General features: G+C 47.8%; 2 protein-coding genes and 1 pseudogene across 2 annotated transcripts; 1 reads left to right on the top strand and 2 right to left on the bottom strand.

Annotated features, from left to right (window-relative positions):
- Window positions 1-13,717: 13,717 nt before the first annotated feature.
- Window positions 13,718-47,645, top strand: ADGRA2 (adhesion G protein-coupled receptor A2). The gene is made up of 15 exons (XM_084803902.1): window positions 13,718-13,785; window positions 14,308-14,471; window positions 16,544-16,757; window positions 18,595-18,759; window positions 26,124-26,319; window positions 27,006-27,155; window positions 33,958-34,119; window positions 35,143-35,352; window positions 35,892-36,096; window positions 37,431-37,639; window positions 39,466-39,593; window positions 40,185-40,308; window positions 41,468-41,613; window positions 41,902-41,991; window positions 45,752-47,645. Exons 1-15 carry the CDS (start codon window positions 13,718-13,720, stop codon window positions 46,986-46,988), a joined length of 3,468 nt encoding a protein of 1,155 aa, XP_084660028.1. The 3' UTR covers window positions 46,989-47,645.
- On the bottom strand, window positions 27,289-33,004 carry LOC146340608 (uncharacterized; annotated as a pseudogene).
- Window positions 47,646-53,984: 6,339 nt separating the features above from the next.
- Window positions 53,985-68,013, bottom strand: BRF2 (BRF2 general transcription factor IIIB subunit). Its single transcript, XM_084803895.1, has 5 exons — window positions 67,812-68,013; window positions 66,966-67,128; window positions 59,973-60,032; window positions 57,921-58,242; window positions 53,985-56,416 (listed from the first exon to the last, which is right to left on the bottom strand). Exons 2-5 carry the CDS (start codon window positions 67,117-67,119, stop codon window positions 55,708-55,710), a joined length of 1,245 nt encoding a protein of 414 aa, XP_084660021.1. The 5' UTR covers window positions 67,120-67,128; window positions 67,812-68,013; the 3' UTR covers window positions 53,985-55,707.
- Window positions 68,014-70,986: the final 2,973 nt, after the last annotated feature.

The raw sequence follows: 70,986 nt of genomic DNA on the forward strand, positions 1-70,986 counted from the left end.
AGCTTTCTCTAGCCACTGAGCATGCTCATTCCTCATTGGGCTGTTTTGAGGTTTCTTCCCCTGCCCTTAGGGTTTTTTTCCCCCCTCTAAAGATTTTTTGTGTGTATTTTTGTAAACCTTGAGGTTCTCCCAAGCCTACTGATACCTCGGGGGGGGGGGGGGGCTGTTGCCGTTTTGGCCGCATAAGCAACAGCACTCACTGCCTAAACATTGGGAATGGAAGGAATACTAAGAGGTGAAATTAGCGCAGAAAACGGGGGGCAGGGGGGGAGTTCTTCCTGGAGGTCTGCCTACATGTTGTGTGGGAGATATGTGATTGGATCTCCTGAGGTGGTCGTCTTCTTTTCTTCTTCTCCTTGACCCAGTCACTTGGCAAACACTGATTTTACTTGTCAACGTAACAGGTCAACGTAACAAGCTAAAGCTGAACCCTGACAAGACCGAGGTACTTTTGGTGGGAGACAAGAGGAGGCTAGGGGATGTTGACCTGGTGTTGAATGGGGTACGGCTACCCTTGAATGACCAGGTCCGCAGCCTGGGGGTCATTTTGGACTCCCAGCTGTCCATGGAGGCTCAGGTGTCAGCTGTGAGCCGGACAGCGCTGTATCAACTCCATCTGATACGGCGGCTGCGCCCCTTCCTTCCCGACCATCTGCTCCCATCGGTACTACATGCCCTGGTCTCCTCTCATTTAGACTACTGTAATGCGCTCTACGTGGGGTTACCCTTGAAGACGGTTCGGAAGCTGCAGCTGGTACAGAATGCGGCAGCTTGCCTGATTAAAGGCAGCCGCCGGCGAGATCACATCACTCCAGTGCTGAAGGAGTTGCACTGGTTACCAGTTGTTTTCCGGGCCAAATTCAAGGTGTTGGTTTTGACCTTTAAAACCCTATATGGTTCCGGCCCAGCCTATCTTAAGGAGCGCCTCCAGCAGCACCAGACAGGCCGCTTAACAAGATCAGCCTCGGATGGCCTTGTCTCTGTCCCATCAGCCAGGACAGCTAGACTGGTGGGGACGAGGGAGAGGGCCTTTTCTGTAGTGGCCCCCACTCTGTGGAACTCCCTCCCTAGGGAACTCAGTCATGCCCCCTCTTTAATGAGCTTCCGTCGTGCATTAAAAACGTGGCTGTTCAGGCAGGCATTTGGGGTGGGTTAGGGTATTTTAGAAAATGTTTTTATTGTAGAATTTTATTGTTTTATTGTATGTTGTACATCGCCCAGAGTGGCTGGGTGACCAGCCAGATGGGTGATTAATAAATTAAATAATAAATAAATAAATAACGTGCCACGAAACAAGGTTACCTATTTTCATCTGTCCAATATGGAGGGGGTTTCATGTTGCTTTCGTCACAACCTTGACTGTGTGATGCTCTCGGCCTTTGGCTCCGACAGATCCATAACAGTCCCCCAGATCTGCAGTTAGCCAGCAGATCTTTTAAATTGGAGAGAATGAGAAGCATTGAGCTTCAACCGAGCTGAACTCCGGACAGAGGCCTTTTGTGGCTGCTGTGACAAGGGCTCTTCGTTCTTAGTTATCACATGCTGAAGCAACAACTCTGCCCTGAAGCCTTATGGCATTTGTTCATTTTTCGTTGCTCTGCCCTGCCCAGCTGGTTGGCCCACGATGCAAGAATACTGGGCAGTGTGGTTTCACCTATAGGGCAGGTCTTAGGCTATTGCTGAAGCTGGAACATTGCCATCCGGGCCCAGCACCACCATATGGCATCTTGGGCAGCTGCCAGGGCCCACTGTGGGTGCCTTGAGAAAGGATACGGAAAAAAGTTCCAATTTCCAGTAGCGGCCATGTTTTCTCCTCCGCAGTGCCCCAGATGTTAAGTCAACTTAATTTTAAGTTAATTTTAAGTTAACGTGACTTCACTGGGAGCAGCCAGGACAACCAAAATAAGTCCCCCAGGCCCCCCAAGAACCGCATCAGGGCACAGCCCACCGCTGTAGGAGGGGAGCCCACCAATGGGCACTTTGTCAAAGGCCCATTTGACCCTGGAGTTGCCACTTTTACTCCACCCCATAGCTCCTTTTTGCCCAAAGGGGGTATTGCCTCTATGGCTGTTGATCAGTAATTGTAGCAGCAGCATCTGGAATTCACCCTTCAGATGGACTTTGCTAGTTCCTGGGTTGAGAGCCAGTGTGGTGTAGCGGTTACAGTGTTGGCCTAGGACTGGAGAAAACCAAATTCAAATCCACCCCCACCCCCTGTGAGCCATGAAGCTCACAGGGGGTGGCCTTGAGCCAGTCACCATCTCTCAGCCTAACCTACCTCACAGGGTTGTTGTCAGGAAAAAATGGTGGGTGGGGAGGAGAATCATGTGTGCTGCTGTGTACTCCTTGGAGGAAAGGCAAGATATCAATGTAATTAAAAATAAATGAAATCCATCCTCTGACTTGAGTGCTCTGGATGAAAAGCAAAGCCTAGGTCATGATGCTGGGAGATTTCCTGGCAAGTTGGGCTGAGATACCTTTGGTCAAGGATGCTGTAAAACATTTCAGTTTGAGGAATGATCACGTGAAAAAGCCTGTTTACAACCCTGACCCCACCTTCTCCTGAAAAGGCAGAGGTTGGGAGCAGGCAGGGTGTGATGTTACTTGTATATATGTTGAGTGCGTGTGTGTGTGTGTATGTGTTTGTGCATTAATGTAAGTATGACTCTGTATTTTTTTGGTAAGAAGATCTAGAGTGTGAATGGTATGAATGACAGGAGGTATGGTGCATTTGCATATGTGAGATGATTGGCTGAGTGGGTGAGGGTGGGAAAAGGTGTGTGATCTATAAACAGGGAGCAGTGCCTGTAGACTTTAGATAGGGAACGGACAGGGAAGAGATAGATAGGGTTTGTGAGGAGATAGATAGTGCCTAGGATCTGTATGTATAGGATTAGAGTGGTGATTGAGTGTGTGTGTGTGTGTGAGTGAGAGAGAGAGAGAGAGAGAGAGACAGACAGACAGACAGAGGGGGGGGGATATATAGAAGGCTTTCAAGTGACTTGTTACTGTTAACTCAGTTATTTATGTGCAGGAGGAGAGCACTGTTTAACTCCTTAATTCTATAAAAAAAAATTCTATGCTTTTCAAAATCCTATGCCTACAGCTCGTGGCTACCAAAGAGTAAAAGTGATACGAGGATAATATATGTCAGAATGAAAAGCCAGTGTGTCCTCACATCTCAAGAACAAAAGGGGTTGAACCTGAGGTAAAAGTCCTGGTGGCAACGTGACTGTGTGTGTAGTGGAAGGTGTTGCCTGCTGTAGGAAAGGACTTAAAGAAAAGATACTTGCACTGGTAAATAGGCAGGAATGCCACACAGGGCCAGCAGAAGTGATTCTTCTCCCCCGCTGCCTGTGGTTTAGAACAACCTTCCCCAACCTGGTGCCCACCAGATGGTTTGGTCTACAGCTCCTGGCATTCCTGGCCATTGGCCTTGCTGGCTGGGGCTGCTGGGAGTTGAAGTCCAGGGCACCAGGTTGAGGAAGGCTGGCCTAGAAGGTGAAAACAGGGCTATGACGCCTAAAAAATAATTTTTATTATGCCAACACTTTTCAGAAAGGACTTTCAGGGGCCACTTATCTTTCTCCAAATAGGTTGCAGAAAATCTTTCCAATGCTTTATCTGTCTTAAAAGCCCTTTCTGAAATGCGTTGGGTACAATAAAACGTTTTTTCAGACCCATAACTGCCTTCCCTTTGCTGTTTCCTTCATACTTCTAACCTAGTACTGTCTATTTTGACTGACAGTGGCTACCCACGGTCTCAAGGAGAGGGTTCCCCCCCCCTTGCCAGCCACCATCAACCGCTACTGGACCCTTTTAAAAATATCTGGGGATGCTAAGGATTGAACCTGGGATCTTCTGGGTGCAGCTACAGCCCCTACTTAAGGTATGGTAGTGATGGTGCTATCAGGTTGAAGAGCTTGTTCCTGGTAGTGACGAGGACTGGACAGATCATTAGGCAGAGTGAGGCGGTCACCTCAGGTGGCAGATGCTGGGAGGCGGCAGCAAGGTGTTAGGGGACAGAGCTGTGGGCCATGCAGCCTGCCCTGTGCCCCCTAAGCTGACCTGCTACCTTCAGGTGCAGCATAGGACGCTGTCCCATTGTCAGTGCTGCAGAAACAGTCCAGTCGGCTTTTCTACATGGAACAGGACAGAGTGCCATCTTGTTGTTTGCCTCAGGCAGCAAAATCTCTCGGGTTGGCTCTGGTAGTGACGCTGTCTCTCTCCCATCATTGGGGCCTTTAGCTGTCACATTGACCCTGCACTGGGAGATCTTACTTGGGATCTTGTGACTTACTGGAGATCTTGTGAGTTGTGCCAGATCTTGAAGCATCTTTGGCAGGAAGAAATGAGTAGTGGTGATGGTCGGCCATGTCAGATCACTAGCATTAGTCCCAGGAGTTATGGGGTGCCCCATGCTGACTCCTTTTGTTTCTTGTGACATCCTTTGTTTTGTCTCGCTCCTTATCTCATGGCAATTAAAGAACAGCCTCCCCATCATGATGACCGGCCGGCCACCCGAGCGCCAAAACGCCTCCGTCCTTGCCAGCAAATGACGCCCGCTCCTCTTTCCGTTTCTCTTTGTTTATCCATTCTCTAAAATCAGATCTCGTTTGCACAGCGGCTGCATTGGGGGATAGCTGTGCCAAAAGGAAAATGAATCTCATTTTTAAAAAGCATTTCTATCTCAACCTTCCTCCAAGGAGGGGGACTCATGGTTTCCTCTCTCCTTCTCCCCACCTCCCACATTTGATCCTCACAATGATCTTGTGAGGAAGGTTAGGCTGAGACTGAGTGACTGGCTCAGAGTCATCCAGTCGGCTTTGTGGCTCAGCAGGGATTTGAACCCCGTTCTTCCCATTCCTAATCTGACACTGTAACCACTGCACCACACTGGATTGCTTGTGCAACAAAATGACCCAGATTTTTCCGCATTTAGCATGCAGAATGTACGGTTACGGCCATAATTTGAAAGGTAGAGTACAAAGGCATAAGAGAAGCATGACATGGGAAAGAAGGATAGCAATGGAGCCACTGGGTGAGGTAGAGAGTTGAATAGTGAACCTGGCCCTGGGATCTCCCGCTCAGTACATATGCACCTGTCTAGGAACACAGCCTTCTACTAGAGGGGTTCACATGAAATTCCATGTGTTGAAACACTGCTGTGGCAATCACGGGGCCACGCAGGCTAGCCCCTGCCATGTGTCACAGCCACACCCATCCGGCATGTATGCATTTGACTGTTGCAGAAAGAGAGGCTTTATATTAAGGCTGTTGAAACTCTTTCAGCTCACCAGCTGAATTTCGTTTCAGAGAAGCTCTCAGGGGACATATTCCCATGGTGGATGTGGCAAAAGGGACGGGGGCAGAAATCCCAGCATGAGGTATAGGGGAGGCATTTCAACCTTTTAGAACAGGAGAAAAGTGTGCAAAAGTTGGGAGACGATCCAACAGTTGGCAGTAGGGGGAAGAAGTGGGGCCAGGAGAAGGGGGTGTGGCCATTTGGCAAGCCCCTGGGGGCTGGATTGGGAATGTATCTGGGCCAGGTTTGGCCCCTGACCCTGGGGTTCAAGACTTCTGCTGTATGAGCATACATCACATGAGGAGGGGCCAGATTCGGATGTGTGGATGGAAGAGGTGTGGCTATGGCACATATCAGGGTATGGCCTCGCAACCCATATCGCTTGTTCTTTCAACGTGTGTGAGGAGGGGGTGGGTCAGTCTATTGGGTCCATCTGGCCCACCTGTGCTGCATGCTGTCCAAAGACTGAGGGAAGAGATTGTTTCAGCCCCGAACCTGAGATCCTTTTGCATGGAGATGTCTGAGATTGGACCCAGGGCCTTCTGAATGCAAAACATGTGCTTGATGACTGAGCCATGGCCCCTCCCTGTGCACAGGGTGCTCATGGCCACGTTTTACCTCCAATATCCTCAGCTGATCTTGTCACACCTCTGTTTCAAGTCTTTGTACGCAACCTTGAGAGCTAGAAACTTTGCTTTAAAACAAATAATGAAACGGGAGATTGTCAGCCTAGATTCTGCACAGTGTGGTGTCCAGGTGTGTGTGTGTGTGTGTGTGTGTGTGTGTGTGTGTATATATTGCAGCTGGGGGGGGGGGTATTATCTGTATTTTGACCGAACCCTTTCCCTGCACCATTTTCACACCCCAAAGGTGCTTTTTGCAAATGGCTGTCATGTGTGTGTGTTGGGGGGAGGGGACAATTTTCAGCAGGAAAACTATGCAGGAGGATGGGTTAAGCCCCCTACCACCACACAGAACCTGACCAGGATCCCCCTAATTGCAGCTTCTGGGTATGGGGGAGAGATTGGGATCTGAGGATTCAAGTCACTAGCCTAGTTGCCAGTCTTTTAACATTCATGGCCACAAAATGCTGGCTGGCTGTCCCCAGGGGTGTGTGGCATGGAATGGGAAAATGGGGGTGGGGGTGGAATGGAATGTCCTGAAAGAAGGCATGGCTGGCTTGCTGGCTGACCAGAATCTGGAAGAGGAACACTCTACACTGCAACATTTTGTTGCAGATCTCATTTGTCTGTTTGAATAGCAGCGGGGGACCTGGACAGCGATCCTAAGCCAGAGAATGTCATAAGCATTCCTGTTTTCATTTGCCAAATGTTGGACAGAATGGCGCTGGATGATCTCGGGAAGAGGTGTGTCCTAGCACAGAGACTGGTGTATGCGTTTGTGAGAGAGAGGGGTGGGGGCAGGCAGCATTTGAAGAAGAGCCTTTTTTTAATGCTTGCCAGTCCTGATTTCTAAGCCCAGCTGTCTCCTTGGGATTGTGGGGAATGGTTTCCCTCATAGCTTTTGTTCTTTTCAACGTTAGGGCGTGATTTAGGGGAGCAGCTGTGTGCAACGTGGTCTCTGTGACTGTGCTCATCTTTTGCAAAAGCCTGCAGAGGCTTGGGGCCAGGAGAGAGAAAAGAACAGCAACAGGTTCATGTCTGGAAGATGACAGATTCTGATCTTATCACCAGCAAGTTTGGGAAATGAGTAATTTTCAGGCAAAGTGCCTGTGCTTCTACCTGGCTGTAGAGAGGCTGGGGGAAGGAGGGATTTGTTCAGAACTGTGATCATCAGGAACAGAGCTAGTGTGCCTCCTTGGATTGCATGTAGCTTAGCATAATTGCAGACTTATTATGGCAAGTGCAATTTTGCAGTTCAGCCTCCTGCTGGTCAGTTTTTGTGGGTTTTTTAGTTTAGAAAAAAAGGTAAATAAAGGGGGACATGATAGAGCTGTGTAACATTATACACAGAGTGGAGAACATTGGTAGGGAGACAGTTTTCTCCCTGTCTCATAATGCTAGAAGCCGGGGTCATCCCATGAAGCTGAATGGTGGGCGATCCAGGACAGATAAAAGGATGGACTTCTTCACGCAGCATATAGTTAAACTATGGAATTCACTACCACAGGAGGCAGTGATGGCCACCAATTTGGATGGCTTTCAAAGGGGATTGAACACATGCATGGAGGAAAAGGCAGTCAGTGGCTACTAGTGATGATGGCTGTAGATGATTTCCAGTATCAGAGGCAGTATGCCTATGTACAGTTGTTGCCGGGGAACATGAAAGGGAGGGTGCTACCACACTCATGTCCTGCTTGTTCCCCAGCAACCAGCATACAAAGCTATGGTGCCTGTGACACTGGAAGTAGCATATCGCCATTGTGATTAGTAGCCATTGATAGCCTTATCTTCCGTAAATTTGTCTAATCCCCTTTGAAAGCTGTCCAAGATGGTGGCCATCACTACATCTTGTGGTACCGAATTCTGTCGTTTAGCTATGCGCCGTGTGAAGAACTCCTTCCTTTTATCTGTCCTGAATCTCCCACCATTTTGCTTCATTGGGGGACCTCAGGTTTCTAGCATTATATCCTAAATTTGATCCCCAAGATTCTAATAGGGCCTTGCGAGAAGTACCCATCCAGATGAGGCAGGAGGGGCTCTTCTTTTCAGCAGGGGATTTATTTCTGTCATACTTGGTCCTAGAGCTCCTAGGTGGGCTGGTGTATGTGTGTATGTGTTGCTGCTTTCTTATTATTACATAGCATAAACCAAAAGTGGGAAGAGCAGCAACAATTACTGGGGAGGGAACAGCCCAGATGAAGGTTCTTAATGAATTACAGAACAATAATGAACCTCCTGCAGCTACAAACACTCTTTGATGTGAGGTTAATGGCAGTGAGTGCCTTTAGGCTCTATGGAACTGCCTGTCACATCGGACCTCCTGTCTCTGGGGGATGGAAATCCATCACCATGCTTCAAAGCAAAGGGAAAAAATAGGAGGGGGAGGTTGCTGTCTGATGAACAGGGGTTGTTCGGGGCTTATCCAAAAGATCAGGGAGTGTGTCATAACTGCATGTTATCCTTGTGCAACATCCTAATGCAAACGAAAGTAGAGTAATACCCAGTCCATGGGTAATAGATTATTGAGGAGGGGGTGGGGGGAGGGGGAAATGAATAAAGGCCTATTTGTGCTTGCCGCTTAAGAAAAACAACTATAGAATTTGCTACCACAAGATGTAATGATGGCCACCAACTTAGATGGCTTTAATAGGGGGTTAGACAAATTCATGGAGGATAAGCCTGTCAAAGGCTGTTAGTCACAATTATGGCTGAATATAACCTCCAGTATCAGAGGAAGTAACCTCTGTATGCCAGCTGCTGGGGAACATGAGTGAAAGGGTGCTGTCACTCTCATGTCTGACTTGTGGGCTTCCCCTGGGCATCTGATTGGCCACTCTGGGAACAGAATGGTGCTCTAAATAGGCCTTTGGTCTGATCCAGCATGGATCTTACCGTGTTCTTATTCTAAAACAAAACTAAAAAAGTTTTTTTTTAAGGGTTAATGTGTGTCAAGCCGCCAGGAGGGGGCGCGCTTGGTCTTCAAAGAGCTTAGAGTGATTTTTTTCTCTCTCTCTCCAAAAGAAATTTGGGGTGTAACCCTGAATCATGTAATGTGTTAGATTCATTGACGGAAAACCTTTTCATGGCCTCAGAGCAGTTGGCTTACATGAAGCAGGAAAATGTGAAGACATTTGGAAGTGTGTGGGGTGGATGCTTGGAGATGTCTAGAAGCCACTTGGACCACGCCAGAGGGGAATGTTGATTGTGGGGGATTTTAGCTATGTCTCAGCAGTGTTTGGTATGACATATTTTATACATATACTTATACATTTTCTTTTCTTCTCCTTGTTATTAGTTTGTTTTATGTATTTGTTTTGTTTTATTTAATTTATATCTTTAATTTTTATTTGAATATTTTATGTTTCTAATTCTGGGTGTGTGTCTACTTAACAAACAAGGGTGGAAGTAAATGGATGGGGGATAGAGGGCAAGAGGAAGTGGGGATGATTTGTTTATGAATAATATTTTTTAAAAAATTGTCCATACACTGTTAACAGCAACAACAAAGGCTGGATATGTGGGTGTAGAGGAGGCAGTGGGGCTGTTGCTGCTCTTTTGGTACAGTCTAGATGCAGTCCTCTTGAGTGGGCTGTTTCTCCCCTGTCTCCCTAAATCAGGCATTCTGAACCTCTTTCAGCCCGAATTTCATTTCAGAGTTGCTTTCGAGGGCCACATTCCAGTGATGGGCAAGGCCAAAATACTAACATATTTCAGCTTAAAGTTCTTCCTGCCAGTAACTAAGTCTTAAGAGATGCATTTTGACCTTTTTGAATGGGGGAAAACTGCACAAAAGCTGAGAAACCAGCAACACCCAGAGGGCTAGATTGGGATGCCAGGAAGGCCAGTTTTGGCCCCCAGGCCCTAAGAAGAGACACCCAGCTTCCTATCAGAAGCAAAAACCTTAGATGTTTTTGGCTGACACCCCTCAGCCTAATTCAGCATGTTTTCTTCTGTTTTCCCAGAGACTTAAAGAACAACTTGATCAGCACCATCCAGCCTGGAGCATTTCTCGGCCTCTCAGACCTGAAACGTTTGTAAGTACCGCTCTTAGCCTCTGCCCCCCCACACCAAACCTCTGGAACAGCCCATCCCGTGTTTTCCTGGCCTGCCTTCCTAGTCCATTTCTCACATTTACACATTATCAGGTCATTCAGGCCATAATGGACAATGTCTTCCACCTCTTTCTGGCCACAAACACATATATGCTACTTTACAGGTGTTCCAGCATACCTGTCCTCTTAAGTGTTATGTAGGCATGGTTTGGAATCTCAAAGCAGTAAATGCTGTCATTTCCGCAAAGATGCATGCAGTCGCCATCTTCAGGGTTGTGTAGGTTTCCACTCACATAAAGTTGATGCAGAAGGGCAGCACTTTGCTTTGCAGGAAGGCAGTGTCCCAGTTAAACAAGAGAGTTGTCCATGAGCAAATCCCTTTCCAAGATCCCTTCCTCCTAGGTCCCTTCCAACCCTAAAACTCTGTGATTCTACAGCACCATTTATTTGTGGAGGTGGTGGGCTCTCCCACACTGGAGGCATTCAAGACGAGGCTGGACAGCCATCTGTCAGGGATGCTCTGACTTGGATTCCTGCGTTGAGCAGGGGGTTGGAGTCGATGGCCTTGTAGGCCCCTTCCAACTCTACTGTTCTATGATTCTATGATTCTGTGATTTCTGAGACCCCACCATATTGCTAAGTAGCATCTGGAAGAAGGGCTTTGGTCCTGCCATTTGTCCATCGACAACTCACTGGTTTTGCCACCATGTCCCCTTTAGTTTGCTGTGAAACATGTTAAGCTGAGAGTCAGTGACTGGCCCAAAGTCACCCAGTGAGCTTCATGGCTGAGGGAGGACTTGAACTTGGGTCTCTCCACTCTTAGTCCATCAGTCTAACCACTACACTACACTAGCTGTCTTCTTTTGGACTTCAACTCCCATCAGCCCTAGCCAGCATAGCCAATAGTAAAGAATTCTGGGAGTTGTGGTCCAAAATATCTAGAGGGCACCAGTAGGAATGTATGGATTGTGTAAAATCTATTCCGACTATGTGTCATGGATTGTCAGGCGCCTTTCATTCCGTCATCTGCTCATCGATGGAATTGGATTTTTTGGAGTTCACAAATTTTTGCAAATTTGCACTTGCTCAAGTTTGCACTTGCACAGATTTGCGCTTGCAAAAATGCGCAAATTACCCCAAATGCACATTTTCACACTTTAGCCTATGGAGGAAATGCACCTTTTTGGACTTTTTTATTTTGCATATTTTTCTATGAGTAAATTTGTGCAAAATTGGTGCCACAGACATCACACTGGGGACCCCAGGACTAGGTGCCCTGCAAGGTCCCTTCCCAACCCAAAAATCTATGATTCTACAACCCCATTTATATCCAAGACTCAGCCATATTGCTAAGCAGCATCTGGTAGAAAGGCTTTGGTCCTGCCATTTGTCCATGGATGACTCACTGAGTTTTGCCACCATGTCCCTTTAGTTTGCCTGCTGGCCCCTTCGGCCTGCCATTTCTGCTGCTTCCTCCTAGCAGGCCTGGCTCATCAGTGACCACAGCTGCCCGCGGTCCTCCCATGCCTTTTGCTTCCTCTGATTATTCAACAGGGATCTCTCCAACAATCGCATTGGCTGCCTCAGCGCCAGCATCTTCCAGGGACTGGTCAGCCTCGTCCGTTTGTGAGTACTTGGTGACACAGGGGATGGGGTGGGGGTGCTTTGGCCCCAAGTTGCTGGCGTCTGTGCTGGTGACTGAAATCTTCACTCATCAGAACAATCCCTTGCTGCCAAGGATATGCTTCCTACCTGCAGTACAAGTTACAAAACTGTTGTGCTTCCAGTCTTTTTCAATTATAATTTTTCAGTTGGCGTGAGCCTGAGAATCCTGAAATTCTGCTTATGCTTCTCCGTTGAAGGAAGATGGGTGACCGAATGGGCAGCAGTTCAAGTTATGGCTATGTTAAAAGCACACACTATGGTCTGGTTTGCATATAAAGACAACCCTGAGAATGGGTTGAGTATGGTTTGTCATTGAATTGTGGGCTGTTGTTGAATCATGAGTTGTCATTATGTGTGAACCCCCACTATGGTTTAACTATGAGTTGTATGGAGTTAACCCACAAACTCATGGAAAACCCATGGTTTTCGTTGGGTTGTGAACTCTGGGTTGTTCATGGCTAACAACCCATAGTTAACCATAGTGCAGGGTTTACACATAACGACAACCCATGATTTAATGACTACCCATACTCTACCTGTACTCTGGGTTGTCATTATGTAACAACAACAACAACTGTGCCCCCGTCATGCCTTCAAGTGAAAGACCAACTTTCTCCAACTCAGATTACTTACTGGCCTGATTTGCACAGCACTTTTTTTTTTAATGCAGGTTATCACTCATGGTTTGTTCAGCATTACATGCAAACCAGGAACTCCTCTGACAAGTCAGAGCCATAACCCATGGTTCTCTAACAACCGATAGCCCAGTTTGCATGGCAGGATAATCCACATTTTTTTTAAATGCATGCCCAATTGCTCCCACCTCAAACGAGAGTGACTAAACCATGGAACTTCTGTCCAAGGTTCTTTAGCATTACATGAGAACTCTGACAAGCCAGACATAAACCACAGTTTTGTTGGTTGCGACTCTGGCTTGTCAGGGCACAGACAAGCCAGAGTTCCTGGTTTGCACATAATACTAAACAAAGCACAGCCAGAAGGTCCTTCGTTTGTTAAGCCCAGGGAGCAGGCAACCTGGTGCCCTCCAGATGTTTCGGATGACAACTTCCACAGCCCCCAGCCACAGTGGCCAATGGCCAGGGATTCTGGGAGTTGTGGTCCAAAACATCTGGAGGGCACCAAGTTGTCTAACCCTAGCTTAGCCACTCCTGCATGGAGTGGAAGCAGTCGGGCAGCATTCATGATAACCCACCATTTAAAAAAATGGTGGGTTATTGTTACATGTGAACCAGGCCATTGATTCTCATTAAAAGATTCATACCACAGCTGGGATTGTTTAGGTTGGAAAAAATGTGAGTAAGGGGAGACATAATAGAGGTGTACAAAATTATGCATGGTATGGAGAATGTGGATAGGGAGACATCTCTCTCTCTCTCTCTCTCTCTCTCATAATACTAGAATCCAGTGGGGTCATCCCATGAAGTTGATTGGTAGGAGACTCAGGCCAGATAAAAGGAAGGACTTCTTCACACACCACATAGTCAAACTATGGAATTTGCTACCACAAGACATAGTGATTGCCATCAATTTGGTTGGCTTTAAAAGTGGGGTAGACAAATGTCTGGAGGAGAAGGCTATCAATAGCTACTAGTCCTGATGACAATATGCTACCTCCAGGATCACAGCCAGTATGCCTATGTACACCAGTTCCTGGGGAACTTGGGCGGGAGGATGCTGTTGCACTCATGCCCTGCTTGTGGGTTTCCCACGGGCAGCTGCATGGCCACCGTGTGAACAGAATGCTGGACTAGATGGACCTTTGGTCTGATCCAGCAGGGCTGTTACTGTGTTCTTAGAGGAGAAGGCTATCAATGGCCAGTGATCATGAGGGCTATATGCTGTCTCCAGGACAAGTGAGGCAGCATGCCCCTCTGAATCCCCATCCCTGTGGAACAACAGCAGGAGAGGGCTATTGGCCTGATGTCCCGCTTTTGGGCTTCCCAGAGGCACCTGGTTGGCCACTGTGGGGTGCAAAATCCTGGGCTAGATAAGCCTTTTCCTTTCATCCAGGGCAGCTTTTCTTATTGTCTTCCATTCTTATTGACAGGAACATGTCAGGCAATATTTTCTCCAGCCTCCAGCAGGGGATCTTTGACGAGCTGTTGTCTCTGAAAGTCCTGTGAGTATTTCCCCCTCTGGCAACTTGGAAGAAGGGGGAGGCAGGGAAGAGGCAACTGAGTTCTTGTTAAAGGGACTTTTGCTGGGATTGGTCTGCTTGTGCATCACGGCCAGCACCTGCGCACAATTGGAGGCGGTGGGGGGTACTTGCTTTAGCTGTTTTAAATTTTGTATGTTTTAATTTTGTGGTGTCGCCTTGCGTCTCTTTTGGGAAAGGCACCTAAGAAAGCATCATCATCATCATCCTAGGCAGGGTAGTGTTGATACAGTGATGGCATCCACCTTCCCTGTGCAAACTGAGGGTGGTCCCCAGGACCACCTGTGATCTCCCCGAAGGTTCTGAAGCACACTGTCAGCTTCCAGAGGGAGCTGCATCCACGCCTAAATTCGTGTCCTGCTTCCTGCTTGGTGGGCACCCCTTGAATTGTTCTGCCCTCGACACGTGCCTCCTCTTCCTCTCTTCTGCACCCCTTCCCCCCCACACACACACGTAACCCCACCTTGTGTCTCTGTCCCCCTCCAGTGATTTTGCCACAGAACACCTCACCTGCGACTGCAACATGCGCTGGGTCCTAGCCTGGTCCAAGAACCATTCCATCCAGATATCCGACAAGACGTTGTGCATTTACCCCGGTGGCCTGCATGGGAAGCCGCTACGGACCACCAGGGAGAGCCAGTTGCGCTGTGGTGAGGCACCTGGTTTTGTGTGGGGGGGGGGTATTTATTTATCCATGGGAGCTGTAACAAAAGGTTGCAGTGCTCCAGTTCAGTGGGCTGGCCAGCCAGCCAGCCACGCGTTCTCCTGGGGTATGCCATTCCATTGTCCTTCCCCCCCTCTGGTTTTCTATTCCCTGCCTGCAAAAGAAATACCGCATTGTGTGGCTGCTGAGGATATTCCATTCTAATTGGGCTGGGGGAGGGGTTCGCAGTAGGGGTTGAGGGAAGGTTGTTCTCTTGAGGTTTTTGTTTTTCCTAACAGCGTTTAATATTTCTGCAAACATTTGGATTCCATCACCACCACCCCAAGCGTGCTGAGCAGTTTCTCAGTAGCCCTGGTCTGGCTACAAAGCCTTCATAACTCATAGTCTCAAGAGCTGCTTTCTCCAGCTTGATGACCTCCAAATATTTTGGATTTGTTTTATTTATTTACTTGTTACATTTATATCCTGCCTTTTCCTCCAAGGAGCCCAAGGTGGTGTACATGATCCTCCTCCTCTCGGTTTTATCCTCACAACAACCCTGTGAGGTAGGTTTTGCTGAGAGGTAGTGACTGGCACAAAGTCACCCAGTGAGCTTCATGGCTGAGGGAGGACTTGAACCCGGGTCTTCCCACTTCTAGTCCAGCACTCTAACCACTACACCTCACTGGCTCTCTTCTTTTGGACTTCAACTCTGGAGGGCACCAGTAGGGATGTACGGATTGTTCAAAATCCATTCTGTCTGTACTTCAGAGATTGTCAGGCACCTTTCATTCCATCACCCACTCATTGACAGAACTGGATTTTTTTGTTTCCAGATTTCCGCAAATTCACACTTGCACAAAATGTGCGTCGTCCCCCCCCCAAAAAAATGTGCATTTTCACACTTTAGCATATGGGGAAAATGCACTTTATCACCTGGTGGGGTTTTTTTTGTGTACTTTCCTATTACTAAATTTGCGTAAAATTCCGGAAAGTTAGAAAAACGGCCTGCGAGTCCACGGAATCCACCTGACTGGGGGAAAGCCGGTCCTCTGCGGGATCTGTGGGTCAAATTCATACCAATATGAACTCATTTGTTCCTGTTGCAGATTTCTCCAACATCCCTAGGCATGGGGTTGGAGAAGGCTGCTCAAGAGGCTTGCAAAGGAGCCTGCGAGATCCCTCTCCGTAAATGCCCCCTTAAAGTCTAGTATCGGGGATGGAAACCACCTGGTTTCCACGGGGCGTGGTCAGGCAGAGTTTCCTGCGCCAATCTTCAGTCCTCCTTGGTCGGAACCCTCTGACATTGCCCTTTGGCAGCTGCTTCCTCCCGACATTCTCGGAGGCAAGAGAGTGGGGCTAAGCAGCCAGAACTCGTGGAGCCCTTTCTGCACGCAAGTCTTCCCTTGCTGGCAGTTGCTGGGAGCAGCAGCGCCTTCTGAGTTCCAAAGAAAACCTACCCAAACAAGCATGCTGCAAAGCACAGTCCCCAGATGTCTGTCAAGAGCCTGGCAGTCCTGTGGTGGCAAAGGTGCAGCAGGGAAGGGCGTGCAAAGCTGCCGGTTTGGGTCTGGCTTTATGTATTCCAAAGTTGCACCATGCAAGCATGGGATTTGTGACTGTGTGCAGGATACAGCAGCCTAAACATCAAATAATAATAATAATAATAATAATAATAATAATAATAATAATATCTCATCCTTAAGGCTGTGGGAAGTAGCTTTGAAAGTGTGTGGGGAGCACTTGGAGAACAAGCTGAAGAACAAGAGCCGAATTTCCCAGGGTCAAGTATCCAGGCTGCAGTGTCCTCTGCATGGCTGACAGAAACAGAATAAGGCAACATAGTTACTTGCAAAGAGGCCTGATTCCCATCAGTCACATCAAGAGGCTTTCTTTGATGTGAGCTTCCGATGATGATGATGCTCTTTCCTTTTAAGTGCAGGGCATAACCAGCCCGGAACGCAGGCAGAAGGGATCTGTCAATTGGCATCTTTGCATGCCAGGGTCCGGGTCACGCTTGCTGCCGACATTCTCCTCTCCCTACCCAGCTTGAGTAGGGTCTCCCTATTCTTCCCACAGAAGGAGCCCCAGAGCTGCACACCCACCAGCTGATACCCTCTCTGCGGCAAGTTGTCTTCCAAGGTGACCGCCTCCCTTTCCAGTGTACAGCCACCTACCTGGACAACAGCACACATATCCTTTGGTACCACAACCGTGCATTGGTGCAGGGAGATGAACGCAGCGGCATCATCCTGGAGCAGAGTCTCATCCATGATTGCACCTTCATCACAAGGTAACGGACTGGGAGGGTCAGAGAGTGATATCTAGGCTCTATCCCAGTGGTTCCCAGCCTTGGGTCTCCAGACGGTGCTGGACTACAAGTCCCATCATTCCCAGGTAATGGGCCGGGATGATTGGAGCTATAGTCCAATGCCCTGCCTTCTCAGCTTTAGCCAGGGGTCCCAAGGAACATGTAGAGACAAGTTAATCCAGGAAGGGCCATAACTCACATGATGGAGCACCTGCTTTGCATGCAGAAGCTTCTAGGTTCAATCCCCAGCATCTTCAGGTAGAGCTAGGAAAGAATCCTGCCTGAAACCCTGGAAAGCCATTGCTGCCAGTCTGTGTCGACAGTACTGGACTAGATGGACCAAGGGTCTGACTCAGTATAAGGCCACTTCCTATGTGGTCGGGGTGGGCCAGGTTCCAGGCCAAAGGTCCCAGGTTCAGTCCCATCCGAGGTAAGGCTGGTGGTGACCAGAGAGAAGGCCTTCTCAGTGGTGGCACCCTGTTTGTGGAATTCCCTCCCCAGGGACGCCTGCTTGGCACCAACTTTGTTATCCTTTCAGGGCCCAGCAAAGATGTGGATTTTTTTAAAAAAATCCCAGGCTTTTAGATACATTTAATGCATTTTTCCTCTCTTTTAATGTGTTTTTGTTGTTTTATTTATGTATTGAATCTTTGTTTTTATAAACTGTCCAATAAGCTCTGCTTGATGGGCAAGATATCAGTATTTTAAATAATAAATAGAGATGGTCAAATCTGTCAAGTTGGATTCCACTCTATGTCTCATGTTGTGGAGAAACCAGCAGCCATTACTGGGAAATGGGAGAAGCGTTCACCTCCACCACCAACCCAGAGAGATCTGGAGATCTCAGCAGGCAAGGAGGGGAGGTTTAAACCTCCCCATCCCTCCACGCTGAGAGGTGGGGAGCGAAGAAAGAGTGTGAGAGTGTGTGTGTCTGTGTGTGCATGTGCACACACGTGCAGCCCTCCCCGGCCGACTCTGGATGTGGGCCTTCGGTCCAAAAATGTTGTGCACCCCTGACCAAGCCCAACACTGACCAGGCTGGCATTCATAAGACTGTAGGAAGGGTACTACTAGGTCAGATCAATGATCTGTCTAACCCAGCATCCTGGGAAGCCCGCTGCAAGGTATGACGGCAACAGTCCTGCCTCGCAGTTCGCCTCCTGGGACCTGGTATTGAGAGGAAGACTTCTTCCGAATGAGGAGGTTCCATGTAGGTATCATGTCCTCCATAAAACTGTCTATTAAGAATGTTAGAAGAAAAGGTCTTCTGGTAGAAGTAGGATTCAAACTCATGCTAGCAAAGCGACTGGAGCCTAAACCTAAAGACTGGAGATCAGGAATGGACATTCCCTCACAGATAATCTGTTGGGTGCTGCACGGCAGCAGCAAGCAGGGCCAGAGGCAAAAGTGGGTGGGTGACCCCTTTTCTCTTTCTGCCACCTCCTTTTCTCTCCCTCGCTCTCTCTCTTCCCATGTAGCGGCTGCCAGGGAAGGGACAGGTTGCTCTTGCCAGAGGTCTGAGCTGGCTGGACGCAGAGGGGCTTTTGAAATTAGGCTGAGGGCCGTGTGCGACCCGAGAGCCGCAAGTTGCCCACTCTTGCCTTAGCCACTCTGCCACTTGAATGGTCTTTTTCCCAGCCCTGCTATTGATGAGATGGCATGGATTGGAACCCGGGACCTTCTGTTTGCAAGAAATCTGCTCTACTATGTGGAAAGGGTTGGCCCTGCATACTCTTCACTTCAAAATGGCCTGCCTGTCCTGTAAAAGCAAGTTTCCGGCCAGACCTGTATGGTTTCTAAAAGCACTGTCTGTCCCCAGTGACCTCATCCTGTCCAACATCCATGTCTCAGCCAGCGGCGAATGGGAATGCACCATCTCCACTGCTCAGGGCAACGTTAGCAAGAAGGTGGAGATCGTTGTGCTGCAGATCTCAGCATCGTACTGCCCACCTGAGCGGGTGACCAACAACCGTGGAGACTTCAGGTAGGAGCCAATGTGGGGGTGAGCCAGAGGGCTTAATAGTGACAGGCTCGGAGGTAGACGTCAAGGAGCCATACTGATATGCTATAGACTGGCTTCTCCACGAGCCCAGCTGTGAGAAATGCAGCTTTTGTTATTATTATTTTAAAAGTCAAGTTTCTAGGCCTCATTATTGCAAGGTAATAGCATGATGGGTTTCCTGCTGCCCATACAGGTGTGTCTTGGGAATCTGTCATTCAGATGTGACCAAAGGCCTAATCCAGCCATGTCCTAAATCCAGGATGTTTGGGTGGGTGTTTTTAAACATCCTTTCTCCTCATTCACATATAAATCTGAAGAGGGTCTTCTTCAGATAATGGCCCCCTGTACTTTGTATTTAGCATTGCAGTGTATTGCTAGTAAAGCAGGAAGCTTTCTGGGAAAGGACAAAAAAATAGGGATCCTTTCCCCCAAGAAACGCAGTGGTTTGTGCTTAGTTTGCATTGAGCAGGGGGTTGGACTCGATGGCCTTGTAGGCCCCTTCCAACCCTACTATTCTATGATTCTATGATTCTATGCATAATTTCATCAGGATTAAAAAGTCTGCGGAATTTAAAATGTGATGGCAATGACAGATCTGATTAAAGATATGGAAGGGAGGTGGGGTTCAGCTTCCACTTTGGGGTTCAGCTTCCAAGGGGCAGTGCAGGAGCCCTTGGGAGAAAGTCATGGCCTTAGTTGTGAACATTGATACTAGTGCTGTGCTGAACATTTCTCCCACATTTTTTCGACCATTCTCATTCAATTTGATAGAAAAGAAATGGCTTTCGAGAAGAAAGGAGGAGAAATTTCGGAGAAGTTCTCATGGGTTGGGTTTGGGGTCTTGTGCTTACGTTACTTATGAGGTGGCCATGGAGCTTAATTTACTTATAGGGTGGCCATGGAGTGTACAGAGATTCATTGTACAATAATCTCTATGGCAGCCTGTAGCCTCCTCAGCTTCCCGCACTTCAGTTAAAACCATCATGAGGAAGACATCATGAGGCAATTCCTGCCATGGGATCTTTTCAGTTCAGGAGGTGCAGGTGGCCTGGGAGGCTGCAGAGCAATGGAAAGATGTGTAATAGAGAGAGAAAACAGACACGGCACCCTCAGCCACCTCGCAGGGATTAGGTAAACTCAAAAACTGAAAGAAATTCAAAATTCTGCCTCAGAAAAGTGGAAGCTTCAACATAGCTGATGCTGTTGCCACTTGCAGGAGCAGTGCAATAGACCAAAAACCCTTAGGAAAAAGGAAAGAAGCTGTGCTACAACCCCTGCCAATAGTGAGCTCTATCTGTGAGAAAGTGCTGGATAATTTCTCCTACCCTAGGAGAAATTGTCCCCCCAATTTCTCTGCCCACAAATAGGCTGGAGAATTTTGAGAGGCCATTTGCTCACAGCTCTAATTGATACTTCATCCGCTACATTTGGTGGGTGACCAAGATGACGAGGGTATTGATGCACAGTTTCAAGGGGTCTTTTAGCTCTCTGTAATGTGGGGCTTCTATGAACCATGTCTGGGTTATTTGGGCTTTCTTTATCTGCTGTTTTTATCGTGCATCAGCTGTTTTCATTGTTTTTTGTTTTAGCACAGAACCTCAGGCCCAGGGGCCAAATTTGACCTGCTTGCCTCCAGGGTTCCCCAGTCATGCCCCCTTCCCCGGCCCCAACCACTTTCTGCTGACTAGCTATCGTTTGGTGGTTCCCTGGCTTTTGTGCAGTTTCCTACCCACCCCTCTTTAAAAGGTTGAAATGCCTATTCTACAGCTTAGTTCCTGGCAGTAAAAGCTTTATGCTACAATATGCTGGTATTTTTTAAATTTTGATCCCACCCCTTTTACCTTTGGCCCCACCCACCACTGGAGTGCAGCCCCCGAGAGGTTCCCTGCAATGGAATCTGGCCCTCGGACTGAAAGAGATCCAATACCCCTGTTATACGGTGTTTTATTTTTTCTTTGCACTCACCCCTTTATATTCTTTTAAACTCCCCGGGAATCCATTTTGATGAAACGCAGTATAAGACTATTTGAAGTAAATAAAGAATCAAATAAATTAACAGAAGGAGGATTCAAGGATTGTGAAATGGGTGTGTCAGGAGCAGGAGCAGCAAAGCAATAGAGACGGAAGCTGAAAATGCAGGGTTTTGCAGGCCAGCTTGATGATCTCAGAATAAATTTTGTAATTCATTTCAGTTCTAGAAAATCTGCAGTGAGTGGGTGGAATGAGGAGCAGAGCAAGTATAACCTGATGGGATCTGAACTAGCGGTGACCGACCAACAAAGAGATCTTGGGGTTGTGGTGGACAGCTCGATGAAAAAGTGAACCCAGTGTGTGATTGCTGTGAAAAAGGCAAACTCCGTGTTAGGCATAATTAGAAAAGGACTTGAGAATAAAACCTGCCAGTATTATACTGCCTTTATACAAATCTGTGGTGCCACCACACTTGGAATACTGTGTACAGTTCTGGTCACCACACCTAAAAAAAGATACTGTAGAGCAGGAAAAAGTACATAAAAGGGCAACTAAAATGATCAGGGGGCTAGAGCATCTCCCCTACAAGGGAAGGTTACAATAGCTGGGATTGTTTAGCTTGGGGAAAAAGGAGGGTGAGGGGAGACATGATAGAGGTGTACAAAATTATGCCTGGTGTGGAGAATGTGGATAGGGAGATTTTTTTTCTCCCTCTCTCAAAATACTAGAACCCGGGGTCATCCCATGATGCTGACAGATAAAAGGAAGGACTTCTTCACACAGCTCACAGTCAAACTATGGAATTTGCTACCACAGGTGGCCACCAATTTGGATGGCTTTAAAAGGGGGGTAGACAAATTCCTGGAGGAGAAGGCTATCAATGGCTACTAGTCCTGATGGCTATGTGCTATCTCCAGTACCAGAGGCAGGGAGCCTGTATACAGCAGTTGCTGGGGAACATGGGCGGGAGGGTGCCGTTGCACTTGCACCCTGCTTGTGGGTCTCCCTTCAACAGCTGGTTGGCCTCTGTGTAAACAGAATGCTGGACGAGACAGACCCTTGGTCTGATCCAGCAGGGCTCTTCCTATGTTCTTATAGTATTGTCACCCTTTGGCTTCTGAGCTTGCAACATTCATTGCCCACACAGCCCCAATTATTTATTTATTTTAAACTATGAGGGCCAGAAACTTAATTTTTAAAAATAGTAATAATAATGAACGTTTTCTGTTGTTACACAGAGATATGCTCTGATTCCAGCTCATAATATACCAGCCCCTGTACTAGAGACCAGCCTTAAGCCTTGCCCACGCTGTTAGGTGTGAGGGGTTAGGTTGCAGTGGTTCCCAAGCAGCAAGCAGGAACTGCTTAGATGCAGACTACGGATCCTTCCCTCTTCTGCCCTCTTCTGCCTTTGTGGTGGGATTGCAGGGAAGGCCGGAATGACAAAGAGCATCCCTTCAAGGCCATGTTTCCCTGGGAGCGATAGAAGACATGCAAGAGAAAGGTGTTTTGCTGTTCCAGCAGGATTGGAAAGGAACTGGAAATCTCTTGCAGCAGTCGGCAGGCATATAAAAGCCCCCCAAGCAGCTGTGAAACTGCATTGGCGGTTTGTGTGTCGGGGGGGTGGGGTCGTTATTTTTGTTGGATCGTTCTTGCTGCCTTTTCTCCCTGGAGGGAGCCACGTAGCTAGCTTCTCTTGTAGCAGGAGGGCTCAGCTAGGGGGCAGCCGGCATTGGGATGATGCCCGATCCCTGCTTCCCCAGAGCCCCTCTGGGTGCAGAAGAAGACTTGGGATCTCTCTGGTGATCTGGGCCTGGGAATGATTAAGCGTCCGTTGCAAGGGAGGCCGTCCGAGAGGCCCCGGCTCTGGCAACGCAGACAGGCTCCAGAAGCAGGAGGTGTCGGAATTTCTCTGGCAAGAGAAAAAAGGCTTAGGGAGCCCGCTGTAACCTTGGCGGGGTCTTGATGGAATATAAATTACTGTGCAGTCAATGTGGCTTAAATTAACAGCGGGCCTGTCTTCTCTCCCCCCACCCTTTCCACCTCCGCCTCCATGCTCTGCGTGAGCAGGATATGGCCTGGGGTTGGAGGCAGGGAAAACAGGCATCAAAACCCCTGGTTTGGAGGGTGGAAAGGGTCCGTCGGGTGTGTGGCCCGACTAGGTTCCTGGCAAGAGCTAGAGACCTGTTCTCTTCTCCAAGCAGGGGTGGGCAGCACTGCTTAGCAAAGGGATTCCCATTCCAGAGGAAACCCCTGGAGCCCGACTGAATCGCAGATGGGGAGAGAGAGTATTTGGATGTCCTCGTCACTTCTCATCCGGGAAGCTCCTCTGCTGCACTGGGACCTGGGGTACCAAAACAGAACTTTAAAAGGGCAAAGCTAGATGAGACAGCCGAGATCTGTGACCAGAACTCCCATCTCTTTCGTTTTAATAGTAAAAAGTAGCTCAGGGCACTGGGAAAGGTTTGGATTGGGACTCTGGTGATGGTGGAGGGGGGCTTTAAGCTTCATTGAAAGCCCTCCTCCACCATTTCCTCCAGTGAACATCGCCCCCTCCAAAGCTGCTCTTTCCCGCGCTTGAGAAAACTTCGAACGTTTTCCCTGATGGGGCGAACAACAACTTCACAGGGGCAGGAGTTGGCAACTTTCATCCAGAACATTGCACAGGAAAAAGGCTTAAAGCCCGCCACCCCCAATCCATCAGCACCAGAGCCCCAGTTCGAATTGGGAGCCCCCGTAGCTGCTTTTTAACCAAACATTAAAGAGATGGAAAATCTGATCATGGATTAGTTTGTCCCTCGGTCAGGTCAGATTATCAGTCTACTGAGACTTCAGGGAAGGTTTTTCTTTGACACTGGATAAAAGAGTATTCTTATGTGGGCATGAGTGGTCTCTCTCTTGTCCTGGTTTGATGTGGGGCTTTGAGAACAGATACTAGGGCTCTTTCTGAACCCATCAGGATTAAGCCTCTTTCATCTGAGACTACTATGTTCTGGGGCAAAGGGCTGTGAGAAGCATGAAGAGGGAATGGTGGATTTGCCTTTGCAGGGACAGCCCAAAGGGTGTAGAATAAGTGTGTGCGGTGTGTGTGTGTGTGTGTGAGTGTAGGGGAAACCATATGACCTCCATATGCCTCCCTTCAATTCATCCAGCTGTTGCTGCTGGCATGGATGGGAGAGAGGGAGGGGGCGTAGGAAGAGTTGCGAGCCAGATGTTGAAGCAGCTGGGCCAAGCAGAGAGTTCCAAGAGGCAAATAAATTACCCCATAAAACTCTTGGCGTCTGACAATTTCTCTCTGATGCCAAAGCTGTTTCCCCCATGGTGGGGCCTCATCCAATACGGACACAAAATCTTGTCCCATTCCCTGACTTCCCTCTGTACAATTGCATACAGAGAGCTCTGCTTCCTTGATGCTCACTGTCCGAAGTGCTTTAATTGCTCTCTGTGTATTCTGTATGACTTTTTGTGGGACCAGCTTGACAACCAAACTTTATTCCAAATGGGGAAATGGGAGATCTGCCATTTTAGAAGCAAAGCTCTTACGCTGGGAGTGGGAGGACAGCAAAATGTGGTGCAGGAGTGTTTCTGGGTATTTAAAAGATCTGGGACCCTGACCCATCAACACAAAACTGCATAGAACTTGCATATGCTAATATATATGCATATGGGCCTATTTTGAAATTTCTAGAATTTACCTTTCACAGAAAGGAAGCCAATTCATTTTCCTTCCAAGCAACCCCAAATAACCTTTTCAATACATTTTCTCTCCAGAACACAAAATCAGTTCAATTAATTTACCCATTACCCCTACTAAATTTCCCATGCAGATGATCCAGATCCTGCTCCAAAATCAATTCCTCTTCAATTACTTCCATTCATTAATCATCACATTACTTCTCCCCCTAAATTAAGTTCGGGGGGGGGGAATGGCTACCCCAACATAGGTTTTAGTGCACATGGTCTGGAGCATGGAACTTAGTTCACCTGGCTATTTATCTTTCCTTAACAAAAAAAAGTAGCACCTCCATCACACTGCTGATAAGCAGCACTAACACTTGACTCCCTCCCTTACCACACAGCTATTGGCATATCTGGGCCATGCCCAAAAGACCTGGGGCTCTGTCCCACTCCACCACCCCCTAACGACGCCCCTGTTGTAGAGACTTCAGATTGAAAATCTGAAAAGAAACTTTCATTCACATGGAGAGTTATCATGGACAGGGATGTTGAACCTCAGGCCCACAGGCCAAATCCATCCCACCTGGGGTTACCGATCCGGCCCTCTGACGTTCCCCAGATGGCTGTCCCCTTCCAATTGTTTGGTCTTCTCCCAGCTTTTGTGCATTCTTCTGTCTCCCCACCCCCAATTCTAAATGGTAGAAATGCCTCTCCTAAGTCTTAGTTACTGACAGTAAGAGCTTTCAGCTAAAAGATGCTGGCATTCGTGGCCATGCCCCCTTCTGCCTTCAGCCCTGCCCAACCACTGGAATGTAGCCCCCCCCTCCCCCCGCAGCTTCTCCAGAATGAAATTTGGCCCTTGGGCTGAAAGAGATTCACCGCTCCTGATGTAGGGAAACAAGGAACTGTGGCTCACCTTTCCAAAGCACTGATGGGATTTGGGGGGGGGGGGTCCATGCAAGGGAAGCATCCAAACACAAGCGGTCTCAGCTGGTACAGTCCCAAGAGGGCTATACCACATCTTCAGTTCTGAGTGTAACATCAGTTTTTCGGCGGACCTTTTGGAACCCTAGAAACAAAGATCCCAGGATGCAAAGCTGGGATCACAACAGCTGGGATAGTTTAGTTTGGAAAAAAGGAGGGTAAGGGGACACATGATGGAGGTGTACAAAATGATGCATGGTGTGGAGAATGTGGATAGGCAGACGTTTTTCTCCCTCTCTCAAAATACTAGAACCCAACGGGGTCATCCCATGAAGCTGATTGGTGGGAGATTCAGGACAGATAAAAGGAATTACTTCTTCACACAGTGCATAGTTAAACTATGGGATTCGCTACCACAGGATGTAGTGATGGCCACCAATTTGGATGGCTTTAAAAGGAGGTTGGACAAATTCCTGGAGGAGAAGGCTATCAATGGCTACTAGTCCTGATGGCTCTGTGCTACCTCCACTACCAGAGGCAGGGAGCGTGTATACAGCAGTTGCTGGGGAACATGGGTGGGAGGATGCTGTTGCGCTCATGCCCTGTTTGTGGGCTCCTGGTCGACAGCTGGTTGGCCACTGTGTGAACAGAATGCTGGACTAGATCCTTGGTCTGATGCAGCAGGGCTCTTCTTATGTTCTTAAAGCAGGCCAAGGACAGGGGGAAAGCCCAGACTCACTCTCACTGGCCGCCTTCCTCCTCTCCGCCTGTAGGTGGCCGCGCACCTTGGCCGGCATTACCGCTTACCAGTCGTGCCTGCAGTACCCCTTCACCTCTGGGAACGGGGGCCCCGGTCAGGAGAAGCAAGCATGGAGGCGCTGTGACCGCACAGGCCGCTGGGAGGAGGGGGACTATTCCCACTGCCTGTACACCAATGATATCACCCGCGTCCTCTACACCTTCGTGCTGGTGAGTTGGGGGGGGAAGGAGCCATTCCCCCTGTGCCCCCACAGCATCGCCCAGGGGTTGCGCCATCCTCCCTGTTCCGACTAATGTTGGCAGCGTGGTGGGCAACATTCGTAAACCTTGTCCCTACAGCACACGGGGCTTCAAGCACGACGTGTGAAGTAGTAACAAAAGAGCACCTGAAGCGTGTGTCCATTCAGTCATTGCTAACTATGACCAGAGGGAGCACTTACACATCTGGGTTTAGGGAAGATTACTCCCATTGTGAAAACATGACTCTGGCATCTGGGAAGAGTTCAGCCCAGGCATCTCTCCATTTTATAAATAAAGCAACGTTGGTGGAAAGAAAGAAAGAAAGAAAGAAAGAAAGAAAGAAAGATTGACCTTATTTTTAAAATCTTTTTGGTTGTTACATTTATATCCCGCTTTTCCTCCATGGTCCCCAGGGCAGTGTACATGATCCTCCACCACCACCCACCCTTCAGTTAATCCTCACAACAACCCTGTGAGGTAGGTGAGGCTGAGAGGCAGCAACTGGCCCGAAGTCGCTCGGTGAGCTTCGTGGCCGAGCGGGGACGAGAACCCAGGTCTCCCCAGCCCGAGTCCAGTGTCCTAACCTGTACACCACACTGGCTGACCACAGTTTGGCTGGCTATGAATCCCTCCCCTGCTCTTTTCTGTGCTCCCAGATGCCCATCAATGCCTCCAATGCGCTGACCCTGGCGCACCAACTGCGCGTCTACACTGCCGAGGCTGCCAACTTCTCAGACATGATGGACGTCATTTATGTGTCCCAGATGATTGAAAAGTTCACCGGTTATGTGGACCAGATTAAGCAGGTAATTGCATCATGTGCAGCCCCCAATTCCTGCACTTTCTGCTTTCCCCAAATCCACCCGGTGGGGAGGAAGCTGGAGAATGGGAAGGGATCCAGTTTGACCCTTTACATCTCCTCCTCTCTGTTATGCGTCCTCAAAGCACAGAGGATCTAGAGTGGGGTGGGCAGGGACTGTGTAGAACTCCCATCAGCCATAGCCAGCATGGCCAATGGTCAAGGGTGATGGGAGTTGTAGTCCAACAACATCTGGAGAGCCACAGGTTGATCCCCCACTCCTGATCTAGAGTCCTGCAATGATGGAAGTAAGTTAAGTGTCTGTGATTGGAATAAAACATGCAAATGGAGTCCATTTCCAATTTAAAAGACACTGCTTTTTTTAATTCAGCCTTTTAAGTTCTGTAGTTTTGATATTTTACTGGTTTTAATGTTCTTAGTTATTTTCATTTTACAGTTTTAAGGTTTTATTGTTTTAAATTGTATGCCGCCTTGATAGCTTTTTAGCAAATGAGGCGGTATATAAATGTTAAAAGTAAATAAACAAATGTCCATATGGTGTACTTAATCTGCATGTTTTATTCTGAAAATTATCTTACGGTTTGGGGAGGGGAAGCTGTGTCATTTGAAATGTTTGCACTATCCTGTCCTTGATTAGGGTAAGGGAAGGAAGGCCTGGATTTGCTGAAAAATGCAAAGGACAATCAAGTAAAGGAGTGATATGGGGGTCTGAGACACAAATGAGAAATCTCCTAACCCCCCACCTCACCGGATATGCCACCCAGACCTTCTGAATAATAATTTATCACCATGTATCATTTCTAAAAAATCCTAATTACTCCATATATCTCTTAGCATCTGGGAGAGGGAGAAAAAAGATCTCTTTCTCCACACCATGGATAGTTTTATAAACCTCTACCATGTCTGCACTCCCACCTTAGTTGTCCTTCCACCCACAAAACGAACAGGCCCCAGTCATATCCCTTATGAATATACAGTGGAGGTGACGAATAGATTTAAGGGATTAGACCTGACAGACAGAGTGCCTGAGGAACTATGGACGGAGGTCCGTAACATTGTTCAGGAGGCAGCAACTCAATCCATCCCAAAGAAAAAGAAATGCAAGAAAGCAAAGTGGCTGTCTGATGAGGCTTTACAAGTAGCTGAGGAAAGAAGGGAAGCGAAAAGCAAGGGAGAAAGGGGAAGATATAGCCAACTAAATGCAGAGTTCCAGAGAATAGCAAGGAGAGACAAGAAGGCCTTCTTAAATGAACAATGCAAAGAAATCGAAGAAAACAATAGAATGGGAAAGACTAGAGATCTTTTCAAGAAAATCGGAGATCTCAAGGGAACGTTTTGTGCAAAGACGGGCATGATAAAGGACAAAGAAGGCAGGGACCTAACAGAAGCAGATGAGATTAAGAAGAGGTGGAAAGAATACACAGAAGAACTATACAGGAAAAATCTTAATGTCCCTGATAGCCATGATAGTGCAGTCACTGAACTTGAGCCAGACATCCTCGAGAGTGAAGTCAAATGGGCCTTAGGAAGCATGACTAACAACAAAGCTGGCGAAGATGACAGTATTCCAGCTGAGCTATTTAAAATCCTAAAAGATGATGCTGTTAAAGTGCTGCACTCATTATGCCAACACATTTGGAACACTCAACGGTGGCCACAAGACTGGAAAAGGTCAGTTTACATTCCAGTTCCAAAGAAGGGAAATGCCAAAGAGTGTTCAAACTACCGTACAATTGCGCTCATTTCACATGCCAGCAAGGTTATGCTCCAGATCTTACAAGTTAGGCTTCAGCAGTATGTGAACCGAGAACTACTGGAAGTACAAGCTGGGTTTCGAAGAGGCAGAGAAAGCAAGAGAATTCCAGACAAACATCTATTTCTGCTTCATTGACTACACTAAAGCCTTTGATTGTGTGGATCACAACAAACTCTGGCAAATTCTGAAAGAGATGGGAGTACCAGACCACCTTACCTGTCTCCTGAGAAACCTGTACGAGGGTCAAGAAGCAACAGTAAGAACCAGACATGGAACAACCGAGTGGTTCAAAATTGGGAAAGGAGTACGACAAGGCTGCATATTGTCACCCTGCTTATTTAACTTATATGCAGAGTACATCATGAGAAACGCCGGGTTGGATGAATCACAGCTCGGAATTAAGATTGCTGGGAGAATTATCAACAACCTCAGATACGCAGATGATACCACCCTAATGGCAGAAAGTGAAGAGGATCTAAAGAGCCTCTTGTTGAGGGTGAAAGAGGAGAGTGCAAAAGCTGGTTTGAAACTCAACATTAAAAAAATGAAGATCGTGGCATCTGGCCCCATCACTTCCTGGCATATAGAAGGGGAAGAAATGGAAGCAGTGACAGATTTTATTTTCTTGGGCTCCAAGATCACCGCAGACGGTGACTGTAGCCATGAAATTAAAAGACGCTTGTTCCTTGGGAGGAAAGCTATGGCAAACCTAGACAGCATAGTAAGAAGCAGAGACATCACCTTGCCGACAAAGGTCCGTCTAATCAAAGCTATGGTTTTCCCAATAGTAATGTATGGCTGTGAGAGCTGGACTATAAGGAAGGTTGAGCGCCGAAGAATTGATGCTTTCGAACTGTGGTGCTGGAGAAGACTCTTACGAGTCCCCTGGACTGCAAGGAGGTCAAATCAGTCAATCCTAAAGGAAATCAACCCTGACTGCTCACTGGAAGGACAGATACTGAAGCTGAAGCTCAAACATTTTGGCCACCTAATGCGAAGAGAAAAGTCACTGGAAAAGAGCCTGATGCTGGTAAAGATTGAAGGCAAAAGGAGAAGGGGATGGCAGAGGATGAGATGGCTAGATAGCATCACCGATGCAATGAATATGAACTTGAGCATGCTCCGGGAGAGAGTGGAGGACAGGAAGGCCTGGCGTGCTATGGTCCATGGGGTCACAAAGAGCCGGACACAACTTAACGACTGAAGAACAAAAATAAGCAAGGCAGTTACATAGGCACAATATAAGGAAGGTGCTTCAACCCCCTGATAATTTTGGTTCTGTTTTGTCACCATTTCCACCTCTTGGATTTGACTTGTCTGTTATTTAAAATATTCTACACGGCCATTCATATAAAATTTCACAGCGGTGTACACAAATGTAAAACAATAATGAACGGCAATATAAAATTATTATTATTATTATTATTATTATTATTATTATTATATTTATACCCCGCCTTTTCCCTAGTACTTGGACACAAGGCAGCTTACAAAAATTAAAACATATACAATTAAAACATATGAAAATATACAAAAGTTAAAATATAAATTAATCAACAATACAATTAAAATTATATTAAAACATTAAAACAGCATTTTAAAACAGCATTTTAAAACAGCATTTTAGCAGCTTACCTCCAGGTTCCAACTATGTCCCAAAGGCCTGCTGGAACAAGAATGTTTTAATCTGCCTCCGGAAACACATCAAGGAGGGAGCCATCTTAGCCTCCCTGGGAAGGGTGTTCCACAGCCATGGGGCAGCCACCGAGAAGGCCTTCTCCCCTGGTTCCCACCAAATGTGCCAGTGACAGCGGTGGGACTGAGAGAAGGGCCTCCCCAGAAGATCTCAGGACATGGGCAGGTTCATAAGGGAAGATACAGTCTTTCAGATAACCTGGACCAGAACTGTAAAGGGCTTTATAGATCATAGCCAGCACTTTGAATTGTGCCCGGAAACAGACTGGAAGCCCGTGAAGCTGTTCTAACAAGGGAGTTGTATGCTCCCTGTAACCAGCCCCAGTCAACAGTCTGGCAGCAGCTCTTTGAACCAACTGCAGTTTCTGAACACTCTTCATAGGCAGCCCCATGTAGAGCGCATTGCAGTAATCTAAACGGGATGTAACTAAGGCATGTGTTACCATGGCCAGATCAGACATCTCCAGGAATGGGCGCAGTTGGCACACTAGTTTTAATTGTGCAAAAGCACTCCTGGTCAGCGCTCAAACCTGAGCATCCAGGCTTAGTGCTGAATCCAGGAGCACCTCCAAACTGCAGACCTGAGTCTTCAGGGGGAGTGTAACCCCATCCAACACAGGCTGAATCCCTATTCCCTGATCTGCCTTTTGACTGACTAGGGGCACCTCTGTCTTGTCTGGATTAAGTTTCAATTTGTTCTCCCTCATCCAGTCCATTACTGATGCCAAACACCGGTTAAGGACAGAAACAGCTTCCTTGGAATCTGGTGGAAAAAGCTGGGCGTCGTCAGCATGTTGGTGGCACCAAACTCCAAAACTCCGGACAACCTCTCCCAGCGGTTTCATGTAGATATTAAATAGCATGGGGGACAGAACAGAACCCTGAGGGACCCCGCAAGCCGCGGAGTCGAACAGGCATCCCCCAACACCACCTTCTGAGTTCACCCCGCTAGGAAGGAATGGAGCCACTGTAAAATGGTACCCTCAAGTCCCATCCTAGCAAGGCGTCCCAGAAGAATACCATGGTCGATGGTATTGAATGTCGCTGAGAGGTCCAGCAGAACTAACAGGGACACATTCCCCCTGTCCAGTTCCCAGCGTAGGTCATCCACCAAGGTGACCAAAGCTGTCTCTGTCCCATACCCAGGCCTGAAACCAGATTGAAATGGATCAAGATAATCCATTTCATCCAGGAACCCCTGGAGCTGGGAGGTCATCACACACTCTAATACCTTGCCCAAAAATGGTACGTTAGAGACTGGATGATAGTTATCTAGTATGGTGGCATTCAGGAAAGGCTTCTTCAACAGAGGTCTCACAACCGCCTCTTTTAAGCATAATGGAACAATAACTTGTTCCAAAGAGGCATTAACCACTCCGGTTATCCACTCAGCCAGTCCTCCTCTGGCCTCTTTAATAATCCAGGAGGGGCAAGGATCCAGCATACATGTGGTGGCTCTCACCACTCCAAGGATCCTGTCCACTTCCTCAGGCTGCGCATATTGAAAAGAATCCACCAACACTGAACAAGCAGGAGCCAAAATGACATCCACAGGATCTGCGTCAGCTACAGCATCCAAGTCAGAATGGATCTGAGTGATTTTATCAGCAAAGTGCTGGCCAAATTGTTCACAGCAGGCTGTCGAGTGGTCAGAATTTTTATCACATGGGCCAGGATGTAGAAGGCCCCTGGCTACTTGAAACAGCTCCACTGGCCAGCAACCTGCAGATGCAATGGTGGCAGAAAAGAAAGACTTCTTTGTTGCCCTCACTGCCACGGAGTAGGCTTTCAAATAAGCTCTAGCCCCTGTTCAATCGGACTCGTTCCAAGTTTTCCGCCAATGTCTCTCTAGTCTCCATCTCATTTGCTTCATCGCCGCCAGTTCCCTAGAGAACCAAGGTGCTGGTTTGGTTCCACTCTGTGGGAGGGGACGCTCAGGAGCGATTGTGTCCACCACCCTAGCCATTTCCCTATTCCAGAGATCAGCCAGGGTTTCGACAGAATCGCCTGCCGAGGCAGCAGGAAAATCCCCAAGAGCCGTCAGAAAACCATCCAGATCCATCAGCCTCCTGGGGCGGACCAGCATAATCGGTCCCCCACCCCTGCAGAGGCACTGAGTTCCAGTGAGTCTAAACCCCACCAGGTAGTGATCTGTCCATGACAACGGAACAACAGAAAGTTCCTCCACACCCAGATCATCGTCATCCAGCTCAGCATAGAAAACTAGGTCTAGAGTGTGACCTGCTGTATGAGTGGGGCCAGAAAACCACTTGGGACAGACCCATGGTCGTCATGGAGGACATGAAGTCCTGAGCCACTCCCAACAGGGCAGCTTCAGCATGGATGTTGAAGTCTCCCAGCAGAACAAGCCGAGGGGACTCCATCACCGCTGCCGAGATCACCCCGGCTAGCTCAGGAAGGGAGACTGTTGGGCAGCGGAGTGGGAGGTACACCAACAGAATCCCTATTCTGTCCCGAGCACCCACTTTTAAGTATGCACACTCAAACCCAGTAGACTGTGGGCCAGGGCACCTGGTGAGGGGGACAGTATCATGATAGACCACTGCAACTGCGCCCCCCCCCCCCCAGGTCTAGCCTGTTGTTCTACAGAAAACCCTGGAGGACAAAGCTGAGATAGATTAAAACAAAATACAACAGCGGTCCAATGATTTTAAAAAGTACCCCCAAATGAGAAGATCACAAAAATGACAGATTGGTGCTTGAAAGCTTGTGGGATCTCAACCTTCCTCCAAAAAGACAGCGGGGAAGAGGGTGCTCCTACCTCTCCAGGAAGAAAATCTCAGAGCATCAGGGTTGCAACCAAGAAGGCCCTGCTCTGCATGGAGGCCAACTTGGCCTCCCTGTAAGAAGGAATCTCAGGCAGGACTTCATCTGAAGATCTTCAGTAGAGGGGGAGGGGGTTCAATAATCAGGGCCCCGTGTTTAAATTTGGGGGTTTAAAGGTCAAAAACAGCACTTTGACTTGGGTCTAGAAAGCAACTGAGAGCCAGTTCAGGTATCTCAAAAGAGGTGATGTAAGAGAGACACGTGGAACCTACAACAACAAAATAAATCTTCAGCCCTTCACAGGGGGGCTCCTGTTCAGGGTTCCGGCCAGCCAGTTAGGGGCTCATGCAAGCCAATTCACTCTCCTTTCTTCATCCTCCTGTTCCAGTCTTATCAGACTTGCATAGATTGTAAGTCTGCTGGGCAGAGGCAGTGGCTTACATTCTGCAGAGTGCCTAGCACACCTTTTGCATTTCAATAAATGTTTGACTGCCACCCTGGGATTTTCTCCAGAGATGCCTTGCCTCCCAACCTGTCTGCCTTCCCCCAGCTCACGGATGTCATTGTGGAGATGGCCAGCAACATGATGCTTGTGGATGACCACGTTCTGTGGATGGCTCAGATTGAGGACAAGGCTTGTACCAGCATCGTCCGCTCCCTGGAGAAGATTGCCGGCTACACCCTCAGCACCAACTCACAGCACATGGCTGTGGTAGGGATCTAAGCTCTCCTGCGATAGCTGGGGGTGGGAGAACAAGAGGCTAAGATTGAGACTCAGGTGGAGGGGGGCGCAGGTCAAGTTTGAAGGCTGCGGACAAAGGTTTGGAGGAAAAAGGTGTTAGGCATCCAGATGAAGAAGGATAGGTGAAGCAGGAAAACGCCAGTCTGAGATGGTGAGGGGAGGATTGTGGGCTGGTTGGTGCTGAGGAACACGAATGGCACCGGCACCCAGTATTGTTGGGCAGCTGCTGGGGCCCAGTCAGTGGTGGTCCCCTGACTGTGGAATTCTCTCCCCACTGAGATCTGCCTGGCAACGACATTGTCATCTTTTCAGCACCAAGTTAAGTCTACCCACAGCAAGGATGGTGTCAAGGATAGGCATGGTTGGGCAACTGCCAAGGGCCCACACGCCAGCAGGGACCCACTGACAAGAGCTCCCTGGTGTTGCTCCTCCTCTTCACCATGGCAAACTGCTTGTTCACCTGCTTCTCACTCTGGCCCAGGCAATGGTTGTGGTGAGGAGCAGGAGATGCCACTGGCTGCTTGCTCACTGTCTCTTTGCCTGTCAAGCAAGCAAGTGGCAGCCATGATGAGAAAGAGGAGGAGGAGCAAGAGCAGCTGGTGACAATGGTGGTGAGAAGGTGGAGTCACTGGAGGAGGTTCCCTGTCTGTGAGCTTGACAGGCGGCCATTTTGAATTGTCCATAATGCCCTGGAAGGGCCGATGGAGCAGGGCCGCAGTGGGTGGTTTCGCTCAGCCACTACTGCCAGGAAAGTGAGGGGGGCACTGCAGGGCACTTTCTGGATGGACCATCTAACTTGCTGTCAACCCTACTTAAAAATAAGTGAGGCTTGGATAGGAAGCAATGTCAGGGTTGGATAAAAGTTGCAACGGCAAATAGACTGGGCAGGAGGGGCGAACCAAAGAGGGTGTGAAAGCCACGCTGTCGGGCAGCTCTCCTCTCTCCCTGGGAGGCATCCTTGACCTCACGACGCCCATGGCTTTGCTCTGGCAGAACTCCAGGAACATCGCCTTCGAGGCCTACCTCATCAAGCCGGACAGCTACGTGGGCCTGAGCTGCACAGCTTTCCAGAAGCGCGAGGCGGTGCTGGCCGGGCGGCCCCTGCGGCAGGAGCGGTACGCTGAATCCCTGGCGGACCAGCAGCTAAAGTTCCGGTGCACCACGGGCCGGCCCAACATCTCCCTGGCCAGCTTCCATGTCAAGGTGAGGTGGGCGATGGGAAAGGAAGGAAGGATCCCACTGAGGCATTATGGTAGGATGGAGGGAGTGGAACAAGGACCCGGGCAGCCCTCACTTGGCCCTCCTTTCCCAACCTGGTGCGATCCAGATGTGTTGGACTACAGCTGTCATTGGCCATGCTGGCTGGGGATGGTGGGAGTTGTAGTTCACATCTGGTTGGGAGGTTGGGAGTGGAGGCTGGTGGCTCTGATTTCGGTGGGGCTGAGAATTCATTCCGGTTTCAGTCAGAACCAGACAGAACTCTAAAACAGCTTCCCAAGGTGCCAAACCTATTTTGTGGATAGGCTGGTTCTGACTGAAACCCGGAATGGATTCTCAGCCCCACCGAAATCAGAGCCACCAGCCTCCACTGGCTGGAGCAGAGAATATTGTGCTAGAATGACCAATATTCTGTTCTGGTAGAAGGCAGTTTCTTTCTGTGTGTTTCCAGCTGTACTTTCACCCTGGGTGGGCTTTGCTTTGCTGAGTCCCACGGCTGACCCCTTTGTTCCCTGTCCCATCAGAACAGTATCGCTCTGGCCTCCATCCAGCTGCCTCCCGGCCTCTTCTCCCCACCGGCTCCTCCCCACCCCCATCCCCCCAAGTGCAAGCTACAGTTCTTGGTGTTCCGCAACGGCAAGCTCTTCTGCAGCACTGGGAACTCATCGCACCTTGCTGATGATGGCAAGCGGCGCAGCGTTGCCACGCCGGTGATCTACGCAGGCACAAGTAAGGGCCCCGTTGCTGTGGCGGGGAGAGGGCAGGGGAAAGGGCGGCAGTGTCTGAGCAATGGCTGTGTGAAAAAGGGCAGCAGTGTCTGGGCAATGACTATGTGGGAAAGGGCAGCAGTGTCTGAGCAACAGCTGTGTAAAAACGGGCAGCAGTGTCGAGGCAATGGCTGTGTGGGAAAGGGCAGCAGTGTCTGAGCAACAGCTGTGTAAAAAAGGGCAGCAGTGTCTGGGCAATGGCTGTGAGGGAAAGGGCGGCAGTGTCTGAGCAACAGTTGTGTGAAAAAGGGCGGCAGTATCTGGCAATGGCTGTGTGGGAAAGGGCGGCAGTGTTTGAGCAACTGCTGGGTGAAAAAGGGCGGCGGTGTCTGAGCAATGGCTGTGCAGAATCTAACCCAGCCATTCTGCCTCTGAGCATATGAGTTAGGGGTGCATATCTAGAAAAAAAGCAGAGGATGGATTGCCCGTCGATATCCTATCTACTAATATCAGACCTCTTCTCCAAGTATGGATACAGCATGGATTGCGACGGGGGTGCAGGGAGGGAAGGCAGACAGGACTTTACATTGGGGAAATGGTGCAGAGGGGAAACACTCAAAATCATAACAGCTGAGCCCCGTCGAAAAATTGGCCATGGAATCCAATCCTGATGGACTGGTATGTTTGCAAAATTCCCCCAGCTGGGACAGACTCGTGCATGACAGATGCCTGCAGGGAGGAACCAAAGCTTAACGGAAGGGCACCTGTTTTCCACATAGAAGGCCTCAGGTTCAATGCCTAGCATCTCCAAATCCAAGGATCGGGTTGCAGAGGGTGGGAAAGGACACCTCTCTCTCTCCTTGGGACTTTGAGAGCCACTGGCAATCAGGGTAGACAATACTGGGCGAGATGGACGTCTACTCTCAGCTGGTGTAAGGCAGCTTCCAGGGTTCCTAGGCTGTATCCACCAGCTGAGGTGCTATTACACATCCAGCAAGGCTTGCTGGGGAGCCCCGTTGGGTAGTCTGTTGATTTATTTGTTACATTTATATCCTGCCTTTCCTCCAAAGAGCCCAAGGTGGGGTACATGATCCTCCCCTCCATTTTATCCTCACAATAATCCTGTGAGGTGGATTAGGCTGGGAGATAGCAACTGGCCCAAAGTCACTCCATGAGCCTTACGGCAAAGTGGTGACTAGAACCCGGATCTCCTGTGCCCCAGTCCAGCACTCTAACCACTACTCTGCACTGCCTCTGCATTGCCTCTGGGCAGACTCTGCATCTGTTAAGGTTAGCTTGGACCTTGGAGATTGCCTGCAGCCTCTTTACCCAAGCCTTGCTTTTCCCCCTCCCCAGATGGCTGCGGCATGAGCAACCTCAGTGAGCCTGTCGCCATCTCACTGCGGCATCTGGACGAGGGTACAGACCGCGCGGCTGCTTACTGGGACTTCGACGTTCTGGCTGGCTACGGTGGCTGGAGAGCAGAAGGCTGCCAGCTGACTGGCCTGGAGCCCAACATCACCACCGTGAGCTGCCGGCACCTCAGCAACATTGCCGTGCTGATGGTAGGCACCGGATGAGGTGGGATGGGGGCACCGGGAGCAGGTGGAGTATGGTACTGCAAGCGTTCCTGAGCTTTTTCAGACAGACCGCTTCTCAGTGGGATTGTGCCTTCGTGCGTAACCCATCTGCCTGGAGCTGGTGCCAGGGGTCAGTATCACTGGGCAGATGTTAATGCCCCATGCCTGGCACCAGTACCCTCAGGCAGCTGCCAGGGCCCACCAGCACTGATGGTGGTCCTGAGCCCTCTGTGCCAGGCGGCAGGCAACTGTGAGCTATAAGCTACTATTGTCAATGTCCCACAGTGCCCCACAGTGGCACCACGTCATGCACTTCAAGGCATTGTGGGAAATTTAAAACAACAGCTCACAGCTGCGCAGTGCTACCACCAAGTAAGAGCTGCAGCCGGGTGGGCCCACAGACAGAGGAGGGGGCCCACTCAGGGCACTTTGCCGAGGGTCCCCACAAACCTGGAGCTGGCCCTGTCCCCTCCACCTAGAAGCCTTTGCTGCCGCTCCTCCTTGCCACAGCCACCACTCACTCACTGGCTTGCATAAGCAGTGACACTACCAACCTTACTTGCCTGCCCTTCCTCTGGGCAGCAGTGATGTTTGGCCCCACCCAGTGCATCTTGCCCAAGATTCCCCTCTCCCCACCAAAAAGAAATCTGGAACCGGCACTGCATCTTCTCACCCAGACCTCTGACCTGGAAGTTGCCCCTCCCATGATGCAGTGACCAAGGCCTTCTGCTGGCAAACTGAAGGCTCGCTCATTCCCAAGAAACCACCAGCCCACTTGTCAGTCTCTTGACCTGCTCTTTTGGACATCTCCGCTCCCTCGTAGCAGAGTGGACATAGTGATGGCCACCAATTTGGATGGCTTTAAAAGGGGGTTGGACCAATTCCTGGAGGAGGAGGCTATCAGTGGCTACTGGTCCTGATGGCTGTATGCTGCTTCCAGTATCAGAGGCACTGTGCCTATAGAAACTGGTTTCTGGGGAACATGAGCATGAGAGTGCTGTTGCACTCATGTCCTGCTTGTGGGTTTCCCACAGGCAGCTGGTTTGCCGCTGTGTGAACAGAATCTTGGACTAGCTGGACCCTTGGTCGGATCCAACTTCTTATGTTCTTGTGTTATTATGAGCTTATTATGAGTTGTTATTACTAACATATTATTAAGTTATTATTAAGAAGATGATAACTTAATAATATGTTAGTAATAATAACTCATAATAAGCTTACTAGAGTGCAGCCTGAGCTCATCATCATCATCACTACCACCATCATCACCTTAATAATGATGTAATAATAATAATACTGATAAGATTAATAACAACTTAATAATAATAATCTTAATAACAAGTTAATAATAAGTTAATAATAATTACAACTCATAACAAGCTTACTAGAGTGCAGTCCAAGGGGGCTAAGCTCATAATAACTCATAATAAGCTCATAATAATAATGTCATAATCTTAATAATAACTTAATAATAAATAATAATAATAATGCTAAGCTTACTAACAAGCTTAATAATAATAACCTTAATAACAATAATAAGTTAATAATAATAATAACAACAACTTATAATAAGCTCATGATTATTAAGCGTATCATTATTACTTTCATTATTAAGATGATGATGAGCATATTATGAGTTATTATGAACATGGCCCCCTTAGTCTGCACTCCAATAAGAGTGCTGCCGATGTTGCGACCTTCGCCGGAGGCAGAACATTAAGGCCCCCATCTGTTTAGCTCTGCCCATCTGCCTTGATTTCTGACCCGTCCACCTGGCATCAGGCACCACTGAACCATGTTCTCAAACGCAGGAGCTAAGCGGTTTCCCACGCGAGTCGCAGAGCCCAGCCGAGGTGCTGCACCCTGTCATTTACAGCTGCACTGCCCTCCTCCTCCTGGGCCTCTTTGCCACCATCATCACCTACATCATCAACCACAGGTGAGTGAGTATCGCCTACTGCAGTGCTAGGCAACCCTTTGGGGCTGTGGGCACATTTGTTAATCTGAGAAACTGTCCTGGGCACCACCACGAAGTGGCTGTCATGGGAGGCCTGGCAAAGGAGTGTCAAAACCTGGCCAACCCCCCGCCCCCTTTTGTGGCAGTCCTCTGCTCAGTATGGAGCTACCCGTAGCTACTTCGAAGGAGAAGTTGTTCTTGGACAGGGGGAAATTTACCAGGGAATTACATTCGTGTAGCTTGGCCCTGCGTGGTTCAGTGGTAGACACATGCTTTACAATCAGAAGGTCCCAGGCTCCATTCCCAGCATCTCCAGGTAAGGCTGGGAACAAACACATGTCTGAAAGCGCTAGAGAGCTACCAGTCAGTGTGGGCAGAGCTACTTTGTATGTGGTCAGACTATTTGTCCATCCAGCCCAATATTTTCTATTCTGACTGGCAGCAACTCTCCAAGGTCCTTCCCCATCATCTGCTACCTGGAGATGCCAGGGACTGAACCTGGGACCCTCAGGATGCAAAGCAACAGTCCCTCCCCAGCTCCCTCATCCATGTTCTTCCGGGTCTCTTTTTCAGCACAATCCACATCTCACGGAAGCGCTGGCACATGCTGCTTAATCTCTGCTTTCACATTGCCATGACGTCCGCCATCTTTGCGGGCGGCATCACCCTCACCAACTACGTGGTCATCTGCCAGGCGGTGAGTATGGTGAAGAGGAGCCGGTCAGCTGGGACCTGAAGCACTTCCTGTGGGCACCACTGACGGTTTCTCCATGCACATTTTCTGCAGCAGTCCTATTTCCCAGCAGTACACTGGCGTTGTGCGCATGGGGAACCCTGCCGGGCTGCTGAAGGCACCTTCAAGCCCTCAGAAGGTCTGGTGGTGTTGCTTTTGTAATTTGGGATAGATGTCCCATGGGAATGACAGTATGCCAGGACTTACCATCGTTTCCATGGGGCATCCTGTCCCAGATTACAAAGGAAACTTTGCCATGGTGCTGAGGACGGCTAGAGCAGCAACAAAAGCCTTTCTGTTCTCATTTAAACACACACACACACACACCCCTTGGCAATTTTGTCTTTAAAATGGGGGGGGGGAGACCTGCACCACTCCTGATGTTGTAAGACCAATTATCATAGCCAGCCAGCATGGCCAATATTCAGGGATGATGGGTTGGATGAATCCAGAGAATTTTTAAGTTGGAAACCTCCAGATGTTCCTGGACAACAGGTCCCATCATCCCTCACCATTGGCCATGCTGGCTGAGAAAAATAGGAATTGAAGGTCAACAACATCCGGAGGGACACAGGTTCCTCACCCCAAAGGTTCTTTTAAGGGGTGGGGTGGGAAACCTGTGGCCTCTGGGTGTTCCTGGATAACAGGACCCATCATCCCTCACCATTGCCCAGGCTGGCTGGGGAAGACGGGAGTTGAAACTCAACATCTGGAGGGCTGCAGGGTCCCTACCCAAACGTTTTTTCAAGGGTTGGGTGAATTCAAAGAACTTTGGATGGGAAACCTCTGGCCCTCCAGATGTTCCTGGAAACAGGTCCCATCATCCCTCACCATTGGCCATGCTGGTTGGGGAAATTGGGAGTTGAAACTCAGCTACATACAGAGAGCTGCAAGTTCCCCACCCAAAAGTTCTTTGAATTCGCCCAACCCTTGAAAATTGCCAGCATCCTCCTTCCACTTTATTGGGGCATTCATGGTCCTGTAACAGTGATGGTGAGGATATTTGGCCCAGTCTGATATGAAATTGCAATCTGTCGAGCAGCCCTCAGCTGTCTTAAACCACCCCCAGGAAATGTTCTTGTCCTCCAATACGTCTGCTTCCCCCCCTCCGCCCCCTCCACAGGTTGGCATCATACTCCACTATTCAACCTTGTCAACTCTTCTGTGGATGGCGGTGATGGCACGGGTGATCTACAAGGAGGCCACATGGAAAGCACCACAGCAGCAGGAAGGGGACACACCCCAGCCAGCCCCGCGCCCAATGCTACGGTATGGAAGAAGAAGGGACGCTAGGTCTTGTCAGGGGGGAGTTGTAGGGGGTAGGGTGAGGTTGGCCTGGCTGGCGTCCTGAATCCCGGTCCACAGGAGAAGCCCCACTCTAAGATTGCCAGATTCAGTGCAGGACACGGCTGTTGTGCCTTCAGTGGATCGCCTCTTTTCGCACCTGGGGAGAGTGGTGTGTTTCCTCCTTTTGCTCTGTGCCATTCCATGCTTCCTTAAATCATTCCCACGTCCAGGGCATGAGTTCTACAATCGTGGTTTTCTTTGTGGTTTCAGATTCTACCTGATTGCTGGTGGGATCCCGCTAATTATCTGTGGGATTACAGCTGCAGTCAATATCCACAATTATGGGGATCACGACTCCTAGTAAGTAATCTCAGCACCTGTGTTTGCATGCTGAGGCGTCAAATGTTACTGGCAGCAAATCACAAGTACTGTTTTGGGGAGGTGGGGACCCTTGGGCTAGAGGCTTTTGGTGGACCCCCCCTCCTCCTCCTTGCCCTTATCGGTGCTGAATATTCACTTGCCTCTCCCTTGGGGCCCAATCTGCACCACCTTGCGGAGAGGACAAGGTGTATGAACAGTGCTGCTCCTCTCCCTGCTCACCCATTTGGAGAAGGCAGCATCAGCAAGGAGCAGCAGCAGTCGGTCCAGGAAGCTTCAAAGGTTGGCAAGGCCACCCCCCCTTACTGAGCCATAGGCCTTGGAAAGCACCCAGTGATACCAACCCCTGACACCAATCCCTGTTGTTAACTCTCCTTTGGGATTAAATACACAACCAAGCACTGTGATAGTTAGCAGCAGCAGTTGTGACTTTTGTGGGTGCGAGTAGACATGGCCCAAAAATACTGCTAATACCAGTGACAGTGAATAGTATAATCATCAGGCTTTTAATCCATGTAATAAGGAATATAAGGATGCTGTCTCAAACCAGGTTGGACCATTTGTTCCACCTGACACTTTTCATTTATTTATTTAGTCATTCATTCAATTTAAACCCACCTTTCCACCAAAAAATGGAGCTCAAGGCCATTTAACTGGATATGCCAGTGATTGAATCTGGGACCTGTCTCTCCCTGGCTTGCCTCACTCCCCAGCAACTGGCATTCAGTGATACCTTTGGGGTTGTTCACACAACACGCTATCCCACCCTCAGTGGTTGAGTGTGGGTTGTTTGTTGAACCGTGGGTTGTTTGTTGAACCATGGGTTGTTTGTTGAACCATGGGTTAGCGTGTTGTCTGGACCCAAGACATTTTCCACAGGGTGGCTTGTTAACCATGCAGTGTGGCTTGTTAAACACCCTGAACAACCCAACGATAAACCATGGGTTCTCAAGGTGGCTTGTTTGAGAAAAATAAGCTACACTGCTTGGTTAACAAGCCACCCTGTGGAAAATGTCCTGGGTTCAGACAACATGCTAACCCCCAGTTCAACAACAATCCACACTCAACCCCTGAGTGTGGGTTAGCGTGTTGTGCAAACTCAGTCAATGAATTCTAGGTAACTGGCATAAAAAATAATGGTCAAGTTGACCTGGATGGCATCCAGAGAGAAAATGCTGAGTTAATGCCCTATCACTTGGATCAAAAAGTTATTTGAGTAACGAACAGATGTGAGAGTGAATATTCTAGGTCAAAAGCATAAAGTTTTTACTTATCAATTAATGAACAAAATTATTGTGTAAGGTATACACATCAAAAAGCATGATATGCAGATGTCTAGAAAAATGTATAGACTTAGGTTTAAATGGCAAATTTTGAATAAGGAGTTATCTGCTCAAAGCTATAATTCAAAATTAATTGTACCTAGTGTGAAAGGTGTACGTGTAAGGTTTTTTTTTTTGGTATATTTTAATTTTTAAGAAATGTTTAATAACAATGAGATAATTAAGACTTATGGGACAGTAGATGATATTAGCTATGTCATTTCTACACAAAAAAGTATAAACATGTGCTGATTTGGGAATGCAGGAACAATTTATTAGATGCTCACCAGGCCTGTGTACCCATCAGCCGAGAAGCCTATTCTATATTGAATAGGGAACTTGGTACTTACAATGAGATCTGTCCTTTTTAAGATATTGGGGCTAGAAGTCTATGAACAAAAATGTTTCTGTGTCATGTTTTGCAAGTTATGTTCTGATGTGAGAACCCTTTCATTCTCTCTGAATATGGAGGATCCATTGAGCCATCATGGCTAAGAGCCTCTTCCTTCCATTAATTTGTGTAATTCTTTTAAAAATCCATCTAATCTAGTGGCTGTCATCATCGTGCTGTGGCAGTGAATACCATAAATTAATTGGTGTGAAGAAGGGTTTCCTTTCACCTGCCCTGACTCCACTGCCAGTCAGTTTTCTTGGATGACTTCACACGCTGCTGTTGCAAGAAAAACAGAGAAAAACTTACTTCTATCCTCTTTCTCTAAACCATGCCTAATTGTACAGACCTCTATCATGTCTCCCACCACCTGCCTTAGTAGCCTTTTTTCTAAACTAGAACAGTATTACAGTAACACACCAGAGAAAATCTTACCATAGTACGCCGGAGACAAAATGGCATCAAAAGCGAAACAAGCTATCATCTCATCAGTATTGTGGGATAGAGTGACGCTGGTTTCAGTTGTGTGTGATTCTTACAGCATGAAAGAAACACATTGCAGTTTTTATCCTGAAATGCAAAATATTTGCGACCTTTGGATACAAACTGGAAGGGTGGGGATGGGGGGCGGGAGGAACTGTACTTTTAAATTTTCTCTTTCATCAAGTTTGACACAGGAAATACAGCCAGGATATCTGTGAAGTCTGCATGGCATCGTGTTTTGTTGTCTCGGTGTGTGCATGTGGATGTGTACATGTGTTTGGTTGTAAGTGTGTTGTCATTGTGTCGCCTCTACTGCCCGCCCCGGCCTTTTTTGCTTTGATCCTACCCTGGATTAAAGCTTGCAGGATAGAAGCTCATGAAGAAATGTTTCTGCAGATGGCAGCTCTCATTATCAGGGAACCTAACACTCAGAGGTCAAATCCCGGCCCACTTGGGGTCCTAATCTGGCCTTCTGGGATTCCCCGAGATGGCCACCCCCTCTTTCCCCGATCCCACCCCCTTTCCCCCATCCACTGATCATCTGGCGGTTTCCCAGCTTTTGTGCAGTTTCTTCCCCCATTCTGAAACATTGAAATGCCTCTCTGAAGGCTTAGTTACTGACAGTAGGTGCTTTCAGCTAAAATATTAGCTATTCACAATACCCACCTGGTATTGTTTGCCTTCAGCTATGCCCACCACTGGAATATGGCCCCTGAGAGCATCTCTGAAATTTAATTCATTCCCCGGGATGAAAGAGGTTTGATACCACCATGCAGAGATGCAAGTCCCTTCATATACTGCTCTGGCACTAAGACATGTAGCTATAGATAGGAGGGAAATGTCCCAAGTGCATTTTTTTGCTTTAGCACCAGTGCTACCTGGTTCTTGTAAAGGTGTCCTAAAATCCACATTGTTATTGTTGAGACCAGCCCCAGTGAGGGTGTTAGAATAAGGGGATGGTATTAATCTGACTTGCTTACCTCAGTGGAGTCCTTTTGCCCTTCTTTGCCATGATGAGCCCTATCTGGGGTCTCCAATATGCGCCCGGACACCTGTCTTGGTACCTGCCAAGCTACCAACCTCCCCTGATTTTTAAAAAAAAATTATTTAAGATTTGTTTTAAGAAATTAAAACAAAATTAACTGGGAGGCTGGCATGCTGCAAAGCAAAAGGCTGTTCTCCAGCGCCATCTTTATTTGGGTTCAAAAGATGGGTTTTGTGTTTAGGAGCTCAGACCCCACCTCTACCTTGTATTTAGATTCTTGGGCAAGTTGCATTTATTTTAGTCTTACCAGCTGCCTTCTGGGAAATGAATGGTTTGCAGCTGGCCATGACCACCATTTTTTGAACGGGCAACTCTCCCACGGCAGCCATTTTGTGAGACTACCCACGGCACTCTCTCAAAAGTCCAAATGTACCCCCTGACCCAAAGAGGTTAGGAACCCCTGTTCTAGTTGCTGTTTGTTTTGGGCTAAAGTGTCTACTGACAGCTTTGCTGAACAACTTATTTTCTGTTCTCTTTCCTCTCCCCTCCCCCCCGATTCAGCTGCTGGCTAGCTTGTCGGCCAAGCATTGGGGCATTCTATGTGCCCGCGGCGTTCATTTTGCTCATCACCTGGCTTTACTTCCTATGCGCCGGAATCAGCTTGCAGTGCCAAGCCAAGGAGCCCAAAGAGATCCCCAAGCCCTTGGAGACACGGCAGCACCTGGGTGGCAGCAGCAACCTCTTGACCGACTCGGGCTCCATCTCGGTCACGCTGAATCCCGGCCCCCATCCCGTCGATGTGGACGGTGTCTACTCCCTGGGGGTGCAGTTTTGGGCCCTTGTGGTCACCCATTTCCTCTACATCACTCTGTGGACATTTGGGGCCCTGGCAGTGTCCCAGCACTGGCTCCTCCTGAAGGTCGTCTTCAGCTGCCTCTACGGAGTCGTGGCTGGGGCGCTTGGGCTCTTCATCTTTGTCTACCACTGTGCCCAGCGCAGAGATGTGCAGAGCTCGTGGTTTGCCTGCTGCCCATCCTACAGGAATGCGTTGCCCATGCAAGCCTACGTGCATCCCAGGGTGGGGGTGGAGGATGGCTCCCAGGTCTTCATCGGCTGCAGCCCAGAGGTGGCTCTGTCCATCAAGTCGTCGTCCTCCCCTAGCAGCACCAATTCGGCCCCCGGGCCCTGCAAGCTCAACAACCTGCAAGTGGCCCTCGGTCAGGCCGACGCCAACCCTTTGCCGGCTGACAGCTACGAGGATGCGGAGCCTTCCAACAGCAAGAGTACCCCCCCGGCCCGGTACGCCAACAACCTCCACGGGCGCAGCAGGCACCACAAAAGCAGGACTAAGCAGTACCGGGAAGGGAAGCACCAGCGTCTGAAGGCGCTGCGGGGAGGGCCTTCCTCAGAGCACCCCACCAGCGAGAGTGGGAGCCTCCACAACAGCCATTCAGAGAGCTACCAAAGCAGCCGGAACAGCCCTTTGAACAACCACCGCCCAGGGACGCTTCCCAGCCTGGAGTCAGCCCTGACGCAGTCCGACCTGAGCGACGGCAGTGGCGGCCACCAGGTGGCGGACTTTGGCCGGGTTGCCCAGCGGAGGAGCGCCAGCCGAGACAACCTCAAGCACCAGGCCAACGCCGCTGCAGAAAAGGAGACTAAGAGGCGGTCCTTTCCGCTCAACGTGGCCAATCAGAACGGGGGCCTGAAGGGGAGCAAGTACGACATCAACCTCACCGGCGCCGACAGCGCGGCCGGCATGAAAACGGGTCTCTGGAAGAGCGAGACGACGGTGTAGGGGGGGGGGGCAAAGGGCCAGGCAACTGAAGCTCTGGAACGGGTCCCCCCCCCACCACCACCCTCCAGGCAGGAAGCTGCGTGGCGTAGGCATCTGGTTGCCGGAGCCTAGCAAAGCAAGCTGCAGAGGTGGCCATTATGCACTATGTATGGACGTGGGTGGCACTGGCCGGAGCAGCCATGTTGCTTGTCATCTTGCCCAGCTGCAGTAGAGAGGAAGGTTCACCAGGCACTTGGGTGGGGGGGCTGGGGAAGTATCTTGAGTCCCATGTTGTAGGAACCACAGTTCACTCCCCAACCCTGATAGTCAGTGCACCAGGTGACTTTGCTGTTCCTTGTCCCAGGGGACCTTTCCCTTGCCCTGGAACGAGCCGAGTGCCGCTGCCATCCCAAAAGTTGTAAGGTGAAAGACAATCATTTGATCTTGAGCATCCTGGAGCAATTACAATCATATTCTCTCTCTCTCCTGCACGTCACTTAGATCCTAGGTGCTTTTGTATAACTTACCGAGAAAGGCGGTGTCTATAAGCTGAAATCTCTAGTATCGTTGTGTCATATGTATAGGCCAGGTTGCTATCCGGTGGAGGGGCCTACACACGTTTACGTTAAGCAATCCATACCACATAAAAGAAATCTCCCCTCTCACTTAGCTCGGGGCCAGTTCAAAATGGCTAGTTTTGGCTCATCTTTGATGCAGTGAAGGAGCTCGGTCGATTGTGGGGCTGCCAGGATGTGGCGCCACAAAGCCAGAGGCAAATTACAATTTTTAAGAGAACAAAGAGTGGTACAGCAGAGGCCTCATAGCCACAGTGCTCTTGCATACTTCTTCCTTCCACTCTCCTTTGATTAAGCATGGCCTACTTTGCCTGTGCCTGACATGGACCACTTTGGCCTTCAGGTGAGGACTCGTGTGCCTGAAAGCTCCTTTGCACAGTAGAATAAAACAAATATCCCCTTACACCAGGGCTGGGGAAGCTTCAGCCCACAGGCCAAATTCAGCCTACCAGGCACCCCCATCTGGCCCACAGAGGCCTCAGGTGAGGCCCCTCCCCCAAGCCTCATGCCCCTCAGACGATGGAGAGTGGGCAGAAGAGCAACTGAGCTGCAGCCCCAAGGAGTGCTCCACAAGCCCATGGATTAGCCAGCTCACTTCTCCCTTTTCCCCAATTGGTCTGTCGTGGGAGGCCAGATGCCCTTCTCCTTGACATCTACTTTTCTAATATAGGTTGAAGTGGTATAGCCCAGAAACAGGCCAGCCACTTCAGTGAGAACCAGGCCTACATTTTGCAAGGGATGCTTGTGTTGAATGTACACCTGCAAAGCCTGTCACATGGGGATGATAGTGTGATGAATGTTTGCACCATGGGGCAGAGGTCGACAATTTTGGGCTGGCCAAACCAGAGATTGTAGTCAAGGGAGAGGCCAGGGGGTGGTGCTCTGTTGGACACCATTGCCTGCATGGTGCATGCAGCACTTTCTGGTACCAGTGCCAAACAGCGACGCCTTTTCCAATGGGGAGGGGAGTGTGAGCTGTTGAGGGCCGCTGGCCAAAGGTGCATATACCACCTTTGGGCAACAGCAATCAACACCATCAGTGGTTGCTAGTGGTGATGGCTAGATGCTACCCCCAGTATTGGAGGCAGTAGCTGGGGAACATGAGTAGGATGGTACTGTTGCATTCATGTGCTACCAGTGGACAGCTCACCAATTGCACAACAGAATGCTGGACTAGATTGACTTCTGGTTGATCCAGCATGGCTCTTCTTATGTACTTACGCTTCCCCCGCTTTTCCTACTCCAGAAGGGCCAGTGGGGTTCCAGGCGGACACGGCTCTTGGGGTGGCTGGGCCATGCAGCTGCCAAAGAATCCCCAGGCTTCCTTCCACTGCACAACTGCTTGGATGATTCCGCCCATCTCTGCAGCTTCCCAGGGCGCTCATATTTGTTGAAGCCTGAGCCATGGACAATGCTGTACCTTGCATGCCACATTGAGGCCTGTGCAAAATATTGTCTATCTCTAGACAATGTCTCCATACACATACCCCCAAAAGTAGGGGTGCTGCAATGTTTAATCAACCTAAATTTGGAGGGGCAACTTCTGGCCCTCTAGATGTTTTTGCCTACAACTCCCATCAATCCTAGTCATTATAGCCAGTGCTGAAGGATGATGGGAGTTGTAGGCCAAAACATCTGGTAGGCCACAAATTGCCCACCACCAACCAATACCAATGTCTTCTTACGTGGGAGTAAGCCCCATTGCACTCACTTCTGAGTAAACATGTATAGGATTGTGCTATCGACGAAAAAGGTCCCCCTAACTGGGCAGCAGATATATAAAAATCTACAAGGAGCACTTATATGCCTCCTGTGGCAAGTGTGCATTACCTAAAAAAAAGCAAGCATGTTTCTTGCTTCAGAAATATTGCTTTTGCCCATATGCACATTTCATCAATTGCTTGATCGACTAAACACTATACTAACAATTGATTACAATTTCTTTAATTTAGTAGCAGCCCCACCAAAAAACCATTTTGGGTTGGATCCAGATTTAGGTACATGGAGCTGGGCTGGTAGAAGCAGACTTCCCCTCCCCCTCTTCCCCATGGCAGCCCTCCCCCCCAAGTGCTACACAGGGAAACTGGCTGCATGGGGAGGGGTATGGTGTTTGTGTTTGGGTTTGGGGAAAAGAAGGAGATCGCTGAAAATTAGGCAGAGACACTTTCCATAAGCAGAGCCCTTCCATCCATGGAAGGCAGATTCTGGGTCCAACCCAGTATGAAGAATGAGGACCACGAGGCCAAACAGTACAAAGAACACACATTTGGGAGGCTGGGAGAAAGAAATAGAAGTAGCTCCCCATGTAAGGATCTTAGAATCAACTAAAATCTCTGAGAAAGAGGCCTCGGAGGCTCAAAACAAACATCCTTTAAGGATTGGGAGTGGGCAGGGTACAGCAGTATTAAACTATGCTCTTAAGCACCTTTGGGACGTTCCCTTTTTTCATGTGACATACCAGAAAAAGTGCCCCCTATTTACCGAGTTGTTGAGCAGTCACAAATTCACTCATGTTGAATTTGCCACATCAAAAATGAGCCGGAAGTAGCCATATGATTCGAGCCCCTGGTTCTTTCTCAAAGGCAGCTTCTGGGAGAGGTGGGCAGAAACAGGGCTACCGCAGTGCCTGCTAGCAGGCTGCTCACTCCTTGCCCAGTCTAAACAAATAGCCAGAGGACCTTTTCCCACATTTCATTTTGCAAGCACATGGGGAAAACCCAGTTGTGAGAACGTGTTATTTCCCATGTTGGCTCACCCCAGATCCCTGGACTTATAAAGCTGCTTCTGTGATTTCAGAAAATATGAAAAGATCAGGGGGTGTCAGACGATGAGGGAAAATTATCAGTCTTGACCTGGTGTGTCACACCTTGGCCTAAGGTGAGTTGCACCAGTGCCGTGATCATTATTATTTGTTTCTTTTCAATGAGAGAATTTCTTTTCAATGAGAGAAACAAAGATTTGGAGAGACCATATCCAAAGAGGACACTGCTCCATCACATTTAATAGCTATGAGGAGGTTATAACTATTAAAGCTGTTGTTGAGGCACCTGGTTATGAAAGCAGTACATACCAAAAAATCCGCCCCCCCGCCGCCCTGCTGTTCTCTCTTGCACCCCGTCACCATAAAGATAGAACAATGGGGGGGTCCAAAAAAATTAAATGTGGGTCTCTTGTCGTAGGTTAGGATTAAAGGTGTGCCCTGAGTCTGAAAAAGTTCAAGGCTAGAGCAAGTGGGCAGAAAAATAGATCAGGATGGAAGTTAATTCTCTGGATGATTTGTAGTACATCACCAAAGGATTATGACTCCTAACGGTTTAATAATAACAGGGAATGTGTTGTGGGTATCTTTTTTTTTCTCAACTAGGCTGTTAGAGTTTCTGATGCATTGTGACTCAGGTAGAGATTTGCTCTTGTATATCCAGGTCATCGCAGTTCAGGGGTGCAAGCATGTAATTGGCACCACTCCCAGAGCTGCTGTTTTGTACCTGGCTTCAGGTCAGGGTTCAAGTGAAAAACAAAACAAACCCAACAATAACAAAGCAGAGGGACAAAGTAGACCTCACAAGCCTGAAGCCTCCCCATGCTTGTCGCACCAATCCTGTAGCGCATTAGGGGCGAAGGCCTGGCCCTTTTGCTGCATCCTTCCCCTCAATTATGCAGTTTTAAAAACCTGGCAGGAGCCAGATGAGCTGTGAACATGTCACAAAGTGAAAAGAGGCCTTCAGCATGAAGCAACACAATAAGGAATCTCCCTCCCTCCCTCTCTCTCACACACACACCTGTTTAGCTTTGCTGCCTCTTTAGAGACAATATTTAGCCCTATGGGTTACAGAGCTACCAAATGTTGTTGTTCTTTAAAGCCATACTTAAATGTAATCAAGTGAAGTATCAGCTGTGAGAGAAGCAACTGATGCTAAAAATCAGTTGTATGGAAAAACCAGCTCTGAGTTGGATTTACTGCTCCTGAGTGGCATGTACCAGGCAAAGAGGTCTGCAAAAAAGAGCATACCTTGTTTGTTTACATGAGACACTGGGTGAAGATTTTTCTATCTATGTCAGATGTCCCATTAATTACTGTTGCAGTACTACCAGGAACCAAAGTGTGGTTTGAAGAGGCAGATACCTGTCCTTAATGTAGTCATGTCTGCAAAGGCTACATCTTGCTCTTGGGAAAACAAGTTCTTCTCTCTCCCGTTTCTCTCCCCCTAGTTACTGATAAACATCTGGACTTCCTGCTACATGGTAGCAGGGGATGGGGGGAAGAGAGAGAAAAGGTGTGTTATTCATTTAAATCAATCCTGCTGAATGCATTGTGCAGTTGGCTCACACATACTGGCTAACAGACTAGAGTCAGGAACATTTAGTGAGCCATCAAAGGCTGGTTGGCAAAGCATTTGGATCATATAAATATCACACCCGAGTTTTTGCAGAATAAAACAAAGCTAATCGCTAGAAATTCAGACCGCGTTAGTGCTGGCTTCGATCCTTATTTGTTTGAAGAGAGAAGACGTAGGAGCTTTTTGTTCACACCTATGAACCAAGATTATATCCAAATGCAACTGCTGTCAATAACACTGTCTACAAGCAGTGTAGAACTGGCCCTTTCCTTAACGCAGCAGAGTGAGACAGGGACCTGGGCAATGAAGGGGATTGGCACTCCACAGGTTTGGGGTTATTGATGATGGGGTGGAAAATCCAGACTGGCCTTTAGAATGCTGCCACCTTTATGTGGATCCTCTTTGCAACAGGCTCAAAGGTTCCTCTTGAGCAAGAATAGTGTCTGAGGGGAAGATATAGAGCTAACCCTGCTGCTGTTTTTTCGCCTCTTGTACAAGCTTGTTAAATGTGCATTCCAACTTGGAAGCGAGGGGGCACACTGAAGTGTTTTTGAAACTTTACACGAACCTTGTGGGTGGCACTTTTCAGTGAGTGCATCCCACAGTGGCAGTGGGATCATTTAAGGGTGGTCTGATGCAAACAGCCCAACACATGTGGGTGTATCCCACAATGCTAGCATAACATTTAGGAGGGGGACCAACACATAGAAAAGAACCTACCACAACGTACTGTAGCATTCAAAAGGGCACCTTAGAGACTGGAAACACTTTTCATCTATTTCCCTGCACAGGCCACTTCTCACCTTTCATAGATCACAGGTAATAACAAACAGCCCTAAATTTAACGACTCACCTGATCACCAAGAATTCCATGCAGGTGAGTAAGCAAGCTGGTAGAGGAGGGATGGGTTTGCTCTATCCTTCCTCCCACTCGCCTGCTCAATTTCCATGTTGGTCAAGGAGGAAGGAAAGTATCTTCTTCCATCACAGAAATGCAGCAGGCTGGTTGGCAGAGGAGGAGGGACCAATCTCTCTGTCCTGTCTCTACCACTCCACTTGGTATAAAGCTATTTTTAAAATTATTTTTACTAGCCTGCCTAGATGCTAGTAATCTTTTTTTCCCTTTTTTTTTTTTGCAGGCTAGTAACATTTACAGCCTTCTTTACAAGGCTGAACGAACAGCTGGCAGTAGGGCAAGCACATTCACTACAGTAACTAGTAGCAAGAATGCACTGGGTGCAGGGGGGAGAAGAGTTTCGTTTTCTCATGAGCAACCATTTCTGGTTGAGTGCTGGGTGGGAAAGTGAGAGATCTCACTTTCAGAAGTACAGTCTTGAGGGAAGATACTGCTACAAATGAGAAACAAAACGTATACTTGTCACACATACACTGTGCATAAACTCCTTTAATGTCTTACTTATTTACTTGCTCTTACTGCTCCATACTGGTAACCTAACTCAGTTGAAATCAAGTGTACAACATTCATGGGGGGTGGCGGGGGGGGGGGGGGAGAGGAACCCTTTACTCTGAATACAGGGCAGAAGGTAATTGGCCTCATATATGGACAGACCAGCATTTGTAGTCCACTTGTCTGTACAAAACCTACCTCCAAGGTCCTGCAAGGATTGTTTTAGCCACACAGTAAACTGCATGGTGCCACAAGCCAAACAGACAGAGCTATAGGCCAGCACTAGGGTCCACAGTAGCTCTGAGAACTGGCATGGAGAGTTGTAGTCATTAAAGGGTTATAAAGCACTTAATCCCTCTCAAGCCCTGAATCTTCCAAAACCTCTTTCCTCCTCCTCCTCCATCACCTCTTTCCCAACTGCCGTGGTTTGACAACTGCTTACCTCTGTTTAGCTTGAGAGTCATCCCTTCTTTCCCCTCTTCTATGAAAAATCCTTCTTGGTTTTATATGTATTATATTTAATAAAGCCTAAATCATTTATATGTCAGTACTACAATCCACATGATATTGGCAATGCTAAACTTGTTATATATGCTTGCTACACTGAAACAGTATTATCAGAAAAGCTTTGTATTATTACCTTCTTTCGTCTGTTTACATTATGAGCAAATGACATATCAAAAACAGAGAGCTCTTTGAGAGACAACTGTGCCAAAGAAAGCGTTTAATAGGGTTGTTTGGGGGAGGGGTTTGCATTTTATATAGATGAACTGTTTCTAGCAGATGTTTCTTGTTTAATATATTAAAGATTTGCAACATCCAATAAGTTGGCTATTGCTTTCCTGCTTCTCTGATGCTTTGACAACCTGTACACTTCAGTATCTGGTCAGTCATAAAGTCAAGTTTTCTCAAGTCCAGCAGCAATGAAGCTTAGCCATCGTTACGCAGCAGTTCATGGATATATGTGTCCATCAACAATTCAAGCAACTGAACAAATCAAATCTGTCATCCCCATGTGACCAAGAAAGCTTGTTCCTCAATAGTGTGTGTGTGTGGGGGGGGGGCTAAACCAACATGAACACCCCCATTAATCTGAGAGTTAATAGACTGACTCACTACCTACCTCATGATGTTGGTATGATGTACAGATCCTTGTGATGCCACAGGTTCCTCATAGTTCTATAGTGTGAGCAAATATGGCTAAAAGAGCTTGAATGTAGGCTTCCATACCTATCTTCTCCACCCTCCCTTAGCTACCCACAAGGCCTAGAAGTGCTCAAAGCAATCCTCCAACAGGTATTTATTGCTCGAGCTGCCTAATTTCTTCTCAACCAACATTTCCACTCTGGCTCTCCCACCCCCACGGAAAAGGTCAAGCAGGAGCAGATGTCAGTGCTTTAAGGACAATGTGACAGGGAAGCAGAAGTTGAGGGCTAATTAAGATTGAATAGGCAGCTTCTTCTCCCCCAAGGTATTTATAGAAACCTGGTCATTTTTGCCCCATTCATACACTGCCGTAAGTGGTATGGGAACCACTGCAGTATGGCCCCTTCCCACACCACTCTGGTAAGAAATGAAGGGAAATAATCATGTGTGCAGGCTGGCTAGGGTGGTTACATCCAACACCAGTGTTGCTGGTCCCCAGACCAGGGTGAGGTTGGGCATCACCACAGTTAGTCAGCCCACCCCCAAGAACACTTGCCTTCAAATGTCATTAGAGCACTGTGAGAAGTAGCCATGCCTGAAGGGTGTGGGAGCCTCTGAGATAATGTATGAATAAATCCTATAACTGGACAGGGGGAGAGTCTATTTCAAAAGGCAACAAAGAGCATTAGAAACCCTTTTGACATGGGCAGGTTGTTAGTCCTCAACACAATAAGAATGAAATGCAAACGCCTCCAGCATCACTTTCCCCATCAAGGATTGGAAATGTGACAGAGGCACATCAGATTTAAATGTTAGGACTAGGCAAGAAATGGGTATTATTAGAGAAATGTCCATTAGGACTAGGCAAGAAATGGGTATTACTAAAGATCTCAGCCAATGCATACCGAGGGTTTCTGCAGTTAATGTTCTACCATGAGGCTGTTCTTTTGTTTTCATAGACCCTCCTGAGTATGGGCAGCAGAGGGCAATGTTATCTGAGCATCATCAAGGAAGGAGAGGATCCCCTAAAAGAGAGGTGGGCAACTTGTGGCCCTCCAGCGATTCTTAGACTGCAACATCCATCACCATTGGCTGTGCTGGCTAGGCCTAATGGGAGTTGTAGTCCAACAACATCTGGAGAGCCACAAATTGCCCACCCCCCCGCCCTAAAATCAGGATGGAAATAGCTCTGGGACTATGGACCACAAGCACAAGGGATCAAACCTGTGCCGTCATTCGTCACACACTTCTGTGAATCTCTTCCAGCTTTGGTATCATAGACAGGCTTGAGCTTTGCTGAACATCTCCTTTTCTTCTGGGGTCCGGATGTACTGTTCTATCTCACTGTCTAAAATGGGCTCATCCCCAGTGATAGCAGAGCTCTCGGGCCCTGGATCGGCAGTTCGCAGCTTCTTCGTGGGGTTCAGGACACAAGGCGGGAGCAAGGGTGTCCGCTCACTGCTGCATTTCTGCTTCTCTCCTGCAAGGGAAGCCATTGCTCTTGTTGCAGCCCCCTCTTCTATAAGCTGCAGTGGTGCTGCTGAGCTTCCAAGATTGTGGCCTTCAACCGTATCCACGGTGCGGAAGGCGGCCTGCAGGAGCACGTGGCGATGCCGCAGCAGGTCTCCAACGTACTTGGCCACGGTCTTCCGGTCCACCTTCAGCACTCGCAACCAGCCCAGCTGAGAAGCCATCTGAAGGAGGATGTTATGCAATTCCTTCAGCCTCTGGCGGGCTGGCCGTGGTGTGTCCATCCCAGCAAGTTTGCAGAACTGGGAAAGGGTGCAAGTGAGGCGATCGACAGGTCGCAGGGACTGCCAGGCCAGGAAAGCCGCTGCTGTCACAATGGGGATGGGATGCCGGCCAGTCACCAGCCAAGTCTCACTGGCAAGCTCCACCATTTGAACTGTCCTTGCCACCAGCTGCTCCTTGTCCTCCACAAACTTGGTCGGGATGCTGGGTGACATCTGGAAAAGCTTGAAGCTGGGAGAAGAAGAACATGCCATTTACACAGACTGCTTGGACTAAGCAGCGGGGAAGAAGAAGTGGGAGGGTGCTATGAGCAAACTGCAGCATTCTGGGAAGGTAGAATGGACAGGGATGGCTCCATTTTCTAGCATGCCAGAAAGGCAAGCTGGTACATGAGCTGCAAGAGCAAGCATCTTCCCTTAAACAGCACCGCATGGCCAGGGCTGCATGCACTCTTCTGCTAAACTTACACTTAAGCCTCACTGGAGCTAGTACCGGCTTTAAAATTCTGCTTGTGCACTGTGCAATGCGTACCACGCCTCTATAATAACAACAGGCAAGATTTCTGAGGAAAGATGGAATTTGGTAACAAGAACCGAATTCACCATTCTGAGAATCTTCTGTTTAAGAAAGGATGTTTCTTCTCATACAGTAGCTGCAGAGAAAAGCTTGAAACTACAGCTCTTTTCAGAACCACATGAGGGGACAGCAGGGACAAGCCCGTTGGTCCCACCCCATCCCTCATGTTCCCGTCACCCATCCCAACAGTCCTCAACACACTGGAGGGATAACTTCTGCAGCTGGGAGCCTTCTCTATTTGAAGTGACCCCTCCAAGGCATGGAGGGCTTTAGAGATGGCTGATAAGGACACAAGGGGAATAGGGGTAGGGAGACCAAAAGGCTCTCCCCTGCTCTCCCCTCATGATTTAGAATCCTAATTATGCACCTTCCCTGAAGCTCATGTTCTTCTTCAGAGACCCTGCTCCCACTGCCCCACCAAATGAGGTGAGGCAGGTGGCCACTAGGGAGAGGGCCTGTTGAGATGGAGGGGGGGGGTTCACCCAAACTTTCAGCAACGGCACCCCAATTATGGAACAGCCTTTCCAGAGAAGCTTGCCTGGCACCATCTTTATGGTCTTTTTGATGCCAGGCAAAGACCTTTTTATTCACCCAGGCCTTTTGAAATTATTTGTATTTATCATTACATTTATATCACACCTTTCTCTCTTGCAAGGAACATTTGGCGGCTTACGTGGTCTTCCTCCTCTCCACTTTATCCTCACAGCTACCCTGTGAGGCAGGTTAGGCTAAGAGACGGTGACTGGCCCAAAGTTACCCAGTGAGCTTCATGGCCAAGTGGAGACTAGAACCTAGATCTCCTGAGTCCCAGTCCAACACTAACCATTTCACTACACTGGATCTCTTTTAAATAACTGATGTCTTTTAGTCTGGTCCTCTCAGTTTAAAATCCATGTTTTAATTGTGTTTTAATTTTGATAGCTTTTAATTTTTATACTGCATTTTAATGTTTTATTCATTTTGTGAGCCACCCAAAGAATTTGTGTTATGGGGCAGCTATATAAATGCAGAGTTCCTAGGAAGTCACCCATCCAAGCACCAGCCGGCCCCAGTCCTGCTTAACTTCACAGCAAATTCCATCTCTGAAAGGTTCCATTATTTCCACAGCAATGACGCACCAACTGTGAGAAGTATATCAGGAAAAGGAACTCCAACATACCTATTGAGGTGTGTTTTCACCAGATCTATCAAACTCAGTGCTGGAACATCCAGTGCCAGTTCCTTCAAGAAGCGCAAGTAGGTTGTAGCAAACAGCTCCTTGTTTGCATAAAGTAGCAAGCAGACCGTGCCCATGGTCAGGGGCCAGTTGCGCTGCCGGCAGGTCACAAAGACACAACAACCCACAATCATCTCCTTCCTCTCCAAGCTGACCAAAGCGAAGCAGGGGCATTTCATTGCTTGTTGGTAATAGGACACGGCTGTATCTTCAAATGGAGAAGGAAGCCGGAGAACTTTGCAAAGATCCCGGACACGCCTAATCCCTGTGGGGGAAAATACCACACCAGTATTTAAGGAATTTTAATTGTGAACTGCCCAGAGAGCCTTGGCTATTGGGCAATATAAAAATGTAATCGATCAATTAATAAGTATTTTCATACACATTTATGAAAATAAATAAATTTTCCATAAATAAATAATAAATTTTCCATCTGTGGGGCAGGCCTTTTCTTGTACGAACCCACCCATACACTGAGATGGCCTACTGAAGTAATGATTCAGGTGTCCCCAACTTCAGACGTTAGATGGCTACTAGGGTCAACCCCTTTTCTATTGTTCTGGTCTGAATGGAACTTCCAACACAAACCTATTAGCCTGACACCTTTTTGGTTTCTTTTAGACACAAGGGGAATATTGTTTTATTTCTGCAAGTCTTCGGTGGATTTTAATTAGGTGGACTGCTGCTGGTACTGCTTTTCCAACTTGGTATCTGTACTGTATTTCAATTTGGGGTTTTATTCCCTGTCAGATAATCTTTGTTATCCAAGACTTTTTCTTCTTTTTTGGCATTGCTGCAGTAATAGGTCCCTCTATCTTACATTGGTTTTATATCTACAATTATAAAGCCCATTTAAGAGGCAAGGTCCATGAACATCAGTAAGGGCACAATCCTATGCACATTCAGACAAAAAAAGTCCTACAACTCCCAGCATTCCCCAGATAGCATGGCTGGCTGGGGAATGCTGGGAGTTGTAGGATTTTTTTTGTCTAAATGTGCATTAGGACTGTGCCCTACCTGTCTCAGCAGGATGCAATCAGGTCACCAAACTGAAGTTCATCCTCTACGCCAGCCTTCCCCAACCTGGTGCCCTCTGGATATTTCAACTCCCATCAGCCCCAGCCAGCATGGCCAATGGTCAGGAGTCCTGGGAATTGTAGTCCAGAACATCTTGAGGGAACGCTGCTCTATGCACTGAAGATGCATAGAGAAGAAGAAAAACCCTCTAAAAACTGCATGAGACATGTTTGCCCTGTCCACAGCAAAGCCAGGCAGTTTTGAAATGGAACTTCCCCTTTGCTTTTAGAAAGGGAGTAAGTGCACCCCTTGTGAATGGCAAGCACATTAATTTCTACAATTTACTTTGTTTGTTTGTATTTACTGCATTTCTATACTGCCTTTGTGAAGCCAACCAAAGCAGTTCACAAACATTTCAGAAAATGAAAACCATAATCAAATAAAAACATAGTAAAACATGAAAAACCTTAAAAAGCTATAACTTAAAAAAAACAGGTTAAAAAGATGCAGAGAGAGTGGGGACCTGTCACAACTCCAAACAGAGCACATTCCATAGTTTGAAAGCAACAGGAGAAAGCTCTTCCCTGTATGTCCAATAAGCAGCTCTCTGCAAGCAAGGGTGTCTTCAAAAGAGCCTCTCCTGATTATCTTAGTAACCAAGCAGGTTCATACTAAGATAGGTGGTCCCTCAGATAGCCAGGTCCTAAGCCATTTGGAGCTTTAAAGGTTAAAACCAACATTTTGAAATGAGCCCGGAAAACAATTGGCAACCAGTGCAGATCTTTTAATTATTAGGGTTATGTGATCATGATACCCTGCACTGGTTTGCAGTCTAGCTGCCACATTTTGCACCAACTGAAGCTTCTGGATGTTCTTCAAGGGCAGCCCCATATAGAGTCCACTGCAGCAGTCTAACCATGATTTAACCAAGGCATGGATACCAGCAAAACGTGCTGATAGGTAATGTGAAACTCTTACCTCGCTGCACACAGCGGCTCAGTTGCTCATTCTGACCAGTACTGCGTGAATATGCCACTTCTGAATAAAAAACAAACATCAGACAAGGCAACTTTGTAAAGAGCTCACAAAATGTACTGATTTACAAATCCTTTAATGATGTAGGCACCGTATATTTCAAAAGTGCTTCTGAAGCACAACCCTAGGAGCCATCTGTGCGGGTGTCCCTCAATATGTTAGGAGATTACTATACCACTACTGCAGTGACCCAGCAGTGTGGAACTCACTTCTTCAGATATTCCTTTGTTCTTCCTCTTTATTCTTCCCTTCAAAATGAATCTGGAAACTAAGATCTGGAGAACAAAGTTGTTGGCCTTTCCTGCGTAAAAATGTATCCATATTTTAATGAAAGTTAATTACTTTCTGTAATGTGCCCAGAGCAACAGGAAAGGACATGTATATAAACATAATTGTTAGTACTGCTGCTACTATGATGTTAACACAACATTCTAGGAAAAAGTTGCCAGTTTACATGCATCTTAAACTGTGTCATGAAATAAGAGAAGAATGGTTTATCCTTAGTGGGATGTGATAAACCCAAGAAGAATGGATTCAAACGGTAGGAAAAATGTGTTTATTTAAAGCATTTATACCCACCTTTGTCTTGTTTCCAAGATGCCCAAGGTGACTAACACTAATCATTAAAAACATTACAAATCATAACATAAAAGCAATCAAGGGAGCAATCCTATGGCCATTAGACACTGTCTACAGGGCAGTAGAATTTTTCAGTTTCTGGGAACCGAGGTCGGAGCCAGGGCTCTCAATGCGATTCCTAGAAACTGCACTCCCCGCCCCCTCGTAGCTAGTGCGGTTCTCTCCACACCAGCTACGTCTCTACGCTTGGAAACTGAGCGCGGAGACAGTGAAAAGGGGGTGGTCCTGGGGGCAGGGAGGGGAGGAGACTGCGGAAGCTGCTTTACGCAGCTTCCTCTGCGCCAAACGGCCTCCTTCCCTCCTCCTCCCTGAAGCCATGGCTAGACAGCCAAAACTGTCCATCTAGCCAAAAATGCATAGCAGCTAGAGCACAGAGGTGATGATCACTCCCGTGCTCAGGCCACCCTGCACTGGGAACTTGGTAGCCTCTGACTTCAGACGCTGCTGACTATCTTTAAGAACATATGAAGAGCCATGCTGGATCAGACCAAGGGTCCATCTAGTCCAGCATTCTGTTCACACAGTAGCAACCAGCTGTCAATCAGGAACGCACAAGCAGGATATGAATGCAATACGACCCTCCTGCCCATGTTCCCCAGCAACTGGTATACAAAGGCATGCTGCCTTTGGTATGGGAGATAGCACATAACCATCAAGCCTAGTAGCCATTAATAGCCTTCTCCTCCAGTAATTTATCTAACCCCCTTTTAAAGCCATCCAAGTTGGTGGCCACTACTACATCTTGTGGTAGAGAATTCCATAGTTTAACTGTGTGCTGTGTGAAGAAGTCCTTCCTTTTATCTGTCCTGAATCCCCCACCAATCAGCTTCATGGGATGAACCCTTTTGTATTTTGAGTATTTTGAGAAACCCCTTTTGTATTTTGAGTATTTTGAGAAACCCCTTCATGGATCACTGCCTTGTTGTGGCGAAGGGGCTTGCGTAACTTAGTCAACTCAGTGAAGCCATAAGCTATGCCATACAGGACCACCCAAGACGGACAGGTCATGGTGGAGAGTTCTGACAAAATGTGGTCCACTGGAGAAGGAAATGGCAACCCACTCCAGTATTCTTGCCAAGAAAACCCCATGGAACATATCACAAGGCTAAAAGATATGATGCCGGAAGATGAGCCCCTCAGGTCAGAAGGTGTCCAATATACTACTGGGGAAGAGCAGAGGGTATTTCCAAGTACCTCCAGAAAGAGTGAAGCGGCTGGGCCAAAGCCAAAAGGACACTCAGCTGTGGATGTGTCTGGTGGTGAAAAGAAAATCCGATTCTGTAAAGAACAATATTGTTTAGGAACCTGGAATGTCAGACCAATGAATCAAGGTAAGCTGGAGGTGGTCAAACATGAGATGGCAAGATTGAACATCGACATCTTGGGAATCAGCGAACTAAAATGGACAGGCATGGGCAAATTTAATTCAGGTGACCATCATATCTACTACTGTGGGCAAGAATCCCTTAGAAGAAATGGAGTAGCACTCATAGTCAACAAAAGGGTGGGAAAAGCAGTACTGGGGTACAATCTCAAAAACGACAGAATGATCTCAGTACGAATCCAAGGCAAACCATTCAACATCACAGTAATTCAAGTCTATGCCCCAACCACTAAGGCCGAAGAAGCTGAGGTTGATCGGTTCTATGAAGACCTACAACATCTTCTAGAACTAACACCAAAAAAAGATGTCCTCTTCATCACAGAGGACTGGAATGCTAAAGTAGGAAGTCTAGAAATCACCGGGATAACAGGCAAGCATGGCCTTGGTGTACAAAATGAAGCTGGATAAAGGCTAATAGAGTTTTGCCAAGAGAACACGCTGATCATAGCCATCACTCTTTTCCAACAGCACAAGAGGCAACTCTACACATGGACATCACCAGATGGTCAATATCAAAATCAGAGTGATTATGTCCTTTGCAGCCAAAGATGGAGAAGCACCATACAGTCAGTAAAAACAAGACCTGGAGCTGACTGTGGCTCAGATCATGAGCTTCTTGTTGCAAAATTTCAGCTTAAATTGAAGAACGTAGGGAAAACCACTAAACCATTCAGGTATGACCTAAATCATATCCCTACTGAATATATAGTGGAAGTGAGGAATAGATTTCAGGGATTAGACCTGATAGACAGAGTGCCTGAGGAACTATGGACGGAGGTCCGTAACATTGTTCAGGAGGCAGCAACTCAATGCATCCCAAAGAAAAAGAAATGCAAGAAAGCCAAGTGGCTGCCTGATGAGGTTTTACAAGTAGCTGAGGAAAGAGGGGAAGCGAAAAGCAAGGCAGAAAGGGGAAGATATATCCAACTGAATGCAGAGTTCCAGAGAATTGCAAGGAGAGACAAGAAGGCCTTCTTAAATGAACAATGCAAAGAAATCGAGGAAAACAATAGAATGGGAAAGACTAGAGATCTTTTCAAGAAAATCGGAGATCTCAAGGAAATGTTCTGTGCAAAGACGGGCATGATAAAGGACAAAGGAGGCAGGGACCTAACAGAAGCAGATGAGATTAAGAAGAGGTGGAAAGAATACACAGAAGAACTATACAGGAAAGATCTGAATGTCCCTGATAACCATGATAGTGCAGTCACTGAACTTGAGCCAGACATCCTAGAGAGTGAAATCAACTGGGCCTTAGGAAGCATTGCTAACAACAAAGCTAGCGGAGATGACAGTATTCCAGCTGAGCTATTTAAAATCCTAAAAGATGATGCTGTTAAAGTGCTGTACTCAATATGCCAACAAATTTGGAACACTCAACAGTGGCCACAAGACTGGAAAAGGTCAGTTTACATTCCAATTCCAAAGAAGGGCAATGACAAAGAGCGTTCAAACTACCGTGCAATGGCACTCATTTCACATGCCAGCAAGGTTATGCTCAAAATCCTACAAGCTAGGCTTCAGCAGCATGTGAATCGAGAATCGAGAAGTACAAGTGGGGTTTCGAAGAGGCAGAGGAACTAGAGATCAAATCGCCAACATTCGCTGTATCATGGAGAAAGCAAGAGAATTCCAGAAAAACATCTTCTGCTTCATTGACTATGCTAAAAGCCTTTGATTGTGTGGATCACAACAAACTACCAGACCACTTTACCTGTCTCCTGAGAAACCTGTACAAAGGACAAGAAGCAACAGTAAGAACCGGACATGGAACAACCGATTGGTTCAAAATTGGGAATTGGTTCAAAATTGGGAAAGGAGTACGACAAGGCTCTATATTGTCACCCTGCTTATTTAATTTATACGCAGAGTACATCATGAGAAACGCCGGGTTGGATGAATCACAGGTCGGAATTAAGATTGCTGGGAGAATTTTCAACAACCTCAGATATGCAGACGATACCACCCTAATGGCAGAAAGCAAAGAGGATCTAAAGAGCCTCTTGTTGAGGGTGAAAGAGGAGAGTGCAAAAGCTGGTTTGAAACTCAACATTAAAAAAACGAAGATCATGGCATCTGACCCCATCACTTCCTGGCAAATAGAAGGGGAAGAAATGGAAGCAGTGACAGATTTTATTTTCTTGGGCTCCAAGATCACCGCAGATAGTGACTGTAGCCATTAAATTAAAAGACGCTTGCTCTTTGGGAGGAAAGCTATGGCAAACCTAGACAGCATAGTAAGAAGCAGAGACATCACCTTGCCGACAAAGGTCCGTATAATCAAAGCTATGGTTTTCCCAGTAGCAACATATGGCTGTGAGAGCTGGACTATAAGGAAGGCTGAGCGCCGAAGAATTGATGCCTTCAAACTGTGGTGCTGGAGAAGACTCTTATGAGTCCCCTGGACTGCAAGGAAGTCAAATCAGTCAATCCTAAAGGAAATCAACCCTGACTGCTCATTGGAAGGACAGATACTGAAGCTGAAGCTCAAATATTTTGGCCTCCTAATGTGAAGAGAAAACTCCCTGGAAAAGACCCTGATGCTGGGAAAGACTGAAGGCAAAAGGAGAAGGGGATGGCAGAGGATGAGATGGCTAGATAGCATCACCAATGCAATGAATATGAATTTAAGCACACTCCGGGAAAGAGTGGAGGACAGGAAGGCCTGGCATGCTATGGTCCATGGGGTCACGAAGAGTTGGACAAGACTTAACAACTGAACAACAACAACATTTTGAGAAAGGGAGAAAAAAGTCTCCCTATCCACATTCTCCATACCATGGATAATTTTGTACACCTCTATCATGTCTCCGCTCACCTCTCAATAGGATTGCACCCTAAAAAACACAGACAAGTGCAGTAGAGAAAAATGAACTATAGAAAGAGAGCCAGAAGATATTAATTCAAGGACCAGTCAAGCCATAATCCTACTGGAACAAAAGAGTTTTCAGTTGGCAATGAAACGTCATTAAAGAGAGGGCCACGCAAATCTCCCAAAGCAGCACATTTCACAGACTGGTGCCACAGAAAAGGCCATTTTCCATTTTCCTTCCAAATGCCTCTCAGATGCAGGACAGGCAGAAAGGCTTCCCACAGGTGACCTGAGAGAACTGGAAGAATGACACAGGAGGAAAACTTCTAGGTACCCTGATTTCAAGCGAGGTGGGGCTTTAAAGTTATTTGAATTAAGCTTGGAAACAGACCAATAGCCAGTGAAGTTATTACAATAGTAGAGTCACATGCTCCAAACTCACATGATTTGGCTCCAGCCAAAACCTTTGCTCGTACATCAGAACTGCATCTGAAGTTTCTGAATGCTTTTCAAAAGCAGCCCCATATAAAACTCATTACAGTAACCTAACTTTGATGTAGCTAAGGCATGTGTGACCATTTATTATTATTTTTATTTATTACATTTCTATCCCACCCTTTTTCCTCCTTAAGGAACCCAAGGCAGCATACATAATCCTCCTCCTCTCCATTTTAGCCTCACAACAACAACCCTGTGAGGTAGATTGGGCTGAGAGTCTGTGACTGGCCCAAAGTCACCCAGTGAGCTTTCATGGCCAAGTGGGGACTAGAACTTGGATCTTCCGACTCCCAGTCCAACACTCTCGCCACTACACCACACTCGCCAGGTCCAACTTCTCCAGGATTGGATGAAGTTGGCTGACCAGCCTAAGCTGCACAAACACACACCTGGCCATAGCTACCACCTAAAAATCCAAGAACAAAGCCAGGTCCAGGCACATCCCCAAACTATTAACCTGATTTTTCATGGGGGATGGTGCACCCCCACCCAGGTTTAGCCATGGAAAATGTTGCCTAGAGGCATTGTGGAATCTCCTTCCTTGAGGAAGTTCTCAAGAAAGGGCTGAAACAGCCCACATCAGGGATGCTTCCATCTATGAAGTAAACACCATGTATTACAATAGCCCTTAATTCTAAGTAAATATTTATTTATTTATTTAAAATATTTCTATCCTGCCCTATATCATTAAGATCTCAGGGTGGTGTACAGATAAAATCAATTTAAACAGTATAAAACAGTAAATAATCTATACACCTAAAAACATATTAAATGATTAAACAAGCTAATACCAGTTAAAATCTAAAACAATAAAACAGTTAAAACAATGTGCTAAGGAATGCATTTAGCCCTCAAAGGCTTTGGTAAAAAGCCATGTTTTTACTTGGCGCTGAAATGAGATTAATGTCTGCGCCAATCGGGCTTCCCAGGGGAGGGCATTCCACAATCAGAGTATGACAGCAGAGAAGGCCGTCTCCCATGTCCCACCGTAGTGTATCTCTCATACTGGTGGGATGCAGAAGAGGGCCCCTCCAACAGATCTCAGTTCTCGGCCAGACATATATAGGGAGAGGTGCTCCCTCAAATAGCGAGGTCCCAAGCCGCTTAGGGCTTTAAATGTCATCACCAAGACCTTGAATTCTGACTGGAAGTGTATGGAAGTGCAGCCCCACGTAAAGTGCATTGCAATAGTCTACCTGGGAAGTTATCAGCGCGTGTACTACTGTGGCTAGGTTATCCCTGTCCAGGAAAGGCCATAGCTGGCGGATCAGCCGAAGCTGGCCCCAAGTACTCTGGGCCATGGAGTCCACCTGGGGCTCCAGTGACAGGGATGGATCTAGCAGTACTCCCAAGCTACAGACCCGCTCCTTCAGGGGGAGTGCAACCCCCTGCAGTACAGGTCGCTTACCCAATTCCCGGACTCGGGAACCACCAATCCACAGACCTTCTCTCTTGTCAGGATTTAGCTTCAGTTTATTGGCCCTCATCCAGCTTAATATGCTTAAAACTGCTGCATAACTTTGCACCTTCCACCGCCACATAGGACAACTCAGCACTTAAAGACACCAGGAGTTTTGATCCATATATCTTTTCTCCATCTCACCTTGTAAATGCTCTTCATCAGCAAACGTGGTCGTGAGAAGTCCTTCGGTCAGAATGAAGCCACAGTCTGCACACACTAGCTGATTCTGAGCATAGTGAGTGTCCTCTACAATTTCCACGGAGCCACAGTCTGGACACTTTTTCTGGCTTGACATCTTTGCAGCCTGAAAGCATAAATCAAGGCCACAGCTAGAACACTTCTTCAAAGTGGTCACTGAAAAGTTTCAGTGGTATCTAATTAATGCATTTATTGCATTCACATTGTCCTGGCTTTTTGCCAAGGAGCTCAAGGTGGCATATATGGTTCTCCCACCATCCCTGTTGTTATCATCATAACAATCCCATAAGACTGGTCGTAGTAACCTGGCCTGCTACCTGAAATAACTCCAAACAATGACCTGGATTGCACATAACACAAGTAGGAGCGAGCTGGCTCCCGCATACTCTTCATATCAGCTACTTACGATCAGCCAGGTCGTAGGTTGTGAGCGAACCTGGAGCACTGGGTTCATTTATGGTCTGCCTTTCTTCCAAGGCGCTCAAGACAGCATACAAAGCTCTCACCACCACCCATTCCATCCTGGCAACATCCCTGCGAGGTAGGTTAGACTGAGAGCTGGCCCAAGGTCCCAAGGTGACTGGCTCCATAAGCTTGCTTTGTACCTGGGTCTCCCGAATTTTAGTCTGGCACTATAACCACTATACCACACTGCCTCATACTAAACTGGTTGTGGGCTTTAACGAAAGCAGTGAGCATTATCAACTGCAGGAGCCTGTTTTAAAGAGCCCAGGCTAGCAGACAACCTCCTCCATGGTCTAAAGCTGACGCTTAACAGTATCAACATACCTTGCTTGGGAAACACAACGCGAGAAGGAAGCCGCCGGCTCACAACCAACGGCGGGCGTGGAAGTCTACCTTCCCGCTAGTGCACGGCCAAAGAGGCCGGCTTCCAACACCGCCAGGCGCCTCTGTGTCTCTCTTACACCAGCGTGCCACCCGTCCTCTCGCGCCCCGCGTCTTTCTAAAACCGGAACCAGCCGCGTGGGGGAGGATTTTCAACGTGGGACGCGCTTCTTCCGGACAATCGCCATGACAACGGGGCAATCGTCGGCGACGTGGTGTACTCTTTAAATGCTCGCCGTAGAGAAACAGAGAGCGAAAGAGAAAGGTTCTGTGGTGAGCGCATCCTGTCCATTCGTCCTGCTTGTATCGTTTCTCTTGCTCGGACTAAGGGTTGTTTGCTCTCTAAGGTTAGACCTGACGTCTCCGGCTTTTAGGGCTCAAAGCTGTGCGTGTTTAGACAGGAAAAAAGCTGGGGAATGCTAGGAGTTGTAGGTCTTTTTTCTGCCTAAACACGCACAGCATTGCGCCCTTACCCTCTTTCTCAAGAATTTATTCTAACCTTGCAGCTGGTCACATTTTAGGGGCGGGGGGGATTGGGCAGTGGAGACTGAGATTTTGTGCAATTGGAAATGTAATAAGGCATATGGAATTTAATAAGGCGCTACACGTACACTTGGGAAAGCAGATTAATATATATATTCTTTACTTTTTTCTGTCAAATGTTTCGGCTTCCGCCTTTGTCAGGAACAGTACAAGAGCTGAAATAGAGACCCCACCCGCTCCCCAGGGTGACAGCTGCAGAATGCTAGTGCTGTGGAGGGAATTCCCAGATTGCAAGGGAAGTCCAGGAGGTGGTGTTATCCTCTAGCTTCAGGTCGTTTGGAGTCAGTTTTTTGTTGTTGTTTATTCGGTCAGTCGCTTCCGACTCTTCGTGACTTCATGGACCAGCCCACGCCAGAGCTTCCTGTCGGCCGTCGCCACCCCCAGCTCCCCCAAGGTCGAGCCCGTCACCTCCAGAATATCATCCACCCATCTTGCCCTTGGCCTGCCCCTCTTCCTTTGGCCTTCCACTTTCCCTAGCATCAGCATCTTCTCCAGGGTATCCTGTCTTCTCATTATGTGGCCAAAGTACTTCAGTTTTGCCTTTCATATCATTCCCTCAAGTGAGCAGTCTGGCTTTATTTCCTCGAGTATGGACCAGTCTATACATCTTTCCCTTGTTTTAAGAATTGCCGGATTAGATGCTTGTTCTGTTGGAAATATTACTATGCCTGAAAGGCTGTAGCAGTCAGGATTAAAGTGTTGCTTAACTGGCTCAGGCCTCCAGCTTTCAGCTACTGATTTCACAGTAAGACAAAGAGGCTGTAGAAGTGTACACACACACCCCACGCACCCACCCAGACGCGCACTGCAGTTAGGACCTGTGCATAGCACACGAGAGAATGAAATTCGCAATTATCAAGAACTGATTATGAATGAGCAAGGTATGAACCAGCAGATGGCGCCTTGACGTTACACTTCTCCCTTGCAAGAAAGCTGGCCAGAAAATGCTGTTGCATCACATTTAGATAAAGGTGTAAACCAGCTTTGATCTGATTTATGTTGCAAGAGTGGAGCCCAGGAGTCCAAAGGAAGCCGGATGCCCTAGCCTGCCGCTACACAAATGGCATGAATGAGAGTGCAACTGCAACACGCATACAGAACAGCAGTGCACCCATACAGTGGTAATAGAACCATCCCTCACTTATCTCTAATCATTGCTTATTTATTAAATATCCAATACAATATTGGCATGGCCTGAAGGCACATGAGACAGCCACTTTGCTGAAGTTAGGGTCTGGTCATTGCTTGGAGGGGAGACCACCTGAGAATCCGGTATAGCTAACTTCAGTTCCACAATGGAAGAAAAATGGGATATAAATGTAATAAAGGAGATGAACCCATGGCCCTCCAAATGTTGTTGGATTCCAACTCCCAACAGCCCCAACTGAGATGGCCAATTGCAAGGGATGATAGAAACTGTAGTCCAACAGCATCTGGAGGTCACAGGTCCCCAACCCATGTATTTAAAGGCTGATCTGGGAGCCCCCAAATGTGTGCTTATTGTTTGTGAACGTAAGAGCCATGCTGGATCAGACAAGGGTCCATCTAGTCCAGCATTCTGTTCATACAGTGGCCAACCAGCTACCCACTGGAAACCCACAAACAGGACATGAGTGCAACACCACCCTCCCACCCATCTTTCCTAACAACTGGTGTACACAGGCATACTGCCTCTGATACTGGAAGTAGCATATAGCCATCAGGACTAGTAGCCCTTTATAGCTGTCTCCTCCAGGAATTTGTCCAATCCCCTTTTAAAGCCATGCAAATTGGTGGCTAAGACTACATCTTATGGAAGTGAATTCCATAGTTTTAACTATGCACTGTGTAGAGAAGTATTTCCTTTCATCTGTCCTGAACCTCCCACCTTTCAGCTTCATGGGATGACTCTGGGTTCTAGCATTTTGAGGGGGAGAAAAATGTCTCCCTATCCACTTTTTCCACACCATGCATAATTGTATACAGCTTTATCATGTCTCCCCTTACTCGCCTTTTTTCTAAACAAAATAATCCCAGCTGTTGTAATCTTTCCTCATAGGGGAGTTGCTCCAGCTCCTTGATCATTTTAGTTGCCCTTCCCTGCACTTTCTAACTCTTGTTCTTGTGCAATTCTTTGGATTTTAAACTTACCTTATAAAATAAGAACAGCTGTGAGATTTTTTTTCTTCCAAAAAGGAGTTTTGCAAAAAGGGGTTTTGCAAGAATAAGATAAAAAATGTAACATACACTGCTATTAAAAGTGCAGTAGTAATAATTTCTGTGCTGTGGAAAAGCTCTCAAGCCTCTGGCAATAGTGTGTGTGTGTGTGTATGTGTCCAGGCTCAGGGGGTTGAACAGGTAACTCTTCTACCCTCCCAACAGTCTGTTCAAAAAGGGGGGAGAGGAAGAGGGGCGGGAGGAGAGAGAGAGGAGACATTTTTGCAAGTGCCGCTGTTCTCATGTATCTTGTTCAGTAGACCACATTTTTAGATAGCTGCCACAGATTTCATTCCCTGCATGCATGATACTATAAATGTATTTGTAACTAATAAAGGAGGCAGTATATACATGTATATTCCAGTGGATCTATACCAGC

Source organism: Heloderma suspectum, chromosome 6 (assembly GCF_057233095.1).
Source record: "Heloderma suspectum isolate Gila_16-S chromosome 6, 16-S_ref, whole genome shotgun sequence".
Lineage (NCBI taxonomy): Eukaryota > Metazoa > Chordata > Lepidosauria > Squamata > Helodermatidae > Heloderma > Heloderma suspectum.

Coding starts and splice junctions, on each gene's coding strand:
- ADGRA2 (XM_084803902.1), top strand. CDS start 13,718: ATGTCAGGCAATATTTTCTCCAGCCTCCAGCAGGGGATCTTTGACGAG. Junction 13,786..14,307: donor CTGTTGTCTCTGAAAGTCCT/GTGAGTATTTCC, acceptor GTCCCCCTCCAG/TGATTTTGCCACAGAACACC. Junction 26,320..27,005: donor TCCTCTACACCTTCGTGCTG/GTGAGTTGGGGG, acceptor CTGTGCTCCCAG/ATGCCCATCAATGCCTCCAA.
- BRF2 (XM_084803895.1), bottom strand. CDS start 67,119: ATGTCAAGCCAGAAAAAGTGTCCAGACTGTGGCTCCGTGGAAATTGTA. Junction 58,243..59,972: donor GAGCCGCTGTGTGCAGCGAG/GTAAGAGTTTCA, acceptor TTTCCCCCACAG/GGATTAGGCGTGTCCGGGAT. Junction 56,417..57,920: donor GTGAAAACACACCTCAATAG/GTATGTTGGAGT, acceptor TTCTTCTCCCAG/CTTCAAGCTTTTCCAGATGT.